General features: G+C 45.4%; 1 protein-coding gene across 1 annotated transcript; it reads left to right on the top strand.

The window, feature by feature from the left end:
- Positions 1–35,110: 35,110 nt before the first annotated feature.
- LOC118075432 (cysteine-rich protein 1-like) lies at positions 35,111–64,580 on the top strand. The gene is made up of 4 exons (XM_035097399.2): positions 35,111–35,409; positions 49,102–49,196; positions 58,803–58,857; positions 63,883–64,580. The coding sequence occupies exons 1-4, from the start codon at positions 35,367–35,369 to the stop codon at positions 63,963–63,965; spliced, it is 276 nt and encodes a 91-aa protein (XP_034953290.1). The 5' UTR covers positions 35,111–35,366; the 3' UTR covers positions 63,966–64,580.
- Positions 64,581–72,089: the final 7,509 nt, after the last annotated feature.

Raw genomic sequence — 72,089 nt, 5'->3', positions numbered from 1 at the left:
TGGTTGTTGAACGCCTTGGTAATCGTGCTTCCTGCAGCCAATCAGAAGCCACGCTTTGGTTTCAGAATGTTTGGAAGTCAAACGGACTTCCAGAATGGATTCCGTTCGACTTCCAAGGTACAACTGTACTGAGAAATGTTAATTGAAGAAAGATAACAGAAAATGAATTTTCAATCCCCTCCTTCCTCTGACAGTTCCCCATCCGCCTTGAAAAACCACCCCAAAGGCCTGTGGGACACTCCCGAAACAGTGTGGGATGGGGTACAAGGAGCTGCAATGAGAAAGGGAAATTACCACAAACTGGGGAGAGGTGCCTTGCATGAATGGAGCCCCCCTCACCCCCTAGGGGATGTGCATTCATTTCTTAGGTGAAATAATGAATGCACATCCTGAACCAAATGTCTCCAGTTGAACCAAATGAGTGCCATGAATAACAAATGGATAAGAATATGATTTGTGCCCATTAACCTGTTTGTACCTGTGGCGCTGTGGGTTAAACCACAGAGCCTAGAGCTTGCCGATCAGAAGGTCGGCGGTTCGAATCCCTGCCACGGGATGAGCTCCCATTGCTCAGTCCCAGCTCCTGCCAACCTAGCAGTTCGAAAGCACGTCAAAGTGCAAGTAGATAAATAGGTACCGCTACAGTGGGAAGGTAAACAGCGTTCCCGTGTGCTGCTCTGGTTCGCCAGAAGTGGCTTTGTCATGCTGGCCACATGACCTGGAAGCTGTACACCGGCTCCCTTAGCCAATAATGCGAGATGAGCGCCGCAACCCCAGAGTCGGCCACGACTGGACCCTAATGGTCAGGGGTCCCTTTACCTTTACCTGTTCAACAGTCATTTGGGGGCTTCTTCCACAATGCCCTTACTGTAATATTGCAATACTAGGAAACAAGAGGGGTGTGTGTGAATTATTTTCAGCTGAATGATCCAAAGCAATGTAATGTTTGGGACGTTTGGGGAAAAGAAAATGGCAGCTTCTGAAAGTAGCTCTGCTGCCTCCGTGGCAGGGAACGCCACCCAAAAAAGCAAATGAAAGCAAATGTGAGTGGTAATGAGACAAATGTGGATTTAACAAGTGCGTAACAAACCAGATGTGATTGTTACAAATGAATATTGAAAGACCTGCAAAGCTCTTCTTAATAATGAAAATGATTGGAATAATGAAACCTCCCCCCCCCCTGCACACCATGAATGCAAGCTTAAATTAGATTAAAGGAAAATGGCATGCTGAAAAATATGGCAGGGATAATGCTGAGCAAACTCAGCTGCTTTAGGGCTGCCCTACTTGGTTGGGGAGATGATGTCATAAGCAGAACACAATGGATCATGATGTGGTTGCACGCCACCATCTCTGAGCGGTGCAAAATTCCACGGGTTCCAGGCACTTACCCAGGGTTCGTGTTTCCTTTTGGAAATGAAGCACAGCGGAGACTGTGGTGTCTTTAAGATATATGGTTTATCACACAACCTGAGTCTGCAATGGAGGGTTTCATTGCATCAGCACCCCAAAAGGATATTGCTTCTTCCATAGCTACAACCCTGGATGCAAGCAGAAATCAGCCACAACTCACTCTCTCATTCTTTCCAGCCTGCATCCTTTGAATCTAGCTTCTACTTCACATAACAGCAAACACTTTTGTCTTTCTAACCATCTGAGAGGTGGAGGAGGGGCTCCACCCATTTGTCATCTGGCACAGAGCCTCCTTTACTTTGTTCTCTTAATGGCTCATCACCTTTGCTTTGTTTTCTTAAGAACCCATCACTCAGGCTGCCCTGCGTATTCCAGCAATTGAATCCCGGCTGGATACAGGAATCAGAAGGGGATCTAGGCATTCAGCCTAACCCCCCTACCCCAAACTCCTAACAATATATTTGCTTTGAGAATCCTCCTTCGAAGAATGCCAGCAAATAAATTGCAAATGCAGAAAATGCTTGTTCTGTTCATTCGCTCATCAAATGTTATGCAGAGCAACCTTTCAGCTGCAGCAATGCCAGCATAACATGGATTTTAAACAAACTCCTTTGTATTGCCTTATAAACTGGTTGTTGAACATTAAGCCCCGAGACTTCCAGGCAAATGGGAACTTAAACTGTATGTGTATTTTAAATCTTGAGCTTTCAAATTGAACAGCATGGTTTATATTGAGTGTACATTGCTCTCGGTTTATTTATTTAATGGAATTCCCCTTTCCCTATAAAACTGAATTTCAGTTATTTGATAAGGTTACCAAGCGAATAGATAGGCGCCTCTCTTTTCCCCCCTGCACATCTACAGCAAAATCAGCAGAAGCAAACTTTTGCTTTGCGATGGCAAAACTTGAATAAATATGTAATCACCATCACATCTTACAGGATCAGCTGAATGCAAACAAAGACTTGTGTCTAGGAAGAAGAGGTTTTAAAATAGGTGGCATTTATTTATTTATTTGTGGCTACGTATGGAATAGAATAGGGATGCGGGTGGCGCTGTGGGTTAAACCACAGAGCCTAGGGCTTGCTGATCAGAAGGTCAGCGGTTCGAATCCCCGCAACGGGGTGAGCTCCTGTTGCTCGGTCCCAGCTCCTGCCAACCTAGCAGTTCAAAAGCACGTCAAAGTGCAAGTAGATAAATAGGTACCACTACAGCGGGAAGGTAAACGGAGTTTCCGTGTGCTGCTCTGGTTCACCAGAAGCGGCTTTGTCATGCTGGCCACATGACCTGGAAGCTGTACGCTGGCTCCCTCGGCCAATAACGCAAGATGAGCGCCGCAACCCCAGAGTCGGTCACGACTGGACCTAATGGTCAGGGGTCCCTTTACCTTTACCTTTATGGAATAGAATAGAGTCTAAGAGTGTGTGCAGAAGTTTCTGGTTTGAGGTCCACCAATGGTGTGGTTCTCAGCCACAGAGTCACTAGGTGGCTACGATTCTCTCTCGGCTGCCCACCACCAGCACTGCTGTCACCATCTGCGAAAATCGGGATAATAATGATGGCCTATCTTATACTGTAGAGCTATTGTGAGGGATGAGTGAGAGCCATTTCACATACCATGTAGAGACAAATCAAGAGGGTGTCACTTTGCAGGAAGCTGAGTCTGTAGCCAGTGATGATTGTCACCTGGCGCTGTCCCTAGAGGTGTTCAAGCATTAACTTCAATGAGTGCACAATCTGGGTACCTGTGTACATAAGCAGTTGAGAAGGATAGCTGTCAGATATCCACATGTGACATTCAACACGTTTGTATATTTCTGTACAAAACAGCTGAGTTGCACCTGTGTTCAGTGTAACATGTAAGCAAGTCTTTGGCCATCATTTCAGCCCCAGGCAAAAAGTTTTTTTTTATTTTGCTAGGCATCTGGACGGTATTAGCAGTCCAGCTTTTTAGTGGTTGTTTCTGCTGTGTCAAATGGAGCTAGCTATTCCATGTTTTTATTTATAGTAATGGCAGTGGTCTTCAAAGGGTGTGGTGTGGCACACTGATGTGTCAGGGGAGCATGGCAAGAGTGGCAGGCAGATTCAAGGACAGTCAAAGAAACATTTAAACACTTCAGTGTAGTAACAAAATATTTTTTGTGGATATCGATAGATATCTTTTTAAAATGAGAGCAAGAGCACTGAGTGATACTGAAGACAATCCTAGTTCTGACCTGGAATTGCCATTTGAACTGAGCGTTGGAGAAGACTTATTCAGAATTATATTTGGGGGATGATTCATGTTCTTACATAGTTGCTTTGTTTTATACTTTTGGGATGCCCCGTGGTCTTATTATAATGTGTTCTATGTTATAAATCAAGCACTGCTAGTTCTTTTTGTTTTCCAATGTATTTCTTACCAATTAAAAATTCGGTGTGCAAGCAAATTTTTATTCTGAAAATCTGGCACAGAGAAAAAAGTTTGAGAACCACTGCTTTTACATTGTCATTTTATATTTCGCTTTTCCTGTAAATCACTTTGGGGCTCCTTTCAGCGGCGAGAAGCGATAAATAAAATTTAATAAACACAGCTAACTAGCTGCTGTTTTCAAAATGCTAATGGCACCTTAACTCAGTTGTAACAGCTCGGCTTTCACCCTTCAGATTTAAAAAAGAAAAGAAAAGGGGAATGAGATCTCTGAGCCTGCCCATTTGGCACTGTTGCCCCTTGAAATCTTCAAGAGGAATCGAAGTCCTGCTCCAATGGGGGCTGTTAAGACCCACAGCAAATGAATAATTTAAGCTTAGCCTTCCTCTCCCCTGTTTGTCACTCTTCACGTTCACTTCCCAGGTGACTATTACAGCCTCGGCTTTTGTTTTTATATCTGCTCTATTGGTTTGGAATGTGGATCTCATTTCCTCTCTTGTGTTTATTCATTTGCTGAGCTGACTCATTACGCTCCTGGACAGCAAGTTACCTGCAGCTCCTGCGTGGGGACCCGGAGTTTGCATGAAAAAATAGATGCCATGCAACTTTTGAATAGCTTATGAAGGGCTAACCAGGTAAGATGGCTGGCCACAGAAGCACATGCCAGACTTAGGTGTGAAGTGGAAGAGATGGCTGAAAACCCCAGCTTGGGCTTCATTTTCAAACTTTCAGCAGTGCTTAATTTCTAGGGATCAGGGAGGGGAATGCCACGGCAGAGATCTGAGAAATTGCTACTCTTTCAAAAGTTGTTGTCAGGGCTGGCCCAAGGCAGTTTGCTGCCCGTCGCGAAGGACGAGATGGCACCCTCATTTCATGTACTGACTGGATGGGCAGTGGAATCTTAGTTTGACATGGATGATGGGCATAGGAGCCAACTCCTAGGGGCCAAGGTCCCTTCGGCTCCCCCCAATAAAATAGTTGAGGGGGCTGAGCAGCCGCCCCCGGTTGGTGTGCATTGCCCTTCAAATGGTGTGTGTGTGCACCATGTCAAATGACTGGTTCTCCAGGGCGGCACTTACCTGGCATCCCCCAATATTTTATTCAAGTTGGCACCCCTGAGGATGGGGCAGCAGGCTAGCTAGGGGGCATCAGGGCAGGCTGCCCTCCAACACCTGACTACCACTTCTGGAAACAACTGCCTCATTGGGAGGCCCCGCCTTGGTTGCTTTCATTTCGCTTTGAACTGTGCCACATGTCACACATTTCACTTCCTGAGAAATTCTGTGGTGGTAACATTGCAGGTAGTGACAGGGGGGACTATAGAAGTACTTACTGAGCTGCAACCTAGACTGTGGGAATGTTGTAGATACTAGGAGAGGATATATTGATTAAATATTATCCTTCATAACTCATGCTAGTGAGTCACATAGCAGAGTTCATTCCCCAATAGACAGTGGTACCTCGGGTTACAAATGCTTCAGGTTACAAACGCTTCAGGTTACAGACTCTGCTAACCCAGAAATAGTACCTCGGGTTAAGAACTTTGCTTCAGGATGAGAGCAGAAATCGTGCTCTGGTGGCATGGCGGCAGCAGGAGGCCCCATTAGCTAAAGTGGATGTTGTTGTTGTTGTTGTTTAGTCGTGTCCGACTCTTCGTGACCCCATGGACCATAGCACGCCAGGCACTCCTGTCTTGCACTGCCTCCCGCAGTTTGGTCAAACTCATGTTCGTAGCTTCGAGAACACTGTCCAACCATCTTGTCCTCTGACGTCCCCTTCTCCTAGTGCCCTCAATCTTTCCCAACATCAGGGTCTTTTCCAAGGATTCTTCTCTTCTCATGAGGTGGCCAAAGTATTGGAGCCTCAGCTTCACGATCTGTCCTTCCAGGGAGCACTCAGGGCTGATTTCCTTAAGAATGGATAGGTTTGATCTTCTTGCAGTCCATGGGACTCTCAAGAGTCTCCTCCAGCACCATAATTCAAAAGTGGTACCTCAGGTTAAGAACACTTTCAGGTTAAGAATGGACCTCCGGAACGAATTAAGTTCTTAACCAGAGGTACCACTGTATAGCAGGAAGCTAGTTGGTAGATTCGCTTGAATCTCTTTACTTAAGCAATCCAATCTGTCTTTTTTCAGATTGGTGTAAGGGTGGTAAAATCCCTTTTATCCCTCCTAAAAAGAATAAAGGCACCCGAAGCTTATTTTAAAAGTAATAACAAGTTTACTGACATTCAGTTCACAGTTGGATCCCTGAAGGCAGGGTTTAGCTTGTAGTTACAGATGCAGTTTGGCTTACATCCTTGTAAGGATGGGCCCATGTGCTGCTGGCAGAGAGCCAGCAGTGCAGTCCAAGAGAAGAAAAGGCATCAAAAGAGCAAGGTGGCTGCGTGACTGGATCTTTTCTTAGGTCTGCAAGGGGCACGCCCACCTACCTGGTCACATGCAGGGGGAGGATGCTGCAGATCAGGTGTAACAGGAAGTTCAACTGGCTGGATCTTCCTGTCTGTGTCCACTCTATGCAAACAGGAAGTGTTGTACTTGATTGCTTATGTTACTTCCCACCTAGACAGGGCCCTATATTGACGATTATAACAGCACTAGATATAAATAGCATAGAACATGTTAAAGGTAAAGGGACCCCTGACCATTAGGTCCAGTCGTGACCAACTCTGGGGTTGTGGCACTCATCTCGTGTTATTGGCCGAGGGAGCCAGCGAAGGTCATGTGGCCAGCCTGACAAAGCCGCTTCTGGTGAACCAGAGCAGCACACTGAAACGCCGTTTACCTTCCCGCTGTAGTGGTACCTATTTATCTACTTGCACTTTGACGTGCTTTTGAACTGCTAGGTTGGCAGGAGCTGGGACCGAGCAACAGGAACTCACCCCGTTGCGGGGATTCGAACCGCCGACCTTCTGATCGGCAAGCCCTAGGCTCTGTGGTTTGACTCACAGTGCCACCTGTGTGAACATGTTAGACACCTCATAAATAATATGTCTATCCCACTTTTTCTCCAAGGAGCTCAAAGTGGCACACATGGTTTTCCTCCTCACCATTGCATTCTCACAACAACCCTGTGAGGTAGATTAGGCTAAGAGACAGTGACTTGCCCAAGGTCACCCAGTGAGATTCATGGCTGAGTGGAGATTCAAGCCCTGGTCTCCCAGGTCTTAGTCCAACACTCTAACCACTACACAGGGTGATGTACCCACCTTAACGGCTGTGTTAGTGTCTTCCAGATGTTTTTGGCTAGATCTCATGGCAGCCACAGCCAGTCTGGTCAATAATTTGGGGATGTTGGGAGATGTAGTCTAATAACATCTGAAGGACACCCGCCTGGGGAAGACCAGTCTCAGGTGATGTACAACCTCTGGTGTTAGATCTCTGATGGCCCATTTGCACACATGCAAATCACCATGATTACTTGTGATACAATTGTGATACCCTCAATGGCCGATGCATGGTCTGACCCGGAGACAATGGTATCTTCTGCCAATAGATGTAGGTTTTTTCTTGCTCCATATAGTGCCAACACCCTGCAGGTTCTGTACAGAGTAATTGGTACACAACCATAAATGTGTTCTTTTTATGCTCAGAGGATCTATTTTCATGATTGTTTTAGAGAATTCATGATGACCCAATGTTTCTTTATAGGCAACATAAAATCCAATTAGAGGAGCTCTCTGCTGCATTCATGATGCCTCAGTTTATTGTATAACATTGCATATTTATTCTAATGCCAGAGTTAAAAAGAATTTAAGAATAAGGCTCGCACTAGCAACAACAGTTAATCACTCCGATTATGTTTAAGGATACAGTGCGTCTAAATGGCACCATAAAACACATGTTCCTTCTTTGAAATGTTGTGAGCCGTAAGTGATGAAGCATCTGCTCAAATGGCAGACTGTGCCATGGCTGCTTCTCTCCAAGGCTGTGCTGGTATTAAAACGAAGGTGAAAATATGGTGTGTAATGATGAATCTGTAGGGCTGGGAAAGTGTAACCCTGCAATAGATTCATTATCAAAAGACACTTCTCACCCCAATGGTGACAGAACAAAAAATGCAAAATGGGGTCGTAGCCTATATTTCCCAGATGCTGTAAAATGCCTCTGTTAATCCTGGTTTTGAGAAATCATTGATGTGATCAGCTCAGAGGAGCAAATGCAGGTGGCTGAAGAAGTCGACGTGGATTGGAGAGGAACGGGAAATGGTACACCAGTTATTCTTTCATTTATATGCCATTCTGCAATTAAAAATAATAATACTTCAAGTTATGTTTTGTGATGCTGCAAGTCAGTAAGGTTTGCAATCCTTGGGCTGGAATGCAAATCTCAGTGACTTGCAATACCGGTCGAAAATCTGGGGCAAGCGTTTTATAATCCTTTGCAGCTAACATTCTAATCCAGGGGTCCCCAAACTAAGGCCCGGGGGCCGGATGCGGCCCGCGCGAGACAATTGTGTGGCCCCCACCGACCACTCTTACCGGCGTGCCGCAGTGCGGTTGCCCATCTCTGGGTCAGCACAGCGCCAGAAATAGCTTGTGCGCATGCACAGAAGCTATTTCCGGTGCTGCGCCAACCCAGAAGTGCACCAGAAATGATGTCTGCTCATGCGCAGAAGCCATTTCCAGAGCCACCCCGCACCAGAAAAAGCGAGTGCGTGCGCGTATGGGAGCGCGTTCCCCTGTCCTCCGGCCCGCCGCACGGCCAGCGCTGGAGGAACCGGCCCAAAGCCGGGTAGGTTTGGGGACCCCTGTTCTAATCTGTGTCAGAGAAGAACCTCTCCCATCCCTGTTGATGCTTGACTGTCACAGGAAGGGAGATCCATCAGGTGCCCTGGGAAAATTGTTTTCCCCAGGGCTCCCAACACCTGAGATGCTGCTATTGTAGAGTTCCAAGCATTAGGGAGGAGAGGCGCACCGCCACTACCATCTTTGCAGCAGCAGTAGCCAGGTAAGAGGACATTTGAGGGCCGAGATAGGCAATCTGCTACTGCCAATGCTTGGTTGAAAGTTTTGAGGAAGGATAGAGGCTCATATAATGCCGGGGGAAAGAATTCAGGACCCACATAGCTGCCATTGTTATATTCTGTAGTGTAGTGGGTTTAAAAATGAGCTCGCGGTAAAAAATTACCGATCAGTTGAGCTTAATTACAAATCTGGGGGCATCCATCAATAGTTACGTGTTAGTCCACCCCCTAGAGCCTCATGGAACTGAGTGGAGGAGTTAAGGAAGGAATTATTTGGGAGAAATTGCACGCACTTGGTTTTGCAGCAAATGTACACAGCAAGTCAAAAATAGCTTTTCAGCTAACACTAAAATGTAGGCGTTAATTTAAAAAGTATGCTACCTTTCAGCTTTGGTTATGCCCCCCCCCGCTACTTACCACAACCTTTGCTGAAATGGAGTAATTATTATTGAAGTGCTTTATAAACATAGCTGCCAAGTTATCCCTTTTTTACAGGGGATTTTCCCTTATGCTGAATAGGCTTCCTCGCGAGAAAAGGGACAACTTGGCAGCTATGTTTATAAAAGCATAAGCACGAAGGAGCGGTCTCCGTCCCAAGCTAACACTAAAGTTACACACCTGGGCTCAGAGAAACTCTTCGGAAATGGTGATTGTAGGTGGGACTGCAGTTTTGTTCCGCAGTGTGGCCACCCTCCCTGGAAAATGTTATAAAACGAAGGATCCATCACTTGCTGCAAGGGATAGGAGGGAAATGAAATTCAGTTCACATTGAAAGGTGAGCCTACCTAATTCATGCTTCCCGAAACAATATATAAATTTGAACAGAGCCATCCTTAGAGATCTGTACATCTCTGAATGTAGTTCTTCAGCCAGGTAAAAGGTGGTACAGTGGCATGGGTGGCGCTGTGGTCTAAACCACTGAGCCTCTTGGGCTTGCTGATCAGAAGGTCGGTGGTTCGAATCCACATGACAGGGTGAGCTCCTGTTGCTCTATCCCAGGTCCTAACAACCTAGCAGTTCGAAAGCATGCCAGTGCAAGTAGATAAATAGGTACCGCTGTGGTGGGAAGGTAAATGGCATTTCCATGCGCTCTGGCTTCCGCCACCGTGTTCCGTTGCACCAGAAGCGATTTAGTCCTGCTGGCCACATGACCCAGAAAGCTGTCTGTGGACAAATGCCAGCACCCTCGGCCTGAAATTGAGATGAGCGCCACACCCTATAGTCACCTTTGACTGGACTTAACCGTCCAGGGGTCCTTTACCTTTTCTTTCCATTTTTCCAGTGAGCATAACAATGTATATATTAGCAAATAATAATAATGTAGAAAAATGCATTGTACATGGGGAAATTGCTTTGAAAACCCCCCTGTATATTGGACAAACTTGCATACAAGTGTGTATATTGGGAGGAAATTCACACTAAAATGCTGAAGAATTTTCATGGGGACTTTAAAAAGAAAAAAAATGAATATGGAAATAGGGAGAAGCGAAGATGAACCATGTTCTCTAGCTTCCTGAGTGGTGTATTCTCTAAGCCTTCCGTGGCAGCTTCCATCGGTTGTTATCTGTCATGACCCCAAAGCCTGGCAGAGACCAATAAACTAAGTTGGAGGCTACCATTTAAGGAGCCAGACCAGGTTCCTTGTTATGAGCCTGGTATTATTGACCATGGTGCCACTGAACCAGAGGCTGGAAAAGAGGAGGCCACCGACCCTCAGTGATGTAACAGCCATCTTGTGTGTGTGTGTGTTCCTTTCAGCTTCAGAAAATAACAATAATCCTGGTTTTCTGGTTTCTTCCCAAAAATTGCCTTTCACATTATTATTGTTCTAAACAGTGTGTGTGTGTGTGTGTGTGTGTGTGTGTGTGTGTGAGAGAGAGAGAGAGAGAGAGAGAGAGAGAGAGAGAGAGAGAATACAGCCAAGTACTGTCTCACAATACTTTTTTTTATTGAAACACAACTGATAGAGAAGAGGTTTTCTGTAATTTGGAGGGTGAACAATGAAATCCCTTGACAAATATAAGAGAAATTGTTCATTCAGTTTCCCAGAATTTGCTTGCCCTCAATCCAGATTTTTTCTTTCTTTGCTATTATTTCCAATTTTCTGTCCCTTAACCCTTCCAACCTTTCCCATTAAACTTCCTGTACAAAGGACAGAGATCTCTCAAGAACTGAAAAGGTGTCGTGGTTCCTCTATTGGCAATACAGAATTTGAAAACTATTAGTAGGGTGCAACCTACTTTTATAGAAATCACAGTTTATTCTTAATTAAATGTTGGAATCCCAACATGAATGGTCTCCTTGTTGCCCTTTCAATGCACTCCTGACTTCATTGCTGTCTAATTGGATGACGGTTTTCCTAATATAACCCAGAACATTATATTAAATAATGCTCTAGTGAATGCAGTGGCGGCTGGTGCCCATTAGGCAGGCCAGAAGGCAGAGGGACCAACAGTAGGTGGAGCTGGAGACAAAGAGGCAACCAATTCTTGTTTTGTCCATCTCCCCCTCACTGCTGATTTCTGCAAGGGGCAACTCTGACATGGAGGTATCTGACAAGCAGCCCCCCGGTGGTAGAGATAGAAGGTTTTGTCAGTTTGTGTTCACTTATTTTACCATTTCCTCAACCTTGAATTCAGTTATCCACATGTTGCAGCAATTTGTGGATCCCCCACCTGCCTCTAAAGGCTCGTGAAAATTCACCAGCACACACACAGTGTGTATTTCTCCTAATTAACACACTTTTGTATGCAGGTTTGACTGATGTGCACATTTTTGCAAAGCAATTTCCCATAAAATAATGCATTTTTGCCAGTATCTTCATTTATACAATGCTTTCATCTGATCGATGCATTTGTGTAAACATTGGTTGGTTGGAGAACTGCTTCACAACATTCGGGCAAGCGTGAATTTCGAATGATTGTTTCGGGAACTGTGAATTTGATAGATTTGGCTTTAAATGTGAACTGAATTGACTTCCTCCTCCATCACTACCACTGGAGTGCTCTTAAGTAGGTGGAAAGGGCAGGTGGGGCAGACTGAGGGTGGTGGAGCTGAGCCCTCTGCTGGCCTAAATGCTTTCTGCTCGTGAAGATCTCGCCTGAGTTGCCTGGTCTTTCATGAACTGGTCCTTCAACCTGCCCCACTTCTAACTTGCACTTCTTTTACTTTAGCTTTCCATTCATTGTGCTTCCTCATTGTAACGAGTAACACCATTGATTCTTTTGATTAGAGCTACACATTATCCGATTCAGACCTTGGGAGAGCTGTGACAGGTCTGAGCTGCACCTGAATTGTGAAGGAAGTGTAGCTAGCATTTGCTCAGCTCACTTTCCATGCAAGTTACTTGTCAGGGACTCCAGAGCCCTCTTCAGGCAGAATCATTGTGTGATGGATGTAAGGTAAAGGTAAAGGGACCCCTGACCATTAGGTCCAGTCGTGACCGACTCTGGGGTTGCGCGCTCATCTCGCATTATTGGCCGAGGGAGCCAGCGTACAGCTTTCAGGTCATGTGGCCAGCATGACAAAGCCACTTCTGGCAAACCAGAGCAGCACATGGAAACGCTGTTTACCTTCCCGCTGTAGCGGTTCCTATTTATCTACTTGCATTTTGACGTGCTTTCAAACTGCTAGGTTGGCAGGAGCTGGGACCAAGCAACGGGAGCTCACCCCGTCACAGGGATTCGAACCGCCGACCTTCTGATCAGCAAGCCCTAGGCTCAGTGGTTTAACCACAGCGCCACCTGGGTCCCAGGGATCCCAGGGATGGATGTGCTCTACACCAAAGTGAGGAACCTCAGATCTGGGAGCCAAATATGGCCCTGCATGTCTCTATCTGGCCCTTGAGACTGTCCCCATGCTACGCCATCTTCACCAGGATACATCCCTCACCAGCCCTGGCAACTCATCCCTCACCAACTCTATCCCTTACCAACTCCATCGCCATCTGGCAATACATCCCTCACCATCTCCATGGCATCCTCAAGTTATTTCTCCTGCCTGGAAGAGATGTTTGTGTAGAGTTGCACAGCTTCAATGTATCCAACTGTAGACACCCCATCCTCTGCCCATGTTTGCCTCTGGCCCCACCCACCATTGACATGTTTCCTCCTCCCTCTGGAAGGCAATGCAGTCCCCAATTTGAAAACAGTTCCCCAGCTCTATGCAGAAGTTTGAAACAGCGTATCAAGTAGCCTTATTCGCTGGCCTCCGCACCAAGAGTGTAAATGTCTGTAGTGACAGAGCCTTTGCATATAAAGCTCTACACGCGGATACTCAGTGTGTTCCAGCTCCTTGCCTAATAACCCATAAATGACATTTTAATTCTTTGCAGTGTCCATCCATAGTCACCTTGTGATCCACAAAAGTCTGTGATCCGTGTCCTTTTCAGGGGGTTTCCTACTGACGGATCTCCCAATAAAATTACTACGGTACTTGTTTAATCCCTAAGTGCATGATGTTACACATGGGATTACTGATTTCCATTCCATCTCTCTTGCTCCAGTATATGAGGTCATCCAATCCAATTCATCTTTGTCTGTACAGCTCAATGGGCAAATGACGAAACATGCCATGCACTTAGCTATTTATCATGCCAAATAAAAATATTCAGTTCTCCCTCTCCCCCCGCCCCCTATTCATTTACTGAATTGCTGAAGTCAACCCTTCTGGAAGTATCCTTGCCTTCCACCTAGCAATTCATGCTCCTTGATCTTCACATTTCATCTGAGTCAGAGGAGACAAACCCCTAAGGAGAAGCATTCTCTAACCTTCTATGGAGCCCTCATTTATCTGCATTGCCATTGCCCAATTTGCTTTAATCATCTTGCCCTGCAGGTTCATGACGGCTTGCCACCATCATTCATTCCTGCTCTTATCTTTTGTCATCTTAGTCCTGAGCCATGATGACTGGGCCTGCCACTTAGCTTCCCTCCAGATGCAAATATATTATCTTGCACATCTCCCTGCACTGCTTTCTGCTGTCACAGATGGTCTTCCAGCCAAGCTCTCCCAGCTGGCTTCCCAGACTCGCGTCCACAGGCCTGATTCAGCAAAGCTTTGTTGAGATCAGTTATGTTGCAGCTCGAGTCAAAACAAATGCAGACCATCCAGCGTGAGCGCCTGGGAAATAGCCCCGAAGCCTCAGGGAACCTGCAAAGCAGGTCTGGAACTAAGTGTGCTTCTCTTCCTGTTCACAAAGTTCAAATATTTGTGTGGGTCCCCTGGTGAGACCTCATCACTGTATTGTAATATCCTGTTTCTCCTAAAATAAGACATACTCATAAAATAAGCCATAGCAGGATTTCTAAGCATTTGCGCAATATAAGCCATACCCTGAAAATAAGATATAGTGATAGGCGCAGTTCTGGAGGGACCCAAGGAAGAGGCAAGTCTGGACGCGTAATAAAAAATAAGACATCCCCTGAAAATAAGCCACTGTGGGTTTTTTTTTTTAAGGAAAAATAAATATAAGACAGTGTCTTATTTTTGGAGAAACACGGTATAGTCAACCCTCCTAAGTCTTGCAATGACTCTCTGCTCTTAATGCTGCTATTGTCCTTATCTTGACTTTGCTGCTGCTTCTTTTAATGTTCCTATTAAGAGGGAAACAGAGTGCTTGAGAGCAGGGTGGCCATGTGTCCTACTTTACAGTGTCCTCTATTTGAAGGGCAGTCCAGCTAGGCATGGAGGAAAAATTCAACTCAGTTTGCATTTGAACCTAGCAGATTCACACTTTTTGGAACAATATGTGAACCAAACTCTTGAGTTGGGAGACTTCTTAGGGAGGTTTGTTTCTGTCTTTGATATTTATTTTTGTATCTTTATTTTAGATCTTACGATTTTTGTGGAAATTGTTTCATTTGGTTGTTTACTTTCTGATGTTTTCTTTATTGTTGATGATTACTTTGGTTATGTTTGCAATTATGCATTTTTGCATGTTATAAGTCACCTTGAGCATGGCGTTAACCATGGAAAGACACAATAAAAATAAAATTATGTATGTATGCATGTATGAAACATAGCCATCCTTTGAAATTTTGCCTGCATTTATTTTACTGCTGTTGCTGCTGAGAACTGATGCAAGACTATGAGTAAGTAAATTACATTTTAAACTTACTTCTCAGTCTGTTGTCTGATTTTTTGTTAAGTGGGGTGAAAAAGGGGGAGCCAGCTTGCTTCACATTTGGACTTCATTAAAAGAAGGATTTACAGCCTAACTCCTATGCTTCCAATTTTACTGCTAAAGATGGGACTTTAAACTCTGCTCAGCCTTGCATTTTAAACAAAGCAGTAAGCTGATCTCTTTGTATGTTCAGCCCACCCTTTTGGGTTCCTGAAATTAATATATCCTCCACTACCTATTAAAGCCCATCCCACAAAAGAGGTTGGTAGCCAGTGGAGCTGTTGTAGCAAAAGAGACACATCCACCCTAGAACCAGCCCCAGTCAACAATCTGGCTGCAGCTCTTTGAGCTGGTTGAAGTTTCTGAGCACTTAAGTTTCATTTCAGCAGAAGGTGATTTGGTTTCTTAATACAATATGGTCTCAAGTATATTTTCTCAATTCACGATAGTGAGCTGCTGGTGTCCCCCCCCCCCACTACTTCCCCAGAAGCAAAAGAACAAAAAACCGGCAACGCTTCCAGTGGATTTCTGACAAGCCCAAGACATTTGAGCAGAACTCCTTTGTGTGCCTGCTAGCCTTCGTCACAATGGTTTCCATTCTGTTCCTTGTTTAAGAAATGGACTGACTGGCTAAACTGTTAGCAAACACAGGTTATATTTTGAGAGAGGAACGGAATGGGATAGACCCGTTGGGAGCAGACTCCCTGAATTCAGTGTACTGTGCTTCTCTGTGTGAAAAATAACCACAGACAGAAGTCTTCAGTGCTTGCTGGCACAGAGCAGGGTGAGGGGAGGCAGTGACATTAGAATTCTGTGGTCCAAAATTAAAGCAGTCTGCCGTCACATACATTTGAGGATGGTGTGTCACAGAAGTTGGGCACTCTCTGCTGAGTGATAGGAAGATTCCAGGGGGTTCCAGGCACTCACCCAGGGCTTGTGCTCCTTTGAAGATGTGGTAGAGACTGTTGTAGCTTTAAGAAAGGTGGTTTATTCACCTATTCACACCTTCAGTCTGCATGGAGGGAGTCCAAATCTTACAGCAGGGTCATTTCAAGAGGGGCTTGTTCCCTATAGCAGTACAGCCCTGCAGTCAAAGGTGTCTCTCTCAGCTAGAGTGCAGCCAGTCTGCCCAAGATGGATCCCTCCCAGTTTTCTCCTTTCTTCCCAGCATACCTTGCTCTAAAGACTCTCTATTCCCGACACCTCACACACCCCATCACCATGGCAACCTCTGTCTGCCCAGGCCCAAGAATTCCTCTCATCAGCTTTTGTCATGTAAATGCTGCTATCCCAGGTGAGGCCCTGGCTTGGAAAGGCAATTTAGCCTGTATTTTCCCACTGGCCTGCTATCTTCCCTTCAATACTCCAAATAATCAAAATCCAACCGTTTACTAATTTCTAGAGTTTGAGGATGGGGGCTCCAATTTATTTATTTTTTAAAGTGACTCTTCATGTAATCACTAGACAATACTACCTCTCCCTTAAAAAACCCCCTGCCTCACAGGGTTGTTGTAAGGATAAAATGTGGAGGAGAACCATGAAGAAGAAGTAGGGTACTCATCACCACTCTTTTGCTCATCAGAAGTATTGATCTGACCAGCAAGACAATACTTAGCTAGCAAAAAATGCTGCACCGAGCAAGTAGGGGATTGAACAAGGTGATCTACAAGATCAAAATCTATAATTCTATGATTCCTTGTGGGCTTCTGCACATATGCAAAATCAATACAGTGGTGCCTCGCTAGACGAATTTAATTCGTTCCACGGGTCTTTTCTTATAACCAAAAATTCGTCTAGCGAATCCCCAAGGAATGCATTGAATTTCTTTTTGCCCATAGGAACGCATTAATTGAATTTCAATGCATTCCTATGGGAAACCGCGATTCGCTAGACGAATTTTTCATAAAACGAATTCATCTAGCGAGGCAACCTCCACTAGAAAAAAAACCTTTCGTTAAGCGGAAATTTCATTAAGCAGGGCATTCGTTAAGCGAGGCACCACTGTATTGGTATTTAATATTCGCGAAGCGACAGGTGGTGGTGGTGGTGGGGAGGCAATGAATTTGCAACTGTGTCTGACATTTTATCCAGTGAGCTACCTGTGATTTGAAACAAACAACTATCGAGCTGCCCAATTGTCCACCAGCAAGCCCTGGATGCTATCGTGTTCCGAAAGATCCTGATTGGTTTTTAAAGATTAGATGGCGTTTGTGCTGTTGACACGAACAGAACTGGGCTGGCTCAGATGCAGCACATCCATATTTAATGAACGTAAGAAGAAATACCCGTACGAAAAAATATGACACCAATTACTGGGGGATTTATCAGCACAGAACAATGCCACAGCTAATGGGGTGTGGGGAGAGGATGCCACAACACATTACGATGTGCAAATAGCCCTCTGTAACTTCCCACCTATTTGCTGCATCTGTGGCACAGTTATCTGTACAGAGCACAGCATGGTTTTGTACTAGCTAAAAACCCTTGTCATTAATATATTGGGAGTGAGGGACCTGCAAGGTGCCGGGGTATTGAATCAGGGGCCCTAGCTTGGTAGCAATAGACCAGCAGCAGGGTACATGCCTTGCACGCAAAAAGTCCCGGGGTTTAACCTCAGCCTTCTCTGGTTACAAGGGCCAAGAAGAAGGCATTATGAAAGGCCTTCTGAGACCCTGGTCAGAACAGGCAAGGACAAATAGTGCAGTCTGGTGGCAGCATAAGACAGTTTCCTATATTCCTAACGTGGATTCTGCTAACAGAGGGTGTGGCTGGTTTGCTCTCACCACCACCAGTTCAGTAGAAGCAAGGTGGCACTGGGACTGGGTTCCATCTGGTTGTGTACAGCTGCTGCTGCTGCCGCAGCAGCAGATCCAGGGCATTGTGAGCAGTGCAGCCGCACAGGGTGCCAAGCCAAAGGGAGCGCCGCTAAGGGGAGGAGAGGGGAGCAGTGAGCAGTCAGCCCTCCTGCCTCCCCATGGGCTCTCTTGAACAGTGCACGGTGCACCGACCCTCCCTGGGAATCTCCCCTTTCTTTGGAACCTTTGAACAGTAGGTTGCAAGGAGGGAGGGAGAGAGGGTGAGCCCTCCCCCACCTTGCACAATGACTTCCGGGCTGATTGGAGAGGGTTCAGCCTCCCCTTGAGAGGCATCAGGGCTTCCAGCCCCCATCTGGTAGGGTAGTGGGCAGGGAATCCTGAGAGATACCTCTCGGTTTTTTTGTTTTGCTTGTTTGTTTGCCTGGGAGGAAAATCCGGGGTGGGGAAAAAGGAGAGGGCAGGATAGAATGGTTTTGGGGTAGAGAGATGGCTTGGCTCTGTCTTCCTCAGCCGAGCTCACTCTTTCTCAGCCTTAAAGTAGCAAATCTGCTCCTTACGGGCTTGCACAACCATTGCTGGTGGGGGGGGGAGCCAAATTTTGCCTTTGCACAGGGTGCTATATTGCCCAATTCCACCCTTGGCTGCCTCTAGCCTTGCCCCACAGTCAGAGCTACTAGTTTTTGAGACACTGATTGACTGACTGAAACCCCCCCACCCCACTTATATCAAGGGATCCAAATCAGGTGGGAGGGCAGCAGGGCCGTCTTTAGCATATGCGGTGCCGGGGTACAAAAAGCTGCCCAGCACCCCCAATGGGGGGGAGGCCAAAGTTGTTGAGCTTTTTTGGGGTGCACACAACTCTCTCCCATGCCACTGCGGGTGGAGGGAGGAGACCAATCCCCACAAAGACTTGGGAGGGAAGCTACGCACCTTGTGTGAGCAGCGTGTGTGTGATGGGCGGGCCTCTCAACGGCCTGCCAATCCCAGGCACACAGGAGGGCAGAGCCGGCTGGCTGCCTCGGCACCCACAGCAGAAAAGCCTGCGGAGCTCCGATGGGCTCTGCTCCCCTCTGCAGCGGTTGTCAGCTGGCCTGGCTCTTCAAATCTCGGCCCTGGACTCTCAGCCTGGCGCCCCTAAGAGCCTGGCACCTGTGTGCCCCGCACCCCTAGCGCCTATGGGTAAGCCGGCCCTGGAGGGCAGGTTTCCTCCCCACTGCAGTAAAGGAATCACTGGACACTGAATCAGTCCATTCCACCTCCAGATTCCAAAATTCTCAACAGCTGTGAATGTCAATGTTAGGCTCAGCCATATGAATAAATACTGAAATGACTATTTGCATGGATAAGGCACATTTTATTCATGAGTGTGGGGCGCCAGTTTGTTTTAAGCGTATTTGCTATGTGTTCCAACTCAACCTGACAGGGTTGCCTCACCTGCAGTACTTGAGAATGAAGCCGGGCTGCATTTCTACCCCTCTGGGCTGCTCAATCCTGCACATGCAAAGTGTTTCGTGTCTGCAGAGTGAAGTCAGAGAGTCACAAGGTCAGCAGTAGGAGATGACTTGTGAAGCTTTGTGAGAAAGTCATTCAGGGCTCACTTCAGCCAGAATATACTCATAATATACCTTTGAGTGGGGTAAATTGCTCTGGGAAGATAATGACTATGGCAGGGAAGGGGATGCAGAACCTGTGCTCTCTCCCCCCCCCCACATGTTACTGGACTCACTCTAATTCCCATTAGCCTCAGCTGTCATGGCCAGTGAGGAGAGATGATGGGAGCAAGGGCATAGCATGGGTTGCTGGTGCCCAGGGCAGGGCAAATGTTGTGCCCTCCTTGGTGGACTCACAGTGGTCAGGGTCTTCACTGACCAGCATCTAAACAAGGGAGTCTCAACTCGCAAACTAGCCCCAACCTGGGAGCAGAGATAAGGCAGATAAACACAAAGCCAGGAGCACCGTTGAGTCACCACGCCCCCTCTCCTTGCAACAAGGCGCTTTGGGCAATGCATGTGGCTCCAAGCAGTGCTTTCCACCTTCCTCTTCCTCCCTCTCTCCTCAAGGGGTGGTAGCTGTGGTGCCCTCCCTCTCCCTCCCTCTTGGCCGGCCCAGGGACGAGGTGTATGCGGGCATCCCTCCACTGGCCATGAGGAGGAGGAGGAGGCGCTGCTTCCTCAGCCCCAAAGCCCAGACTGGCTGCCGCTTGCCTCCCCATGGCTCTGGCCTCAATGAGCGAGCCTGTCATGGGGGCGCCTGGTTGGGCCTCCTCAGAAATTTGTGCCTTGGGCCACAGCCCTCCCGGCCCTCCCACACTACATCACTGGATGGGAGTTGTAGTTCAGCGTATGATCCCTATTCTTGTTCTGGGGTTCAGACAGAACAAAGTGCTGTCTGAATGTAGCCGTAAGGCTGGGTGCATGTGAAACCCAACAGCCGATTAACCACATATCCCATCCCTTGCCGGGTTCTCACTAACAGCATCTGGAAATGGAGGTTTCTCTGTCCACTTTTTAAAAGCAGTTTTCATCTTGGCAGGGGGAAATGGAGGAGGGGTTCCTGGAAGATATTTACATAGGAAGCTGACTTGCACTGAGCCAGACCATTAGAACTGCTTACATAGACTGAGAGCAAGTCTCCAGTATTTCTGTTCCCAGCCCTTCATGGAGATGCTTCCAACCTACATGGTTTCCTCCTACATGGGAATGAACCTGGAACCTTCTGCATGCAGAGCAGATGTCCTGCTGCTGAGCTACAACTCTTCATCTTATGCCAGCTTCTGAGCTGGTCAAAACATCCCCCTACTTTGGGGAATATGTCAGGCAGCTGAGACAAGACGGTCTGGGGAAAGCTTCTGTTCTTGCTTATCTTGTCCATCTTGTCTATAGTGCATAAGCATGAAGACCAAGGCACCATATAGGACAATTATTAATCTTTGGATAAAGGCTTCAAATCGTATAAATATTTGCTTTGTGTCTAAATTCTCTCTTTCACCATGCTGATTAGCCTGCTTGAAATTGTACTGCTTTCCACTACCATGTAAAGTTCACATTCCTGGAGAACAACTCATTACATGCCCACTTCCATCCTCCAAAACAGAGCATTATAAGAACTGAAATAATTTTAGATACAGGATAAACCATCTTTGATTTATCTGGCAATGAAAATTATAATTGGGATTGTAAAGTAAATTAACAGGGACAAGCAATTGCTATGCTTGGTGCTTTCAACTCAATTAAATAATAGTTGGGTGGCCAGGTCCAATAAGCTGCAAATCAAGCCCATCAGCTGCTTGGCAGAAGAGGGAGCAGGGGATGACTTAAATCTGATCCCTTCATGTGCTCCCTCCCTCCAAAAGAGCTGACTACAGTTTGTTTGACCCAGCTAGGGTGTGGCATTTCAAATTAGAACATTTCAAGCTGCCTCATTCTGTCCAATAGTAGGGCCGACCTCAAATATTAACTTTTAAAGGCACTGTTTCGCAGCTTGTTATGTTAATAGCATCATGAACACAGAGAAAGTGAATAAGAAAAAGCAAGGGCAAAATAACATAGCCGGCAAGAGCCTTGTTTTAAAGTGCAGGAATGGGGAACTTCAGGCCTGGGGGCAAATCGTGGCCCTCGCCAGGATACAGTCCTCCCCTGTCACACCCTCTCTATGGTGTAGACCAGGTATCTCCAACCTATTCAGACCCAGGAACCCCTTTTAACCCAAACACGCATTTGGGGACCCATTTCATAACCTGTTACCATATATTTGCATGGCGGCAGTGTTCCTGTAGTGACCCACCTTGGATCATGCTATGGCCCACTCCTGGATCCTGACCCACTTGGTGGGTGTAGACATCCCCAATGGGGACCAATGGTATGACTTGGGATCAGGAAGTTTCCTATGTTCCTTCCTAGGTAATTGAGGGTCTAGTACCACCTCTGCCCTGATGCCAGAGAAACATGTTAAGTGAACAACCCTTTAGACCAGTGTTTCTCAGACTTGGGTCTCCAGCTGTGGCTGAACTACAACTCCCATCACCCCTAGCCAGCAGGACTAGTGGTCAGGGATGATGGGAGTTGTAGTCCAATAACAGCTGGAGACCCAGATTTGAGAAACAATGCCCTAGATGGTTGTACCTGTGAAAATTAACACGAAACAAGTCCCACAGTTTTAAGTAACCTATTACAGTATATAGAAAATGCTTGCCAGTGTAGATTCAGAGCAACTAAATAAATCATGGAAAGAGAGGTATGTACTTCAATGCTTGTTACTTAATTTAAATGGTTTGAGAAAAGAGTTCATTTATAGTCAACCTTCACAAAATTCAACACCCCCCCTTTCCTGGTAACATAGGAGACAGAGCCTATGGCTACTCAGCCCCTAAGAAACAGAAAAAGCAAAGAACCTCCCTAAAGGTACACAGGTTTGACACATCCAACCTTCTCTCTGCTAACAAGCATATTTTGCTGACTACATGCTGCGAGGGAACCGTTTTCACAGAACCTGGCAAATTGTGTTGTGCTGTTACTTCTATTTATGGTGGCATTAGCTGAAAACTATACATCCTTAAAATAAACAAAAGGCACAATTCAGTCCCCTCCCTCTCTGCTTGCAAACGCTCGCTGCTGTTTGCTTAATGCATGCCAGACAAGCAAGATTTCTTCCTGAGCCTTCAGGGCAACATAGCAAGGTACAACATCGCATACATACAAACATTCAGGAAGTGGGGGTGGTGGAATCCCAGCCATGAATCTTCATTAGTGACATCTGTTCTCTGGCAAGGGCCGGCCCTGTCACCCGGCAGAGCGAGGAAGCTGACTCAGGCAACCAATTATAGGTCCTAAATTAAACTGGTGTAAATCATTGGGAATCTCAGGTGAGATACCCACATAGTGGAAGTTACCCCCAGTTCCAGCCACCACACAGGGGCAGCTTAAGGTCCAAAATAGTTTATGTGTACGACTTCAGGATGTCACATCAGGCCCCCTCAATGTTCTTCAGAAGATGGTGCCTCTGCTTCCAACTCTACAATTCTATGATTTTATAAAGTGCAATGGGTGGGGGAGACCTCTCTGCACTTCAAGCTGCTAATGTGTACATTGCTTGAGTCCCAACAATGCAGTTTTGGCAGAGTTCTCCAGATGCATTTCACCTGAACTTTAATGTCAAGTCACACTGCTTTGGTCTGATTCTTCACCTTCAATAGTCCTGAACATTGTCTAACAAGTATCCAAAATAATGGAAGGTAAACCAGAAGATCAAAGTCTCCTGTGTTCCTCAAAGTCCATCGCTGGACAGCAGCAACTGAGCATTAGCACCATCATGTACCACAGTCACATTGGGACATTTTTGTGTATTACCTTGGTGGGATATTAGTCCTTATGGGGTTGGCACAGACCGAAGAGGCAGCCCTGTATTGGGAAGCTTTTAATGTTTGATGTTTGAATATGTTTCAATATAAATTGTAAGCTGCCCAGAGTGCCTGGGGAAACCCAGCCAGATAGGCATATTATTATTATTATTATTATTATTATTATTATTATTATTATTATTATTATTACAGCCACACAATTATAATATGGAAGAGGCAGAGAAAAGATTCCAGGGTGATCATGAGAATTGTCATGGCAGGTCTATATAGACCAGTATTCTAACAAGGCCAGGCAAAAGCCTCAGATGAGATGGCTACAAAGCAAGATTTAAAAAAAATTAAGTGGAGTAAAAGATAGTGGCAGACCAAAGTCAACTGGCTGATCCAAGATACACTGTAGATGCAGTGACAACTCATGATTTCTAATAGAGACAAGTGTCCTAAATAAATAAATAATAAAGTTTTTTGCACAATTATGGCTCTGAAGGAAGACAGGAAGAAAGCGGTGTAATTAAGTCCATTATTGTATTAAACAGGGAAGGTTAAAAAGAACCCTCTCAAAAATCCTGTTCAGAACCATATGAGAAAGACACTTGTCAGTTCGGGTACGAAACATTTCAAGAGTAGGATGCACTATAAAAGCCACACCCCTTTGGGCTGATAAATGTTCCAACCTTGTGATGATGCCATTTATTTATAGTGAAGGGCCAATTTCTGAAATGATAATGAAGGTTTTGCACATCCTCAAGTCTCATTCTTAGGCATTGCCTCTAAATGCGAAGACACTACTTGTACCTCTTGTGACTAGAAATTGAAGGATCTGTCAATTTCACTTCTCTCAGTTTCTTACTTTTCCAGTCTTAAATTTAGTCCTCCACATTTCACAGCAGTCCGCAACCTTAAAAAAAATCCTCATGAAACTTTATCAGCATCTTAGTGTGAATTTATCCTGATAAACACATTTTTATATGCAGTTTTGACTAATGTACACATTTTTTTGCAAGCAATTTCCCCTAATATATGCATTTTTGGTAAACGTTGGTTGGTGCATCACAAAATTTGGATAAAGTACAAATTTCAGAGAATAGCTGTGTTCCAGTTCGCATATTGTTTTGAAAACTGCAATTTGGATTGATTCAGTCTTAAATGCATACTGAATTGAATTTCTGTTCCATTCCTAGTCATGGCTGATTCCATTTGACAGCCAGGAAACCCCACTGTCCTAATCACAACATTCTGAAGCAATGACTTGCAAAGCGTAATGTAGTATTTTCTTTCATGTGTGCGTGACACAGTGCTCATATTGGGTGTGGGAACTATAATAATAATAATAATAATAATAATAATAATAATAATAATAATAATATTCTTGTACCTCACCCATCTGACTGGGATGCCCCACCAATCTGGGTAGCTTCCGACAGAATATAAAGGAATACAGTGGTACCTCTACTTACGAATAACTCTACTTACAAATGTTTCTACTTACGAATGGAGCTCCATCTGCTATCTTGGATGCGGTTTAGATAGGATTTTTCTACTTACGAATTTTTAGATAGGGTTGCTTCGACTTACGGATTTTTTTCTCCCAATGCATTCCTATGGGATTCTACTTACAATTTTTCCCGACTTACGAATGTGCGTTCGGAACGCATTAAATTCGTAAGTAGAGGTACCACTGTACACTCAAACATCAAACATTAAAATCTTCCCGAAACAGGGCTGCCTTCAGATGTCTGCAAAAAGTCATATGATCGTTTATCTCTTTGACATCTGACGGGAGGGCATTCCACAGGGTGGGTGCCCCAGCTGAGAAGGTCCTCTGCCTGGTTCCCTGTAACTTTACTTCTGGCAGTGAGTGAACTGCCAGAAGGCCCTCGGAGCTGGACCTCATTGTTTGGCCTGAACGATGCAGATGAAGACACTCCATTGGGTATACAGTGCTGAGTCCGTTTGGAGCTTTAAAGGTCAGCACCAACACTTTGAATTGTGCTCAGAAATGCACAGGGAGCCAATGTAGATCTTTCAGGACTGGTGTTATATGGTCCCGGTGGCAGCTCCCAGTCACCAATCTAGCTACTGCATTCTGGATTAATTGTAATTTCTGAGTCACCTTCAGAGCTAGAGCACATTGTAGAGCACATTGCAGTAGTCCAAGCAAGAGACAATCAGAGCATGTACCACTCTGGTGAGACAGAGCGCAGGAAGGCAGGGTCTCAGCCAACACACCAGCCAGCCTGGACACAGAGCTGACCAGTCCATCCATGGACAGCTGTGAGTCCAAAAAGACCCCCAGGCTGCACACCTGATCTTTTAGGGCAGCGTTTCTCAACCGCTGTTCCGCGGCACACTAGTGTGCCGCGAGACGCTGGCTGGTGTGCCGCGACGTGCGGCGACGAGAAGGGCAATTTGCATTGTCACGTGCCTGGCGGCCGCCAATATACAACACTGACCCGCCGGAAAGGAAGCCGGCCGGGTCACGACACGGAGCGAGCGCAGCTCTCAACAGCCACCACCACGGGAGGGTGGTTTTAGACAAACTTAAAGAAGCTGGCTGGATGAGCTCAAGCTGAAACTTGCTGAGCAAAGGATTGTGCTGGCAGAGAAATCAGCGGCTTGTGAAGCCTTATTACAGGAGATTGCAACCAACACAGCAATTGGCAAGTGTTTCTTACAGTCATATAGTCAATATAGGGCGGCACAGAGTTAAATTTTTTAACTTTTTTAATGGTGGTGTGCCTCGTGATTTTTTTCATGGAACAAGTGTGCCTTGGCCCAAAAAAGGTTGAGAAACACTGTTTTAGGGGCACAGTTACCCCATTCAGGACCGGCGAATTCCCCACCCCCAGCTTTGGAATGAATTAGAAATTCACCAAGGCAAGGAAGGAGCAAGACAGTTTGCACGGTGTGGATCCAGGGAAGATGGATATACAGACATTGTCTCTGTATTGTTAGCATGCAAAACCAGAGGACCCCTGAGAATATGGCAAAATAAAGATCCACACCCTGCCTTTGAAGTAACTGGCAAGCCTCCCAAAGTCAATAAAGATTTTGCTGTCTCCTGGGAGGCCTCAGCATTGAGCTCAATTGAATAATGTAGTGAGTTATTGTAGAAAAGGAAGCGAGCGTAACATGCAGCAGAAAACCTCTCATCTAAAATTAATATGGAATGCTTTAGTTTACATTTGATTCTAAGTTTGTGAATCTGTGGGCTGGGTCGGCTGTGGCTGCTCTATAGTAATGGAAAGGCAGTCTGGACGTGTGCAGAGGTATATTTTTATTACATATTAGTCAAGGACATGGGCAAAGATGGGAATGGGCCATGCCTTTACTGGGGACACTGTTAAATGAGCACGCTAGAGCTACAAGTCCAAGCCCAGTGGAATCTGCATGGCATTTTCCTCTTTTGACACTGATGCACTGTATCGGCAACATGAGATATATTTAAGCTGAAACAAATATTCAAAACTATTCAAAATTCAAAACTACACCACTCAGGTTTTGATTCTGAAAATTCTGAATTCCTAACTTGAATTTGTATTTTGAATGCAAAATTGTGATGCCAAAATGTGACATTCATTGTTTTAATGGATATCCAGTCTTAGTGGCTTTGAGAAGTATTGTCTCACTCCAAACATCATTGCATGTCAACAATCTGATTCAATCACAACCAAGTACCACTCTCAAATGCAATTAGATCTCGATGTGCCCTTCAACAAATGGAAGGGCTCTTTCTGTTCATGGAATGGACTCTAATCCAAGTGGAGGCTTCCTCTGGCAGAAATAGAGAGGCACTTTCTGCCAATACTCCTTCAGCTCCACATGCCACATCCTACATTGCTTGGCATGCCCCAAGCTCTCCAGGGGAACTTTTCATGAGACACAGTGGGCTGCAGGGGGAAGAAGGAGCTGGTGAAAATCACCTACCCCTGGGAATGGATGAATCTGTCAATTTCACTTTCTCCCAGTTTGTCGTAGTTCCAGTCTTACCTTCAGTTTGCCTCATTTCTGTAGCACTTTGCCAATTTTTGAGGAAAAAGTTCCTCATGAAAATCCATCGGATTTTTGGTGCATGTTTCTTTCCATACACATATTTTGCAAGCTGTTGTTATTATTTATTTATTTATTTATTTATACCATAGCTGCCAAGTTTTCCTTTTTCTCGCGAGGAAGCCTATTCAGCATAATGGAAAATCCCTTAAAAAAGGGATAACTTGGCAGCTATGATTTATACCCTGCCCATCTGGCTGGGTTTCCCCCGCCACTCTGGGTGGCTTCCAACAAATACCAAAATACATTAAAATATCACAGATTAAAAACTTCCCTAAACAGGGCTGCCTTTAGGTGTTTTCTAAATGTCAGGTAGTTGTTTATCTCCTTGACCTCCGATGGGAGGGCGTTCCACAGGGCGGGTGCCACTACCGAGAAGGCCCTCTGCCTGGTTCCCTGTAACCTCACTTCTCGCAATGAGGGAACCACCAGAAGGCCCTCGGCGCTGGATCTCAGTGTCCGGGCTGAACAATGGGGGTGGAGACCCTCCTTCAGGTATATAGGACCGAGGCCGTTTAGGGCTTTAAAGGTCAGCACCAACACTTTGAATTGTGCTCGGAAACGTACTGGGAGCCAATGTAGGTCTCGTAGGACCGGTGTTATGTGGTCCCAGTGGCCACTCACAGTCACCAGTCTAGCTGCCGCATTCTGAATTGCAGTTTCCGGGTCACCTTCAAAGGTAGCCCCACGTAGAGCGCATTGCAGTAGTCCAAGCGAGAGATAACTAGAGCATGCACCACTCTGGCGAGACAGTCCACAGACAGGTAGGGTCTCAGCCTGCGTACCAGATGGAGCTGGTAGACAGCCGCCCTGGACACAGAATTAACATGTGCCTCCATGGACAGCTGTGAGTCCAAAATGACTCCCCTAATATATGCATTTCCCCCTAATATATGCATTTTGATGCAGACTGCCCCCTAACCTATGCATTGACTTGCTTTTTCTTATTATTGGGGAACAACATGGCAAAATTCAGAGAAGTACGCATTTCAGAGTTGCATTTCGGTTGGTGTACTGTTCCAGGAAGTGCAAATGAGGTAAAATGCATTAAAATGCAAAGCAAACCAGATTTCTCCTCCATCCCTGTCTCCAGAGGGAGCTTCCTGGGAACGGCATCCCTCTCATGCTCAGTCTTGGGCCCGACTCGTGGAAAATAGAAAAAATTCTGCATGTATCCAAGAGAATATTAGCCACCCAAAACTGAGGAAAGATATTTCGGAGGGCAAATTTTGGTCAGCTCTAGATACATTGGTGCTGTTTGCTTCTTGGAGGAGGAAGGATCTACTTAGCATTCTCTTCCCACGGTAACCATGCACCAGCTCGGGAGACTAGAGCTACAGAAATGGTGGGCTGTGGAAATAAAGAGGGCCACTTAAGAGGCTGGCAGGCTCTTGCCTGAGCCATGTATCAGGTAAGCTGCTCAAGAGTCCTAGAGCTAAGCACTGCCAGGAAGGAGAAACAACAAAGGGAAGGTTTCTAGGCAACCGTAAATTCTGAAGCAATAGGCTATTAGCCTTTTCTGCTTAGCTGCATACATCAATCAAGCCAGCATCCCAGGAGGGTAGGAGCTAGGGGCAGCCCATGTATATTCAATGTTTCTCTCTGGCAAAATATTTACCTGCTCAAATGTCACCTTCCCCTTTGATCTGTAGCCCTCAGAGGGTCTGAGTCAGTGTCTCTGTGCTCAAAGCCGGACGTGCGTTAGAGGTAGGGGCTTCTGCCCGCTCTGGTGAGCAAGAGACGGGCTGGACTGGGCCAATCCTGCCCATTCACATAGCCTGGCATATCTGAAGCAGAAGACAAGCAAGGGCAGAGGATGTGCTTTGTCCACAGAAATATCAGGGACACTAAGTAATTATTATTATTTAGTTGCACACCTGAGATATGTCTTAAATTATAGCAAGCCTGAACGAACAGTGTGATGCAGCAGCTAAAAAAGCCAATGCAATTCTGGGCTGCATCAATAGGAGTATAGCATCTAGATCAGGGGAAGTAATAGTACCACTGTATTCTGCTCTGGTCAGACCTCACCTGGAGTACTGTGTCCAGTTCTGGGCACCACAGTTCAAGAGGGAAAAGCTGGAACGTGTGCAGAAGAGGGCAACCAAAATGGTCAAAGGCCTGGAAACAATGCCTTATGAGGAACGGCTTAGGGAGCTGGGTATGTTTAGCCTGGAGAAGAGAAGGTTAAGGGGTGATATGATAGCCATGTTCAAATATATAAAAGGATGTCATATAGAAGAGGGTGAAAGGTTGTTTTCTGCTGCTCCAGAGAAGCGGACGCGGAGCAATGGATCCAAACTACAAGAAAGAAGATTCCACCTAAACATTAGGAAGAACTTCCAGACAGTAGGAGCTGTTCGACAGTGGAATTCGCTGCCAAGGAGTGTGGTGGAGTCTCCTTCTTTGGAGGTCTTTAAGCGGAGGCTTGACAGCCATCTGTCAGGAATGCTTTGATGGTGTTTCCTGCTTGGCAGGGGGTTGGACTGGATGGCCCTTGTGGTCTCTTCCAACTCTATGATTCTATGAACAAAAACATGTTTGCAAGGTATCATGATGGTCACAGCTCCCTGCCTAACTTTCCCTTTGAGAGGAAATCAAAGTTTGCCTTTGTGTAATGTGTGAAAGGCCCTTTTAATGAACAAACAGTGTCACATTGGATTCATATGGTCTGAGCTGAGGGTGCCATTGAGGACCTTAAAAGATCTAGGGATCCCATGGCCTTCTAGATATTGCTGGACTACAACTCTCATCATCCCTGGCCATGCTGACTAGGGCTGCTGGAGCCTGGAAGGAACTTGATCATCTACCCTTGCAATAAAATAATGGATTTTTTGGGGACGGACGGACGGACAGGGAAGAACTCATTTCTTTAAAACATAGACCAAAAGGAGACCAAAACATAGACCAGAAGCAGGCAAATGCATGTGTATGCTGTTAAGACAGGGAAGAGAAATATACGAGAAAGAATCAATAAGACTTTTTTTTAGGGGGAGGGGGAATATCTATCCAATTAATTTTCCTGGTTAGTTTAAGAGCTGGGGGTGGAGGAGATCTGGATCATGATGTTCCGCCTATTGGCAATAAAGCCACCAGAGCTTTGTAAAATACCACATATATATATTACAACTAGGGCTGGAAGGATCTGTCAATGTCAGTTCTCTCGGCTTCTCATTAAATTCAGTTTTCCAGATTTTTGCAGCAATTTTAAAATACGCTCATAAAAATTCACCTGAATTTTAGGGTCAATTTCATGGAATAAACACATTCTGCATGCAGTATGAATAGTGTACACATTTTGGCAAGCCATTTCCCTTAAGAGAATGCATTTTGTATTAATATTAATGTTTTCATTACCATATTCATTTTTAAGCAGCACGGTGCACAGGACCCCCTCCCTCTCACCAGCAAGAGAAGGGGGCACATTCCGGCAGTGGTGGAAGCAGTGGGGGCACCACCTCTTGCACTTCCTCTACCTGAGGTGGGTGCTTCACCTTGCCTCATCAGCAGACTGGCTCTGCCCCCCTCAAACCATCTTTCCTCCAGTGCAAAAATGTAAGCCCCAGCTAAGCAGAGGTGTGCACCTTTGAAACAGTCATTGCACATGTGCAGATGACAGCACATTCACAGTTAACAGCTTAACTGTGGACTGGAGGGCTGAAGGGGATAGCAGACAAATCAGGTATTGCTCATCAGGTGGTAAAGGTAAAGGGACCCCTGACCATTAGGTCCAGTCATGACCGACTCTGGGGTTGCGGCGCTCATCTCGCGTTATTGGCCGAGGGAGCCGGTGTACAGCTTCCAGGTCATGTGGCCAGCATGACAAAGCTGCTTCTGGCGAACCAGAGCAGCACACGGAAACGTCGTTTACCTTCCCGCTGTCACGGTACCTATTTATCTACTTGCACTTTGACGTGCTTTCGAACTGCTAGGTTGGCAGGAGCTGGGACCGAGCAACAGGAGCTCACCCCGTCACAGGGATTCAAACCGCCGACCTTCTGATCGGCAAGCCCTAGGTGAAGACATGCCAAACCCAGACCCTCTAAGTGCCCCCATTTTCCAGGGACAGTCCTGTATTTACAGAAGCCATCCCTGTTTCTGTTTTGATCCTGGAATTTCCCCCTTTCCCTTAGGATGTCCCTATTTTCATGGGAGAAATGTTGGATGGTGTGGAGTTATGTGACCCCCAAACCAAGGAGAAAAGTAACTATACAACCTTTAGAAGACATCGGAAATCAGTCCTGTACAGGGAAGTTTTTTCATGTTTAATGTTTTATTATGTTTTGATTTTGATTATGGAAGCTGCCCAGAGTGGCTGGGGCAACCCAGTCAGATGGGCGAGGTATAAATAATAATATTAGTAGCAGCAGCAGCAGCAGCAGCAGTAGCAGCAGTATTGAATAGGACACCTCTGTCTTCACCAGAAAAATGTTGGAGGGTATGCAAGCCCCTCTGGTGTGTACAACGATTGTAAAAATGCAACTTGAAACACAGCAGGAGGGAATGGCTTTGCTGTGTTTCAAGCCACCAGTGTGTACACAGCTATAATCTCATTCCCCTCACAAGCTGCCATTTTTCCTGTTAAGACGTACAGGCGCTGTATATTTTCCCGAATGTGGCAAGTGTGTGTACGCATGCATGCTTGCACATAGGATATTTACATAGTCCAGAAGGAAAACACGATTCCCCTCTCCCTCAATGCCATAGTCCTGATCCCATCTCCTTGCACCTATGACAGCTATTTAAAAGGAAAAAAGGTGATCCAGTATAGATAACTCTGATGCCTCATCTCATTTGCAGCCTTGATACCAGGGGGAAATAGCTGCATTGCCATGTATTGGAGAAAACACACACACCTCTAAGACGTTGCAGGTTTAGCCTGACTTCAGCTATACTCTCTGAGAGAGCAAACTAATTTTCATTATATAACTATGGCTCATTAGCTTTGTCACCAGCTGCTACGTTCCTTTCACTGCTGCAGCATATGCAAATCGCAAACAGACACTGATGGACTCAGTTTCACTATTGTCTCGGCCTCCTGCTGCCTCCCACCAACTCCCCATTTGTCAGTTTTACCCTTTGCTCAGCCCAATCTTCCAACGTAGGGGGAATACACTCCACCATCTATCAAGCGGAGCACACACGTAAACAACACTCGGAAAGCTGGTTATCTGTAAAGTCCTGTTACACAGCGGGGAGGATTATACTATTGTTAACCAGCTGGGCGTTGATTCTGTTGTGTTATGAAACCCTCCTCTCTGGGATGGGAGATGGATATAGGAATTTCAATAAGCGAAAACGCATGGGAATCAATATGGCAAAATCCACCTTTGAAAACAATTTCGGCTCACCTCCAGGAAATTCCCCTTAAAAATATCTTTCGGCGGCATCGGACCCCCTTGCAGATATAAATCCTTTAAGCTCACCATTATGTTGGAAAGGCTGTGGTCGAATGAAGTTCCTGTTTTCATGTTTGATGGGAGTGTACATGCCTTTGGGGGAAAAGTTTTTAACCTAACCTCCAAAATCACTAAACAATCTATCCCTCCTAATTTGGCACTTGCCTTATTATCATTAGATTTAACCCCACATTCTACCCTTAAATCTAAAGAATTAATTTCCTTCCTGTTCACAGCAGCTAGACTAGTTATTGCCCAACAATGAAAGGAAACTTCTAAAACACCAATAGAGGCTTGGGTTTAATAGCATCAGAACGCCTCACGTACCATTGGTGACTAATCAAAGAAATTTCCCAAAAAATGATACCTTTGACACGATCTGGTCTCCCTTTTTCTCTTTTATTGAAGAAGAACAGTATATTTTAATGCCACCATCATCACTGAGGTGTCTGTGGAAGGGATATATTGATTGAAAATGTATTGTATTGTAACTTTTGAATAAATGTTTTCTGAATTAATAATAATAATAATAATAATAATAATAATAATAATAATAATAAATGGGAAGGAATGTATGAAGAGGGGTGGGAAAACCTATGGCTTTCTAAATGCTGGACTCCAACTTTGATCAGCCCCAGCCAGCAGAGTCAAGGTTGATTAGAGATGTAGTTCAACAGCATCTAGAGGGCCACAGGTTAGCCACCCCTGAGTTAGGCCCTTTCTGTGCTAGACATTTAAATTATACCACTTTAAACAGTCATGGCACCCCCAAAAGAACGCTGGCAACTGCATGGTGTTAAGCGCTGTTAGGTGACCATATTCCCTGTGGAGAACTACAATTCGCAGAATGGTTTAACAGTCAATGCCTCTTCCAAGGGAAGTACAGATCTTTGAATATTGTAATAATGCTGTGCACTGATTAGCAATCTAGTTTATGTGCACTAGCTGAATCTTCTGAATGTTCTTCAAGGATAGCCCCAGGAAGAGCACATCACAGTAATCGAAACTGTGATGTGACTTAAAGCATGGATCACTGTTGCAAAATCAGACTGGCTCAGGAAAGGGCACAAGTGGCACACTAAAAGCAATTGCACCAAACACACTTCTTGTCACTGCAACCACCTGAGAATCCAGGGACCTGGTCTTTTAATGGGAGTGCAATTCCTTCCAGAAGAGGTTGTATCCCGGACCCTGAGCCAACCTTTTTATTGACCAACAGCACCTCTGTCCTCTTATCTGGATGGTATCAAAAGCCTCCAGGGGAACTAACAGGACCATGCTCCCCTCATCCACTTGTCAGTTTAGGTAATCCAACGCAAGCATAGTAGTCCCAGTGCCATATCCTGGAGGAAAGTCTGAATGAAACGGGTTGAGATAGTCAAGATCATCCAAATGTGCCTGGAGGCACAGCTTTTGCAATCACCTTAGCCAAAAATTGTCCAGTTGAGACTGGCCTGTAATTTCGCAAGTATCGTAGGTCAAGAGAAGGCTTTTTAAAGATTTGCCTTTGCCCATCTAGTCTCCTCTCCCCTGCCTGAGGACAGACAGGGGTGCACAGTGGAAGTAAATGATAAATCAGAGCCACCTGTTCCTATCAGATGAGAGGTAGCAATGCTGTTGTTTGTGGTAGCAAGTGTTGCTGGTTTCTCTGAAACAGGAGGCAAGAGGATGTAGGGGACTGGCTTGTTGAAGTAAGAGTAGTGCATCGCAGCTAAGAAGCTCAAATCATAAATATGACTGACACCCTTTTTTGGAAATTAAACCAGTGCCCAGACTTGAACATTCAAAAGCTTATACAGTGGAACCTCAGTTTTCAAACACAACCCGTTCCAGAAGTCCGTTCAATTTCCGAAACGTTCAAAAACTGAGGAGAAAAGTGAATGGAGAAAATTGAGAAACGCACCTCAGAAGCCATTCGATTTCCGAGGTGCATTCGAAAATGGAAGCACTCACTTCCAGGTTTTCGGCATTCAGCTTCCAAAACATTTGGCAGCAAGAAGTTCGAGAACCGAGGTTCCATTGTAGTTATAGATGAATTAAAACATAATATTTATAGTCACATGCTTCTCCAAGCATGGGTTTACAGTCTCTTCTTCTAACTTCCAAACAACTGTATTTTCCTTCCTTTCCTGAGCTCACCACTCAGCCTTCTATATCTCAGTTAGGCCATGCCTTGCAGCTCCTATGAGAGATTTCCACTCTTCACTTCTCCTGCAGCTTTGCTCTTTCAAGCAGAGAAGAAGCACTCCCAACACTCTATTCAACTTAGCAGTGTTCACATTGGATTCTAAAACACAGTTGTCTTGCTTCACATAAAGTGGAGTCTCTCCTTCACTAGATACTGCCCATGTAACCAACATAAGCCAATCACATGAGAACTACTGTACTAGAGAACTCTCTAGAATTCAGTTACCAACCAATCAAATTTAAACACATAGTAATGCATGCAAGCATTTACAATATCAGTGAATTAACTTACTATCCTTAACATGGTTGGGTTGGGAAAGTGGGGTAGGAACCATAAGATCATACTGCTTAACTGTAAACCAAACTTCTAAGGGCTTCATAAAGAAGACAAGAATATGAAGCTGTAGCAATACCTTTGTTTAAATGAGAAGTTACTTGCTTGGTTCCCTCTCCTCAGCCCTGTCACTAACACAACAAGTTGATCACTCATTTACTTATAACCACAACATCCTGACTGAAAGTGCAGAGCACATTGCTCACCACCGTGGCCCAGCCATGGTTTTCCTGCCAGCCCAAGTGAACAGACTCCTGTTGATTCAAACGGTGCTGATGAGCGTCGAGAGGAGCCTGAAGGAAGACGAACGATGATTTCATATTGCCCCGTGTGTGGAAAACCAGTCTACTTTGGTAAGTTTATTTCTCTCTCCTTACCATAGCTGTCAACTTTTCCTTTTTTTAAAAGGGAAATTCCCTTATTCCGAATAGGATTCCTCGCGAGAAAAGGGAAAAGTTGACAGCTATGCTCCTCACTGTATTTAAACTGCAGCTCTCTCGTGAGTTCATAAGGCTAGAAATTAAGAGCAGTACTTTGAGGCTCTGGTGAGGATGGTAAGTCTGAAATGCTCATGGTTGAAAGACTGATGACTGGGGGGGGGAGTGTCTTTGTATGGGTAAGTGTTGAGATTAGGCTTCATATTAACTTGCTTCCAGATCTGCTGCTCTAGGAGGTTACCCCATCAGAAAAGAAAAGAAAAGAAAAGAAAAGAAAAGAAAAGAAAAGAAAAGAAAAGAAAAGAAAGAGGAGGATCTACAAAGGGTCTATAGCTCAGTGGCAGAGCATCTGTTTTACATGCAGAATGTCCCAGGTTCAATCCCCAGAATCTCCAGGGAGGATTGCTTGACATTCTGGAGAGCCACTGCCAGTTAGTGTAGAGACCAATGTTTCCCAAACTTAGGTCTCCAGCTGTTTTTGGACTACAACACCCATCATCCCTAGCTAGCAGAACCAATGATTAGGGATGATGGGAATTGTAGTCCAAAACCAGCTGGAAACCCAAGTTTGGAAAACACTGGTGTAGGCAAAACTGAGGTAGATGACTTGGTCTGACTTAGTATAAGGTCTGACTTAGTATAAGGCAGCTTTCAAAACTCCTTTGATAACTTTGGTGCAAATTCTCTGTCATGAAAGAGTTGGATATGGAGAAATTTGGGATGTCTTCTTTCACATTAGGAAAACCTTGTCCTTTTGCTTCTGGGCTCTCTGCCAGCTATGTGGCCACAGCCTTTTTGCCAATTCTCTTTCCGGTCCTTGAAGTTTAACACAGCGTACAAAAGAAGTGTGTGTGTGTGTGTGGGGGGGTTCTGAACAGAAGAACAAACCCTACACGGCTGGCTCATTGTTTGAGCTCTGGACATTTTCAACAGAACTGCCTAATTGTTCCACTTTTGTTTTTTCCATAAAGAGTGTACATCTGATCCTAAATTTGAAGTGCTCTGTATGGCTTCTGTTGTGCCAATGTAAGTCTTCCTTCAACTCCACCCCACAAAGGTACTGAGAACTATTCGTTTCTGCAAAAATTGCAATTCCCATGCTGAAGCCAATTTGGGTGCTATGCAGAACTATTCCATCCATGCCAAGAAAATAATAATGAATAGTTGCACAATACGCCCATTTCAGAAGGATATTACCTTTCTCGTGAAATACAGTGGTACCTCTACTTACGAATTTAATGCGTTCCGAACACACATTTGTAAGTCAAAAAAAATTGTAAGTCGAATCCCATAGGAATGCATTGGGAGAAAAAATTCGTAAGTAGAAGCAACCCTATCTAAAAATTTATAAGTAGAAAAAATCCTATCTAAACCGCATCCAAGATGGCGGACGGAGCTCCATTCGTAAGTAGAAACATTTGTAAGTAGAGTTATTCGTAAGTAGAGGTACCACTGTATATCAGAAGAAAGCTGCATATGGTTTGAAGTCATGAGCAAGATAAAGAACTTGTAACGTGGTCTCCTTCTGTAATTCCGTCCAGGCAAAGTCCGGAAGCCTCCAATAGCTAAAATAGCAAAATTGGCTGAGTCACATTCTCTTACTCTGCAAAATTCTGTAGTTGCTTCAACCTACCGTATAGGATGGGAAGAGGACATGGAGCAAGCAGAAAAGCAAATCTGTGGGTCACGTGCAGGGTGCCTACAGAAATCAATTTTATTTGCACATTTATGATCATTTGTGCTCAAGATGCTGTCAGAGTGGTCACACACAATCCTACTTTCAATTCTGCTTGGGCCTGCAAAAGTTGTGGAGTGGTCACAATGCTTCATTTCCAAGCAGTGCATATCCTACAACTTCCTCCTGAAACCCCACAACTTTTAAGAACATAACTGTTCCAGTTTAGTTTTTGCCCTGCTTTGGTTATGCTGTAGCCCCTCTAGACAGCAACAATGTGGTAGCGCAGTGGAAGGATCCCAGAACAAACTAAAGAAGAATGAACACACAACTAATGCGCTATTGCGGTTTCAACAGCAAATTAAATAACATACCTGCATTAAAACACCTGTCTGGAGGGGCCCTCAGTGGAAATGTTGCTTCTCCCCATTTTATGGCTATTCTCAGCAACAGCACAGATAGTGAAGCCAAACTTTTGCTGGGAATTAATTATTGGATTCGGGTGGTAGCAAATCTTTGAAGTGCTTGCTTTGGCAGACCCTGGAGACAAACTGCTTCTAGCCTACAACCCATGAAGTACCACAGCCCCCAAAACATGCTAGGAGGGCTTCTCAGGGAAGGCCTCTCAGAAATGGCTGCCCCAGAAATTGGGTTGCCTCTACTAAATCCCAGGAATCTGGCCTAGCCTCCAGTTCTAGTGCAATTCAGAGCTACTCCTGAATTTGGAGAGGTTATGGACTAGGGTCGGGCTTGGACAAGGGATACAAATCCCCAGACAAAGAAGAAGCTCCCTCAGTCACCTTACACTATCAGTCCTAGAAGATTATTTTGTTCTGTTCTTCAGTCTATTAATTTTTAATCTTCTTTTTTACAAGTACCCCATGGTCAACTCCCACCCCTACCATTATTTAATAATACTTGATATTAGTATTGCAATCTTCCCAACCACCCAAAGGTCTCCACAGCTGTCTCAATCATTATTGCAACTGCGTAAGCTAGGCTGGTATTATGACCTGTGTCTTAAAGATGGAGGGGAGAAGCTGGAAGCTGTATCGGTTGCCTAAAACCATCTAGTGTGTTCATTGATGAAGATACATTTGAACCCAGAACATCTCAGCTCCTTCTCAAAACACACTCCTGGCCTCTGTATACTAGCCCAGTGGCTCCCAAGTCGCACCCCCTCACCACCACAGACCACTTGAAAATTGCTGAGGATCTTGGTGGACTGCTTAATGATTTTTCTCCCTGTCATAGCAAATTGTGATATGTGCTAGATGATGTGTGATTTTTAATTGCTTCTTTCATTTCTTATATTGCAATTTATTGCATTACAGTTTGAATTCCACAGAATTAGCATTGTAATACAATATCAGAAATAAAAGGAGCAATAAAAAAAACTATATGAATGTTAATGAGAACATGCCGTGGACCACCGGAATGAAGCGTTGTCCACAGGCCACAGTTTGGGAGCCCCGGGACTAACCTGTTTTGCTCAGAGGGAAAACCAGACAAGGTGTTGATGGCATGGAAGTAATGCAAGGCTTGGCATTCTGGAAGCCACAACAGTCAGAAGGTAGCAAGTGTAGCAGAAACAGGAAGAGTAGGTCACAAACAGGAAGCATTGAAGATGTCAAGCAGCAGCATTGAAATGAGAGGCAAACATTTACAAACCACAGAGCACAAGCAAAAGGAGAGCTCTAAAATGAGTGCAACATGATGTACGGTGGATTTTCTGTGAGATACCTGCAGCCACTGCCCCCAGTTCACCAAGTGAGTTGCCAATGGATGTTCCTGGGAGCTCAATAGCTGTGCAGCAAAAGACCTTTTGACCAGTGTGTGGTTGCTCCTTTCACTACAGGAGGTATGCAGACCCTCAGAGCCAAATGTGGCCCCCCAGGACTCTCTATCAGCCCCCCCCCCCGAGTGCTCCTTTCTGGACTTCCTCCCTACCAGCTGCATCCTCCTTGGGATAGGTCTGACCATCGATTTAGGGATGCCTGAGAATGGGATTGGTTACGTGTCCTCCCATTCTCCATCCTTTGAAATGTCTTACTCCCTCTCTGGTCTGAAAGGCATTTATTTTATTCTGAACTCCTGTGGTGTTCAAAGTTCTTCTTCTGTCATCACCATCCCTTCGTATGGTGCTTTTGAGTGTGCTCAGAGTGTTTCAAATTGGTAGCTCAGTGGTCCTTCCAAAAACCCTGTAAGGTAGGTCAATATTATAATCTCCATATTGAAGATGGGGAAGAGTCTATGTGGACAATGAATAAGTTCATGGCAGAGCCAAGTTTTGTAGAGGAATCTTCCTGGATCAACAGCTCACCTTCTTGGGCATTATATTACTCAAGTAAACTTTGTAATGATTGCACACTCTTGGTTTGTAAGAATGAGCACCTAGGAAGTGCCTGGTTCAAACTTCATGAATCTCATCCAACATCTCCCCCACCCTTTCTTCCCAATTTGCATTTGTCATATGGGGGCCACAGAGCTAACCCTTCAGGGTTCTTGTAAAGATCATTGAGATAAGGTATGTGTGGTGCTTTGAGCACTTAAGAGAGCACTGTTTCAATGCTCTTGTTTTTGCCAGACTGAGGAAATGGCTGACTCAAGGCTGGCACTGTCACAAGGCATTTGGCAGGATGCTTTTTGTAGCTAGCTTTTGTGTGCTCTCATTCTACTTCAGAAACTTTCCAGGTTGTAGATTTCCAGTAAAAACAAACTGGCCAATTGGCTTTCTGGAGCCAGCTCTTGGCTTCTCAAGACTTACAATTTCTCTCTCTCTCTCCTCCCCTCTCTCTCTAAACTCTCCCCAAAAGTGATAAAATAAATATTAGCGCAATTATTTCACAAACTGGAATTCTCACGGGTAACTGCTGTGTCGGGTTGATTTAGTAGAATCACACACACTGTCTCTCTGTGGTTGAACACAGCCTTCAGAATCACACATGCTGTAAACACAGAATGTAGCTGAATAGATAGAAAGGTGGATACTGTGATGGCCACTTTAGGGCTCACCTGCTCTTCCATTTCCCCCGCTGCTTTCCCCTGGGAAAAACTGTGGTTTAGCACTGAATCAGAACGAACACCGTTCAGGTTTTCTGTGCATTGCCGTTTGTTCCGATTTAGTGCCAAAGAGCTGGTTTTCTGAGGGAAAAGGCAAAGGCAAAACGGCTCGGACCTGTCTCTAGAAGGCACAGGACAAGCAAAAAACCGCTCAGACCCATGCTTTCTAGGCATGGGGCAAGTGGAAATATAGGTGAGCCCTCAGAGATTGTGATCCACTCTTCTTCCTGTTTCCATTATTCCCAGTGTCCATTAATTGTTGTAGAAGAGGGATGGGGAACCTTGCTGCTTTTAATGCCAGACTGAAACTAAACAGCACACTTCCTGAGAGGAGACTCAGCAGTTCCTCATATGGCTGAGACACAGGGCTTTTCTTCAGCTGGAACTCTCCGGAACTCAATTCCGGCACCTCTCAGGTGGGCACCATTACCATGATAAGAGAACAAGGGAGGTGTTCATGGTGAGTTCCGGCACCTATTTTTTCTAGAAAAATAGCACTGTTGATACACCACACCTGTAAGCCTCCATATGCTGTTGGACTACAACTCCTATCATCTCTCAGCAATGGCAACTCTGGTTGGAGCTGATGGGAGTAAGAGTTCAACATCATCTGGAGGGCCAAAAGTTCTCCATCCTTGATTACAACCTGAGTCATGAGGCCAAACTCACAGAGCTGCAAAAGTAAACCCTGAAAACGTTACAGGTGGCATGAATAATATCTGATAGAATTAACTCATTTGCAAATTTCACCCATATTAATTACACTCCTGCTAAATCATGGGTGTAATTAAGTCTCGATGGTTATGGAAATGGTTACCGCTGGTAGTATTTCCATATCGCCATAGGTTCCCCACTACCACAGTAGTTATTACTACTACTGCGGTGTTTGGTCAAGTAAATACTCCTATTAGGAGTAATTAATACTGGCGGCATGCTAATGGTACTCTAAATGCTGTCAGAAATGACTGTGTGTCTGAGTCCTGGCTGTGAAATCCCTTCCATTAATGAATGCTTATGGGCACAACATGACCTTACAAAGCTTGTTTGCTTGCCAGTATTTTGACTTTGCAAGGAGGAATGTGACAGGAGAATATTTAGGATGACAAGAGAAGCACAAAGGAACTAAACTGACCATTGATATTAGCAATTTAAACCCAGGTATAGATGCACTTGGGATACTCTGTTCTCTCTCTCTCTCTCACCCCATTTGTAACAATCAAATTGGTTTCTTCTATTATTTGCCTTTTCTATGTATGTTCTTGGGTGCTTTATTTTCTTACAGGGCACTCCAACTTGCAATATTAAAAATAGTGATCAGTGAATGAAAAACAAAGCAATGGCATATATTACATCACTGAAAATTTCAGCAAAGCATGCCTTAACATATACTGCAAGGACCACTTCCAGATTTTAAATTTAAAGATACAAGCAGCTGATTCAAAATTAACATGATTCAAAATTGAGAACACGAGCAAATCTTTTGCCTGAATGGTTATGAGGACAGGCAATGATGGTACTTTGGTGGGGTGAAAAGGGAGACATTATATACTTGCTTTACACGTTGTCTTCTTTTGTTGAACAATAAATTTATACAATTATCCATATTTTAGGTGTTTCTGTGATCATGATGACAAACATTTACTTGGTTCATCTGAAGTGGTCACAGCACTTTGTGCAAATTATCTCTCAATAATCTTTATAAGGTGGACCAAGAGTTACCACACTTTTGGGGCCAGAGGGCACATTTCAGATTTGGAGAAAGTATTGTGTGGGTTCTGGCTGCCATGGAGGCATGGCATAACAACATTAGAGAAAGTACTGCTGCTGTTGTTGCTTTGCCTTGGGAAGTCACCTGTCCCGATTGTGAAGATCTCACAATATTGATTCCCTGCTGCCCACATAGAATGATGCTGTTGTTGTCTAATAATGACAAGGATATTTCCCCGGTACTAGGGGAAAATACATGGCAGCAACGCCGCTTTCTCTCTCTTACACAAACAGATCAGGCACACATACATTTCTTTCACATTCACTCATACACACTTCGCACATATACACCCATACGTTTATCTGCCCCCCCTCTACCCAAGTGTATCTCTCTCACACACAGAAACCACAAAGATCACACAAACCTCCCCCCTCCTTTTCACACACAAACCACATGCACATCTCTCCCTCTCTGCTGAAGTGCATCTCTTTCTCTCTTTTGCAGACCACACAACCACCCATGCAGTATCCAGCCCCACAACATACACCTCTCCCTCTCACACAGACCAAACATACACATAGATCACATATTCACACCTCTGCCCCCCCACTCCACACACATATCTGCCTCTTTGCCAATCGCACACATGTAGAGAAAGCGACTCACCTTCAGAAAAGCCGCTCCATGGGCAAAATAAGGACCCGCCTTCAGCTCCACATGGCTTGTTGTTGTTGTTGTTTAGTCGTTTAGTCGTGTCCGACTCTTCGTGACCCCATGGACCATAGCACGCCAGGCACTCCTGTCTTGCACTGCCTCCCGCAGTTTGGTCAAACTCATGTTCGTAGCTTCGAGAACACTGTCCAACCATCTTGTCCTCTGTCGTCCCCTTCTCCTTGTGCCCTCAATCTTTCCCAACATCAGGGTCTTTTCCAGTGATTCTTCTCTTCTCATGAGGTGGCCAAAGTATTGGAGCCTCAGCTTCAGGATCTGTCCTTCCAGGGAGCACTCAGGGCTGATTTCCTTCAGAATGGATAGGTTTGATCTTCTTGCAGTCCATGGGACTCTCAAGAGTCTCCTCCAGCACCATAATTCAAAAGCATCAATTCTTCGGCGATCAGCCTTCTTTATGGTCCAGCTCTCACTTCCATACATCACCACTGGGAAAACCATAGCTTTAACTATACGGACCTTTGTCGGCAAGGTGCAACCAGTTGAATTACCGGTAATGGGGTGCTCCTTTTTGCTTTTTTCTGCCCCATCCAGACATAGCGGGTGAGGGAAGTCCCTTTACAGCATGAAGCAAGTGCCAGCTCCACATGGCTGGCAGGATACAAACAAGCAAGCAGGAGTGACGCCAATGGGGCAGTCGTCCCTGCCAATTCTCATTCCCTAAACATCCTTCCAAATTAGAGTGTAAGGGAGTGGGCCTTTTGAGTGCTCTGTCATTTCAGCTGCATAATCTGCTTGGCGTTTACCACCTCAGTGCCTGCAGGTCTTATTCTTCTGCGTGCCATGGTAGTGACCCCCGAAGTAAGTCACCCTATATTATACCCTAGGGGTGGAGAACACTGGCAAGATTACTTACAGAGCAATCCTATGCACATTTACCCAGGAAATCTGACCTGCTAACATTGAAATCAGCTATGGGGCCAAACTGACTGTGTAACCCATACACTGCGCTTTCAGTGGCAATACCTTTCAATGCAGCAGGAGGATGAAACAGCAAGCGATCCACACTGCACCCCAGGGTCCCTTGCAATGTCAGAAGGGATTTTGAGGTGCACTTCTCAGATCCCACGTTGCAGTTGTTGCCGGGGGCAATAAAACATGGTGCATTGCTTTAATGAGCAGTTCCACGCAGATTTTTCTGGCAAAAGAAAAAGGTGTTGAGAGATCCAGCCATACAATCTAATTTGATCCTCTACTACCTTAGGGAGTTACTGCTAGCAGGCACAATTCTTAGATCCTGAGCAGATTTGTAAATTCTGGTGTTGAATAGAAGTCAATGAATACAGATGTCATCATTTTAGGAGCATGTGAAGAAGGACCAATTTGATGTGCTGTGCCTCTAAGTCATGCCGTATCAACCCCAGTCCAGATAACTGTGAACCCTGTGACTGCACACATATGCTGGGCAAAACAATGTGGAATCCCACCAATCAGTGATACAGAAAGGGAAACTGAGTCCCGATTCTGTGCCCCAAACAACATACAGTACTCTGCTTCAAAAATGGCTTCAATTGCAATGCTACACTTCTTCTTCTTCTCTTCAACAGGTCAGAAGCAGGTGCACCAACTCTAGGGGGCAGAGGTGTCATCAGCCCCCCTCAAGATTCAGGCGGCTGATCCCCTTGCTAAGAATTAGTGAGAGAGCGGAAGAGGCCAAACCGCCAAGCAAAATGTGACATGGCATCGACAGAAGGCTGGCCTGGCCTGGCCTGCGAGGGGTTGGGAGAGGCTGCAAGGACACTGGCCATGAGGTTACACTGGCCCACACAGCATCTCTCGACACCGCGCAGGCCAGGCCAGTACAGTTTTCTGCTAGGCCATGCCAGTCGAGCCTGCAGGACATTGGAAGATATGTGTGACATCATGCGATGTGACACACACGCAACGTGTGCCTTCCTGCCCCTGTCTTGGGGGCAACCCAGCACCTGTGGTTAGAAGCAAATTGGAAAATTCAGTTAGGATCCCAGGCCAACGTCCTACTTTTTTTTGCTGGGAGAAGGCATGGCCCCACCATTTGCCCGAGTGAAGTGAGCATGCTCAGGTGGCTGACTAAATGGCAGCAATTTGTTACCTATGTCATTTATTCTCCTTGTATTCGTACTCTTGGGAAGAGAGGCAGTTGGGGGATTTTCTGCCTCGGGTGAACAACTTGGCTGGCCTTGGGTACTATGGCAACTTGACTTGTTGGCAAGGAGAGGAGGGGGGTTCCGTTTGTCGTCCCCCCCGCACCCGGCTGCAAAATGTCCTTGAACTGGACCTGAGGGTGGTTTAGGAGAAGCGAGGCAGACAGTGGAGTTTGTGGGCACAGCTGAATAGAGACGCTGCCCTGTTTTTGGCGTCGGATTTGTATTTGATAGGAAGTGGAGCCCTCTACAGACTCTGGATGAGAATGGGCTTCTGTTGAGGGATGTGCTCACCTGCTTACTAATGCTTCACCTCAGCAAGGGCAGCGAAACAGTCAGTTTGTTCCAGAACAGCCTTTTCCCTAAGGCGGCGAGGACGTACTGTGCTGAGTGTGGAGGCCTTCAGTAGCATCCCCGGCAATTGAGCTTAACGAAGGGGAGTGTGGTGTTTTTAGAGTGTGACTGATGTGTTGTGCATTTAATAAGTCCCAGCACATCCTGTTGGAAGGTGATGGGACAAAACCGCTGACAGATTTATTTTCCAGGATCAGATGGCTCCATTATTAATCACAGAAGGTACATACCAAGGGAAGGAATGAGATGAAAGATAAAAATAATCTGGATTGGGAACCGATAGAGCTTCTTTTACCTTTCTCTTTTTTTCAGTTTTCAACTGTTAAATGAAAAGTAATTTTGGATAAGTGCTTGCCTATATTTTGCAGCAGGTTTTCAATATATATTTTAATATATTGGCTATGGTCCAGAGTATGTGCAGAACCCATTGATAACTGAGGCAGACAAAGCCCACAAGTACATTGTACATCTGTTTTCCCCCTTTACACTGGTGAACCTCAAGTATTACCAGCATTTTATCTTTAGCTATTTTATTCACTTAAAAAGTTTTATCTATGGGTTAATCATCAAAATTTCTAAGCGATTTACATGAACCATAAAATATACATTAACATTACTAATGGAATCAGATGCTAAAAACAAGCTCACCTTAAAAAAATTTCTAAATGAAAACAGCAGTTTTAAAAACATGCATTATATAATGGAATTACATATTAAAACACGTCAAATTTACATGTATGGCTAGGCCTGCTTAAACAAAATACGTTTTAGCTGGTGCTGAAAACAATATAGCATATCAATGGGAATGGAATTCCAAAGTGTAGGTCCTACCACAATGAATATTTGATTATTTAGAAGTTTTCCCATATTCCTTTACTTAAAGGACCCCTGACCATTAGGTCCAGTCATGGATGACTCTGGGGTTGTGGCACTCACCTCGCTTTATTGGCCAAGGGAGCCGGCATACAGCTTCCGGGTCATGTAGCCAGCATGACTAAGCCGCTTCTGGCGAACTAGAGCAGCACACGGAAACGCCATTTACCTTCCCTCCCCCCAGAGCGGTACCTAATTATCTACTTGCACTTTGACGTGCTTTCGAACTGCTAGCTTGGAAGGAGCAGGGACCAAACAATGGGAGCTCACCCCGTCATGGGGATTCAAACCGCCAATCTTCTGATCAGCAAGCCCTAGGCTCTGTGGTTTAACCCACAGTGCCACCAGCATCCCTATTCCTTTACTTAGCCGGTATTTATTTATTACATTTCTATCTCCACTCCTTAACTGCTTTTAGTCATAGCTGCCAAGTTATCCCTTTTTTACAGGGATTTTCCCTTATGCTGAATAGGCTTCCTCGTGAGAAAAGGGAAAACTTGGCAGCTATGCTTTTAGTACAAAATGGTCTTTTAGTCCCTTCCCTGCCATGATCTGGTCTGCTCTCACACAGACTCCCAGGTAAGTTAAGGTTTTAGCCTGAATGTCTGCCTGTTGAATGTATAGCAAGGTTAAATGAATAACCATGTTTTCCTTTTAAACCTGCCTACCTTCAATTCCCTTCCTAAACCTGAAATAGCACTGATCTTTCTGTTTACGATATGAAGTTCCTTTGTATGTAAGCAGTGTGCTTAGTTTGGCTCATAACTAAAAAGGTAAAGGTAAAGGGACCCCTGACCATTAGCTCTAGTCGTGATCGACTTTGGGGTTGCAGCACTCATCTCACTTTATTGGCCGAGGGAGCCGGTGTACAGCTTCCAGGTCATGTGGCCAGCATGACAAAGCCGCTTCTGGCGAACTAGAGCAGCACGCAGAAACGTCGTTTACCTTCCCGCTGTAGCGGTACCTATTTATCTACTTGCACTTTGACGTGCTTTCGAAATGCTAGGTTGGCAGGAGCTGGGACCGAGCAATGGGAGCTCACCCCATTGCAGGGATTCGAACCACCGACCTTCTGATTGGGAAGCCGTAGGTTCTGTGGTTTAACCCACAGCGCTACCCGCGTCCTGGCTCATAACTACAAGCAAGCAAAAAGCAAAACGTGAGCTTGCACTGGTTTCCTCTGCCTTGGGGTACAGACCTATGAAAGTTGAAAGGAGAGTTGGTGTGTGGGTGCTCTAGGAGCAGAAGTTCAGACTTGATCCTGCCTGGCTTAAAGAGGTGGGGATTTTCATTGTGAACCTTTGCAACCCCCACATCTAACCTACATTTCTGTTGCAGCAGCATCACATCCTGCAGCTACATACATGAATTTTTAAATATTGTGTCAGAGGAAATTAAATGAGTTTATGTTAGTACAAATCTCCTTCCACTTTTTTTTTGAGAGTGATAGCATTTGAGCAGAAGGGGTCAGGATGGAACGTCTCTATTAGTAAAGATTTATTGCTTGTTATGGACTTATGCTGTGATGGAGAACCTGTGAATAATAATAATAATAATAATAATAATAATAATAATAATATCAATATGCCACCCATCTGACTGGGCTGCCACAGCCACTCTGGGTGGCTTCCAACAAAAACAGAATAAGACATCAAACATTAAAAACTTCCCTATACAGGGCTGCCTTCAGGTGTCTTCTGAAAGTCAAATAGCTGTTTATTTCCTCAACATCTGATGGGAGGGTGTTCCACAGGGCGGGCGCCACTACTGAGAAGGCCCTGGTTGGATTACAACTGCCATTGTTCCTGACCATAGGCCATGCTGGCTGAGGCTCATGGGAGTTGCAGTCTAACAGCATCTCAAAGACCACGGATCCCCGTGTGCCTGGATGAGGCCTCATTAGGGAAAGTGCACCTTGGTTTAAGAACGGTTTTGGTTTAAGAACGGACTTCCGAAATGGATTAAGTTCGTAAACTGAGGTACCACTGTAGTGTGCTTTGTGTCCAGCCTGGCTGGATCCTGCTATACCAAGTGGGAGACAAGGCAATGGCATTGGCTTTTGGTCCATGGAGCCTTCTGGACTCAGCTTTGGTACAAGCCAGGAGCTTAAAGTATGATATGAAGTTGGAATAAGAGCACGGCTTGTTCTGAAGCAGAGAGCCATAATATCCTAGTCTGAATACAATGGGAAACAATGGTTAATTAGAGACTCCCTGGTCTAACTGGGATGTGAAAGTGGAGGAGTGAATGGGATCCATGCATGAAATAAAGGTTTGTGAATATCTCAGCTGAATCACAACCAGGTCATTCTCTCTCGGCACGAACTACCTCACAGGGTTGTTGTGAGAAAGAAAAGGGGGATAATCATGCCTACTTCGGAAGAAAGGCAGGTTATACAGGGTGAGTCTTTTAAAGGAGGCCCCATGGAACATGTGTGCTCTGTATCCACAGGGCCTCTTTTAAAGGACTCACCCTGTATATGTAATAATTTAACTAACTGGAAAAATAAAACACACCTGTGTCGCTGGAAAAAAAAAACCCTGTAAAAAACTGCCAATCCTCTCTTCATTTTTGCTTTCCTTCCATACCAAAAAGACCAAAGCTTTAGGCCTGCAAAGAAAATGGTGCCCTTGCTTGAGCACTCAGAAGAGCTTCCTTGAACATCTCTAAGGCTTTATGCGCCCCCTAATTGGAAAACACAAATCATATATACTAAACAGTTTGTGACCTGGGGTAAACTATGTTATTATTTTTGTGTGTGCAAAAGATGGCAAAATATAAAAGAAAAACAACACGCGATTGAAGTGAAGATGAAAGCTCCTTTATTGTCCTGGCAAGGTATGAAATATCCAATATGTAAAGTTTGAGCAAACTTCAAAAAAGATTCATGTTGCAAAAACTAAGGTGTTAAAACAGGAGGGGAAATGGCAAATTGTTCCTGCATGAAAAGATTCTACAACTCCTTTCATTCTGAAATTACTTTGGCAAGTAATTCCGTGGATCAAAGCTGTATTCCACATATGCTCCTCCATTAATGAGGTGCTTGGAGTATAATTACTCATACCTTTTCCCTCTCTTAACAGCTGAGCGGAAGCGTTCTCTAGGCAAAGACTACCATCCCCTTTGTCTGAAGTGCTACCATTGCAAACGGCAGCTCAGCCCTGGCCAGCACGCCGAGGTAGGGAACAAACCATCACCCCATCTGTCTGCTTCAGTGACTTGCTACACCCTGACAGCAATCTGTCTCTCCCGGTGGAGCGCTCCGCTTCCAAAGGCCTGCCTGGGATTGAGTTGCTGCCACCAAAGGCTGCTTAGAAGTGCTTTAATGTGATGGCTGGGGAGACGGGAAGGATGATGCACAGGCTATGGTTACTTGGAAACTGGGGAAATGCCTGTCAGGGGTACACGTGTGTGCAGAGGGAAGATATTGCAAGGCTCCCAGTGTGTATCAGGGGCCGGCAAACTTTTTCAGCAGGGGGCCGGTCCACAGTCCTTCAGACCTTGGGGGGGGGGGGCGGACTATATTTTGAAAAAAAATATGAACGAATTCCTATGCCCCACAAATAACCCAGAGATGCATTTTAAATAAAAGCACATATTCCACTCATGTAAAAACACCAGGCAGGCCCCACAAATAACCCAGAGATGCATTTTAAATAAAAGGACACATTCTACTCATGTAAAACCATGCTGATTCCCGGACCGTCTGCGGGCCGGATTTAGAAGGTGATTGGACCGCATCCGGCCCCCGGGCCTTAGTTTGGGGGACCCCCTGGTGTATGGGCATGCAATGGGTCTCCCTACAGAGGTGGGCGAATCGGTTAATTTCAGTCTCTGCTTTTTCCAATCTCAATTTGAGTTTGGCAAATTTCCACCAATATTTGTTTTTTCAAAGGTCCTCAAATCAGATTTGTGTGCCACATCTCTTCTAATGGACACACATTCCTGTCTAATATACATGCTTTTGCAAGCACTTTCCCTTAAAATTGCATGTTATGCTCACCAGCATGTGAATTTTTGTGTAGACTTACCCATAATAAATGCATGCATTCTTGAAAACATTTTTTGGAAGTTTGACGAACTCCATCGCAAAATTCGGATGGGTGAGAATTTTGAAGAACAGCTGCGCTTCATTTTGCAGTTTGTTTTGGGTACTGTGAATTAGGTAGGTTTGCATTAATATGTGGACCAAACAGAACTTCTTCCCCCATTCTTACATAGGGACATAGGGATGCAAGAAGCTGCCTCATAATGAGCCTGATTTGTAGTCCATCTCAGATTGGGGTCTCTCCCAGCCCTACCTGTAGATGATTCTGGGACCTTCTGCACACAGTCATGATGTAGGTGGCCCCAGAGTTTCTTGTCAGGTTTGGACCAGGCCATGCATAGGAAGGCAGGTGGATTTTGCCTCCTACTGTAGTTTATAGGAGAAAGGAAAAGGATCACTCTGGGATCCCATCAGGGTGGAACCTAAGTCTTCCCTTTGACCTCCTATCATTAGTTGGCCATGACCAGTGCCTAGTATTGGAAGCAAGGAAGTATCAAAGGGAAATGGACATGGAGCTCAAACAGGGATCTGTAATCCCAGCAAGAGGCAAACAGAGATTAAGAGGCTTATATATTCACTGCCAGCCCCTCTGCTTCCTGTTCATCATTGCTCACAGCTTGATCTTCTCTGACTTCTTCCCTTCCTGCCATCCCTTCCCTTGCAAGAAAGCTTTTTGGCAGCCAAACAAGAACTTCCATACCAACTCTGGACTTCCTATCTGGACCATTGAAGGCTTTATTCTTGAGCTCCAGGGAGTGAAAGGGGAGAACTTGAGATCTGAGGCAGGACTTGGGATGTTGTCAGAGTTATTGGGAAAGAGGGCCATTTGAGAAGTTCATGAGAGGAGGTGCCTCAGGGCTATAGCAATAGTACTGAGGTTTTCAGTGGGATCTATAACACGTTCAGAAGAGGTCTCCCTAGGGTTTATTCTGGTTGGGTGGGATCCTGACATCAGTACTTTGATGAGTGCCAAAGTGTTGTTCCCTCTTAAGTATGTACCAGATTGTGTGATCTCTAGCTAACAGGACCAGTGGTCAGGGATCATGGGAGTTGTAGTTCAAAAACATCTGGAGAGCCAAGGTTGCCTATGCCTGGGTTGGAGGCATAGACAGAGGAACATGGGAAGCCACCTTGCATCAAGTTGGACCATGGGTCCATCTAGCTCAATATTGTCAGCCCTGACTGGCAGTGGCTCTCCAGGGTTTCAGACAGGGAGTCTTACCCAGCTCAACCAGGGGATGTTACGGATTGAACCTGGGACCTCTTCCTGCAATCATTGCAGGAGACACAGGTTGGTGATAACATTATGTAGTTCAGAGGCAGCTGACATGGAGACATCTGTGCAGAAATTTTAGTTGAGCAGTAAAGTATTATCTCTAAATCACTTGAAGTCAGGAGGGTAGATAACAACCAAGAAACATTTTCATTCCGATTCGGGAAAGGGACCTGCGAAGCAATGGCTTTCTTGTGCTCGGTAATGGAAAAGATTCTAATATGGTTCTTCCAGGGCAAGCCCAAAGCAAGAGATTTCAGCTTACCATCGCTGCAAAGTGGTTTCCCCGAAGAATGTCTGATCCAGTTTTGTTGCATTAAATCAAGTTATCTTCATGGGGATGTATGAAAAATTCATTGTATATGGAACAGCACTAATATTTGCACAGCATGTGCCACAGGATGAGGGGGGAAATACTGAGCATCTTTTCAGCCACATTTGAAATCCTTGGGGGAATCAAGTCATGCAGCATAAAAACTTACATTTGCAGGATCATTTCCTGAGATTGTACACCCTCCCCCCTGGATTTTTTCCCTGCACCATTGAGCTCTAGATTTAAAAAATACAGGCCTGCTATATATGTGATCTAACAAGCATCAGTTTGTTTAGAGAGGTCTGAGGATGCACAAAGTGCACTAGATGGTTCTCTTCACTATGATTGTTTATTACACTAGTCTTTTCAATATGCTTGTGTTGGCAGTATGGGGTTTGGTAAGGAATGACTAAGAGGGATGCAGGTGGCGCTGCGGTCTAAACCACTGAGCCTCTTGGGCTTGCCGATCGGAAGGTTGGCGGTTCGAATCCCCACGATGGGGTGAGCTCCCATTGCTCGGTCCTAGTTCCTGCCCACCTAGCAGTTAGAAAGCACATCAAAGTGCAATTAGATAAATGGTGGGAAGGTAAATGGTGTTTCTGTGCACTGCTCTGTTTCGCCGGAAGTGGCTTACTCATGCTGGCCACATGACCCCGAAAAACTGTCTGCGGACAAACACCGGCTCCCTTGGCCAGTAAAGCAAGATGAGCGCTGCAACCATAGGTGCCAAGTCCCAGTTAGAAAAATATGGGATCAGCAGTGCCGGCACCGGAAGTCGCTTCTACGCATGTCCAGACATGGGCAGAGTGGCACCGGAAGAAATCCGGGGGAATTACGGGATATTTCGCCTTTCAGGATGAAAGCAGAAAATGGCTTTCCCCGGGGTTTCCCGGGGAAAATGGGAGACTTGGCAGCTATGGCTGCAACCCCAGAGTTGTCTGCGATTGGACTTAACTGTCAGGGGTCCCTTTACCTTTACCTTTAAGGAATGACCAGGATCCAAAGAGGTCTGTGCCCATTCCCAAAGAAGGTTAATAAGTTTGCAGGATTTTGCTAATTTTGCTTCCACTGCAGAAGCCTCTTGTGTTGTCTGGGTTGCTGAGCTTTGTGAATTGTTTGGGAGAAATTCTTCCTTTCAACCTGCTATTTGTATTCAGAGGAAATCCCCTGTTGGCACCCAGTGGAGGATTTCTTCCCAAAACAAAAAGCACTTTCAGAGAAGGGGAGGGGAGGGGTCCCTGCCCACCAGCTGACATCCCACTAATGATCAGCACCCACCCCAAAAAACCAATTGTGTCAATTAGGGATGGAAGGTTCTATCATTTTGGTTCTCTCAGTTTCATTTTTCCAATCTTAAATTCACTTCTCCACATTTTGCAGCAATTTGCGAATTTTTCATTTATAAAATCCTCATGAAAATCCATCTGTGTGAATTTCTCCTAACAAATAGATTTTATATGCTGTTATGATGAATGTGCACATTTTTTTGCAATCAATTCCCCCCCAATATAACACATTTTAGCATGTTATTTTTCACCAATATATTCACTTTTATGTACCTTTTCCCTCAATATATGCAATTTTGTGAACCTTCACTGGTTGGGGAATTGCATCCCAAAATCTGGATAAGAGCAAATTTCAAAGGATGGCTATGCTGCAGACAGTTGACATGTTCTTTCAGAATGGCAGTGCAAAATTTGGATGAGTGCAAATGTTAAAAGATAGCTGTGCTTCAGTTCTCATATTGTTCTGGAAACTGCAAAGGTTAACACCAAGGCTGGTTTAGGTCAGTGCTGGGAAAGAGCCCTGTTTGAGGCCCTGGAGAGCTAGTCACAGTAGAGAACAATAGCATAGGCGTAGCCAGGGGGCAGAAGGGGGCAGCTGCCCCCCCTAGAAGCAAAAAATTAAATGGTTAAGGCACGCTGGTGAAGGGAAGAGAAGCGGCTCAAAAGTCCCGTCCCGAGTCCGTGCTTTGCTCTCCCCAGTGCGCGCTGGGTTGGGGGCAGAGAGGGTGAGCGGCGGCAGCATTGCTTGGAGGGCGACGCGGCGCTCCCCCACCCAGCTGCCAACTGGCGCAGAGCAGATTTATTTATTTTTTGGTGCCTCATTCCACCCCCGCAACGCCTTTTTTAAAAAACTGACACCTGAAAGAAGGAACGCGCAACTCGTTACGGGACAGGGGCCCGCGAGCCAGCCGACACTGATAACTTTAAACTGCACTGTTCAGTGATACACCACATAATTGTGTAGTTGGCTGCAGTGAAACAGCAGCAGCGGCAGCAAAGCTGCCTCCGTCAAAGGAAACCTGGACCTGGGCTAACTTCAGCCCACACTCCTTCAAGTCACAGCGAGCACAGCACAGAAAGTGCTGCCCCACAATGCTCTGCAGCACTTCATTTTGCATGTATGCCCAGGTCCAGGTCCAGGTTTCTCTTGACGGAGGCAGCTTCCCTACTGCTGCCTCGTTTTAGTCACCGCTGCCAGTAAAGGAGCGGGCGAGGCAGAAGCACAAGCGCGCCACCTCGGCAATGGCTGGAAAACGGCCCCTTTTCCTCTGGGGGGCGTGGACATTGACCACGCCTCCTGGGGGGGATCCTGGCCACGTCACTGCCAGTCAATGGGGTGGGTGGCATGCCCCCCCCCAGTTTTGATCCTAGGTACGCCCATGAACAATAGTCTGGATCCGTCTGATGTAACGTATCCTCATATGCCTTGTCTCACAGGGTGGGGGGAGCAAGCCCAAAATTTCACACACCCACACACCCGCCCCACCCTCATGCTGACTTCCCAAAGCCAGTTAAGTGAGGTACCAGTTTTGGGGAAGAAGGCACAAGGCTCTTGCATGATCCTAGAGCCCTCCCACCTTCTTCCCAAAGCTGGGCAAGCTCTAACTAGGCTTTGGGAAGGAGGTGGGAGGATTCTAGAACCCTGTTGGAGCCCTCACACCTCCTTCCCCAAACCCAGCACCTCGCTTACCTGGTTTTGAGACTGTCTTAATTGACGCAGCCCTGTAGAATATTACATAATTGTGTAGTGCCGTTGAGCATGTGAAGAGTGCCTCTTCCTCACCATTGTGGGAAATCTGAGACATAATCTGGGATGAAGAAGCAAAGCTTGCAGGCTGCTCAGATCTTATTACTTCAAGTCAGGCTTCAGTCCTGGCTATTCTCCATCTATAAATTAACCACTACATGCTGTCGGTACCATTCTAGTGAACAGAACGTAACCTGTCAATGAGCATCCAGGTCAGGCTGCCCCAAGGCATTCCAGCTTCGGAGAAAAGCCTGACCTATGGGTGGGGTTGCTCTGCAGGTGCCCAAAGAGCATTTCCGATGTCATCATTGGCCATGCTAAGTGCAGACTAGGGATGAAAGGATCTGTCAATCTTGGTTCTCTCGGTTTCTCATTTTTTATATATCTTAACTGTAGTTTTCCATACTTCTTTTTTTTAAAAGACAATTTATTAAATTTTCTAATAAACCACATTAAACAATAACAAAACATTCAACAACAAACGCAGCAACACACAATACACACAGAATTTCCTCCTTTTAACATCTATTCATCTATTTTACTTCACTTTGCTCTGCCGAGCTTTGACTTCCCTCCTTCCCCTCATTCGGCTTTCTTACCCACTCTTATCTCGCAGTTCCTTTGTCCCATCTACTTAAAGTCAATTCGTAGGATTTATTTCAGTCCTGCAAGTGTCTTTAAACTTCTACAGTCCCTCTCCATATAGTCCACAAATTTACTCCAGTCCTTTTGGAACCTTGACTCTCCCTGGTTTCGGATCCTGCAGGTCAGCCTTGCTAATTCTGCATAGTCCATCATTTTCGTCTGCCACTCCTCAATCGTCGGTAACTCCTGAATTTTCCATTTTTGGGCTAGTTTTCCATACTTCCATATCAATTTGCAATTTTTTTTAAAAAAATAATCATGGATGGAAGTTCACCAGCATTTTCATTTCAATATTCTCCTAATAAACAGTTTTATATGCAGTTTTGATAAATGCAATATTGCAAGCAGCTTCCCCTAATTTAATGCAACATAATGCAACTCTCCCTTATATATTCATATTCATGTGCACATTCCCCTAATATATGCAACCTTCACTGGCTGGAGAATGGCACCACAAAATCTGGATAAGTGCAAATTTCGAAGGATGCCTATCAAGCGCAAACTTGATAGGTTCATGCCCTCCAACATTTCTCCGATGAAATTAGGGACGTCCCATTCCATAATTATATTTATACCCCACACATCTTACTGGGTTGCCCCAGCTACTCTGGGCAGCTTCTAACAAATATAAAAACATAATAAAACATTAAACCCTAAATGGCCTCTGTCCAGTATACCTGAAGGAGCGTCTCCACCCCCATCGTTCTGCCCGGACACTGAGGTCCAGTACCGAGGGCCTTCTGGCAGTTCCCTTGTTGCGAGAAGCCAAGTTGCAGGGAACCAGGCAGAGGGCCTTCTAGGTGGTGGCGCCTGCCCTGTGGAATGCCCTTCCATCAGATGTCAACGAGAAAAACAGCTACAGTACTAGATTTTTAGAAGACATCTGAAGGCAGCCCTGATTAGGGAGGCTTTTAATGTTTAATGGATTATTTTATTTCATTTTTCTGTTGGAAGCCGCCCAGAGTGGCTGGGGAAACCCAGCCAGATGGGCGGGGTATAAATAAATAAATTATTATTATTATTATTATTATTATTATTATTATTATTATAAAAACTTTCCAATACAGGATTGCCTTCAGATGGTTTGGGGGTTGGATAACTCCATACTCTCCAACATTTCTCCAATGAAAATAGGGATATCCTAAGGAAAAGCGGAGTGCCTGGCGTGCTGTGGTCCATGGGGTCACGACGAGTTGGACACGACTAAACAACAGCAACAAAGGAAAAGCGGGACATTCCAGGATCAAATCAGAAACTGGGATGGCTTCTCTAAATTAGGGGTGACCTGGAAAATAGGAGGGTCTGTAGGCTAACCTTTTAATGGGACCTGTATCACATTTCTTCCCTGTCCCTAGTGCAGAACAAGCCTTTCTTTGAATAAAAAGCGAAGTATGGAATAATGGCAAGTTATTAACTATGATCTCTCAGTGAAGGCTGTGAGAGCTTCCCACACTCCATTCTGCCATTAAACCCTCATCCTGCCCTCCTGTGTTTTACTCTGCATGATCACACCCACATCTTTGCCAGAGTTTAAATCCCATTAACAGGAACATTTGGGGGAGGCATAATGACATGCATTGTAATAGCTTTAGAGTCAAGGTATGTTTTGAATGATTGGGGGGGCATTAATAATATGAAAGGGCAGGGGGCTGTCTCTTCTACTCATTGACTGTTAGAAGGGTCCTACTGCATATACATCGTGCAGACGCTATAAATAATTTTCTATTAGCACCTGGCTTAAGGTTAATATTTAGGCTTCAAGGAGAAAATGACCTGGCTGGATTTAAACATTACTGGGGTAGCAACAGGCAATCCAAACTTGCAAAGCAATTTTCAAGCGGGTATTGAGTTATTGAAAGGGAGAGAAATAATACTGTATGCAATGTATATCTGATATGTAACATTTTCAATTAAATTGATTTATAAGAACATAGGGAGTTGCTTAAAACAGAACCAGAGCAACAGCCCATTTTGTCTGTAGCAGGGATGGGCAGACTTTAGGCCTGTCAGATCCCAGGGTTCTAGTAAAACAAAAACAAAAACAAAAACCAGAAAGGACCTACCAATTAGAGACAGGTGTAAAAGGCGTACTGTTGGCATCTGTCCATCTCGAGAGACAATGGAGTGCACCTCCGGGGGTGAAGTCAAACCACTTTGGTTAGCAGCACCAAAGTGGCCTTCCACGGTGTGCAAGCCTGGGCAATGTGAATGGAGGTCCTGGGCTGCAAAGACAGCAAGACTTCCCCTCTCCGTCTCGCTGATGTGGTCCAAAGGAAAGCAGAGCAATGCATTGGCACCAGCTTGGCTGCAGGAGTTGCAGGAAGGAGGTGTACATGCCACCATCCAACCATCTTAGGGACACCATCTGTTTAATCCTTAATCCTTACCTTACCTTTCCCTTCTCCCAAAGATATCCTTCAAGGCAGCGGAAGCACACACAGAGTTCCATTTTATATTATCAGTGTCATTGTCAGAAGCTCCCATGCAGAAAACTGCTGAACTTATTCAGATTGACATCTTTTCTCTCTCTGCTTTAAATCTCGGCTCTAAATCAACATCTTTCATAAAGCCTTTCCTAAATCACCAGGGATTCACCTGTTCTGTGTTAATTTCGCTCCTGCCTTCACATTCGATACATCTAGGGATGCCTGAGGAATTAAATTTCTGTGAATTCCACTGTGAACTAACCTGATCCGCACCTCCTGGACCAGTGTGCAGATCAGAATGTAATTATCCTTCAGATTTTGCACCTCTCCAAATCTTGTGATGCTGTTCGCAGTTTTTTTAAAAGATATTAAAATGCATATTTTACTATAAAATGCATTTAGAAATGCATACACTGAGATGAAATATGGATTTAAGTGTGGATTTTTTTTTAAAAAAAGTGCAGTTTAATGCAGAAATGGGATGGAACAGACTTATGAATCAACACATAGGAAAATGACATAAGCTAGAAATAGGCTGGTATGCCAATACCTAGGCAACTTTGCATATTGTTTTCCACCCATGCAATAGGATGTTGCAAGGGCAGCCTGTTGCAATGATTGTTTGCATATGGGACACTTTCATGTCACTAATGCCTTGCAGGCTACTGTACAAGACACAGCCTGATGCAGAAGTTGCTGCCCCCCCCATGGGAAGTTGCTGTAAGGTGAGAGGATCCTGCCCCCTTGGTTGTTGATGGCCACTGGCTGCTCAAACCCACCTGGGCTGGAAGAATGCTTTTAGTATTTGATTGGTCAAAGCAGCTCAAGCCTGGGAATTGTTCCAGCAATATTGCCAAGTCACAGGAAATTGTGGGATACTGGGGAGGTAGACGGATATGGTTGGGACTAATTATACCAGGGCACATGCTTGATTTGCATCGGCTTAGCCTGTACGTTTGTGAATAAGCAGCTAGTTATAAAAGGCACCATAACACTCCATTAGCAAATCTGGGAGAACTAATCCTTCTTCTGTTCTACTTTCACAGCATGATGACAAACCTTACTGCACCCACTGCTACCTTCAGCGCTTTGGACCCAGAGGTAAACTCTCCCATTGACCAGTTGCCCTGCACGCATAGAGAAGAGCTACAATTATCAGAGTCAATTCCTCTTCTCAGAGAACTCTGGCAATTGTATCTTTGGGAAGGGAATTATTATTATTATTAATTATTATTATTGTTATTTATTATTATTATTTATACCCCGCCCATCTGGCTGGGTTTCCCCCGCCACTCTAGGCGGCTTCCAACAAATAGCAAAATACATTAAAATATCACAAATTAAAAACTTCCCTAAACAGGGCTGCCTTTAGGTGTTTTCTAAATGTCAGGTAGTTGTTTATCTCCCTGACCTCCGATAGAAGGGCGTTCCACAGGGCGGGCGCCACCACCGAGAAGGCGCTCTGCCTGGTTCCCTGTAGCTTTGCTTCTCACAGTGAGGGAACCGCCAGAAGGCCCTCAGCGCTGGATCTCAGTGTCCGGGCTGAACGATGGGGGTGGAGACGCTCCTTCAGGTATATAGGACCGAGGCCGTTTAGGGCTTTAAAGGTCAGCACCAACACTTTGAATTGTGCTCAGAAACGTACTGGGAGCCAATGTAGGTCTCTTAGGACTGGTGTTATGTGGTCTCGGCGGCCACTCCCAGTCACCAGTCTAGCTGCCGCATTCTGGATTAATTGCAGTTTCCAGGTCACCTTCAAAGGTAGCCCCACGTAGAGTGCATTGCAGTAGTCCAAGCGGGAGATAACTAGAGCATGCACCACTCTGGTGAGACAGTCTGCGGGCAGGTAGGGTCTCAGCCTGCGTACCAGATGAAGCTGGTAGGCAACCACCCTGGACACAGAATTAACCTGTGCCTTCATGGACAGCTGTGAGTCCAAAATGACTCCCAGGCTGCGCACCTGGTCCTTCAGGGGCACAGTTATCCCATTCAGGACCAGGGAGTCCCCCACACCCGCCTGCCCCCTGTCCCCCTAAAACAGTACTTCTGTCTTGTCAGGATTCAACCTCAGTCAGTTAGCCACCATCCATCCTCCAACCACCTCCAGACACTCACATAGGACATTCACTGCCTTCACTGGTTCTGATTTAAAAGAGAGATAAGAGTTGGGTGTCATCCGCATACTGATGAACACCCAGCCCAAACCCCCTGATGGTCTCTCCCAGCAGCTTCATATAGATGTTAAAAAGCATGGGGGAGGGACAGAACCCTGAGGCACCCCACAAGTGAGAGCCCAGGGGTCTGAACACTCATCCCCCACCACCACTTTCTGAACACGGCCCAGGAGGAAGGAGCGGAACCACTGTATGACAGTGCCCCTAGCTCCCAAGGCCTCTAGACGGTCCAGAAGGATGTTATGGTCGATGGTGTCAAAAACCACTGAGAGATCCAGCAGAACTAGGAAACAACTCTCACCTATGTTCTTAACCCGCTGGAGATCATCAACCAGCGCGACCAAGGCAGTTTCAGTCCCATGATGAGGCCTGAATCCTGACTGGAAGGGATCCAAATGGTCCGCATCCTCCAGGCGTGCTTGGAGTTGTTCAGCAACCACTCCCAACAACTCTCAGCACCCTACAATGCCAGGACTCTTTGAGGGAAGCCGCTGGCCAATGCACCATTATTGAGAGTTGCTTAACAACTTTTAGGAAAGAAGGGCCATTCACACGTTCCTCTTATCCAGGGGTGCCCAAACTTTTTTCAAGGAGGGCCAGATTTGATGAAGTGAAGATGTTGTTGAGCTTTTCTTAGGGTTGAAGTTGTTGAGCTTTTTTAAGGATTTGACCCCAAGAAATAAACTGCCACAGGGGATTAGGCCCCCAAAACAGACTTTGGGTGTGCCTGCTCTTATCCTACAATAAAAAATGATTTTGCAACAAATGCCTGCCTGGAAGTAGCCCAGGGTTACAAGGAAACGCCTTGCTCATAAACTGATTTATGCGCATAGGTTCCTTTTTCAGCAATGCTGCTAATTTTTGTGGCGCCGTGGGGCAGAGAGAGACAGCCAGGTGATGCAAACCTGTTCACCTCTCATATATTCCTAGAGAGAGAGAGAGAGAGAGAGCAGGGAGATTGCGTGAAGACCCATCATGCAATGCTCCTCTGTCTTCCATTGAACTGGCTGCATGTAACTCTTGATGAAGATGTGCTGTTCCCAGCTGAGGCAACTAGCTGTTGTGCAAACTAGATCTGGGTCGGGGCAAAGAGAAAACACAACACCAAATTAAATCCACAATCTTCCTGCAACGAGTCATTTGGGATTTTCTCAGAACGACCACCAGAGAGACCTTTTGCAATTTGTGCCTGTAGGATGATTCAGGTGACTGGGCCATCGCATGCCCACGCCAGATGGAAAGATTGGCTTGCACAGATTGAAATAAACCCCCATTAATCCTTGCATCATCAACTCCCCTCCCAAACGGACTATATAGGACTTTTCTTGAAAGATACTACCATACATTTAAAGTGCACAACTACCTCTAAAGAATCCTGGGAACGGTTTTGTTAAGGGTGCTGGGAGTCGTAGCTCTGTGAGGGGGTGAACTACAGTTCCCAGGGTGAAATGTGCTTTAAGGTATGGTGTATACACAGCCTATAAACCACTCATCATTTTAATCTGTTCCTAGCTGCTTCTGTGAAAGTTCAGCCTCTTGCTTCAGGGAAACTTTTGGGGTATGTAGAAAGAAAAGGCGCTTGGTTTCACTTGCATCAGCTTGGCCAGGAGCCAGCCTTTGCTCTGTGCCTGGCATCTGGCATAAAGGGGTGAGAAAGGTGAAAAGGAAGGAGCTGCTAATTCCCTCTCCCTTCATACACGGTGGGCCTGCCACTTAGTCAGCAAGCCTTTTCCTCGCTGCAGCCAAGTGGAACATAATACCATATGTTGCTCTCCAATTATGGCGGTGGGAGAGCCCAGCTCTTTCTCAGGAGGGAATAGGGAAAGAGGTCTAGAGCAGTTCTGTTCTTCTGCTTGGTATCCATCTGGAGCAGGATACGGGGCAGGAAAGACATTCCAATGACCCGCTAGGTAAACTGCTTCGTATGTAACACACATTTGTTTTCTTTAATATCTTGGTAAATCCTTTTAAGAACCTATTTCTGGCTTCTCATAAAGAGTCAAGTTTGGCATCTGATCATTCAGAATATGGTGGAGTAGTGAGAATAAACATGGAAGGGCCTGGAGTGAGTTTCATTTAATCATATGGTAAACCTAGTACCGCTCCAGCGGGAAGGTAAACGGTGTTTCCGTGCGCTACTCTGGTTCGCCAGAAGCGGCTTAGTCATGCTGGCCACATGACCTGGAAGCTGTACGCCGGCTCCCTTGGCCTATAGAGCAAGATGAGCACCGCTATGCCAGAGTCGTCCGTGACTGGACCTAACAGTCAGGGGTACCTTTACCTTTAAACCTAAATTATCTTGGGCCCCTTTATACTGTCTTTGTCATCATTGTTTCAGAATTAGGTCCTTCTACTTTCTGCTGTCCGTGACCCGTGGCTGGGTTTGCATCCAGGTTTCTAAAGCAGCAAATTAAATTTTCAAGTACTTGGATTAGCATGCACATTTGTAATGCCTAGGTCTGGATTTTGATCTTGTGTTCAAGGTCAAGGCTTGTTTCATGGTTGAAATATTTATACCCCTTCTCTCAATTGCTATTTTTGAGTCAGCTATGTGAGGTTGGTTGCATTTACTTCAGAGATCATAGATGTCTGTTCAGGGTCATTATCCTGAATTAACAACCCTTGTTTAAACAAGAAAGAAGCCTCCTTTGGGTTGTTGCTGAGGTCCATTTGCTTCCAATCTTGATTCATTGTGTTCCTGCACTAAGTTCTGAACTCCATCCAGAATATCAGCATATCAGACCATTATAGGAAGTTGTGCGACATTAAATCATACCATTGGTTCATCTAGCTGTCTACACTGACTGACAGCAGCTCTCTAAGGTTTCCGACAGAGGTTTCTCCCATTCCTACCTGGAGACAGGTAAACTGAATTTGGGGCCTTCTCATGCAAAAGCAGATGCTCCACCACTGAGCTACAGACCAACTTCTGCTGAACATCATGTGGTAGAACTGTTCCTGGACTGTGTTATTTCTGGCTGCAAGTGGGGACTGCATTACTACATTATTTTATTTTAAAACTCCCTGCACATAGAAAGCTAAGTAATAAGTATTCTTGCCTATCTTCCTCCTTGACTTGAAAACCTACACCTGCAGGCTGAGGTAATGGTTTTCAGAGTCACTTAGTGTGGTCCATGTGGTGGGCTGTTTGCTAAAGAGCCTTGAGATTCAGTGTTCCACCATATCTGTATATAGGATGTTCTCTTTAGCTATCATGGCCAATGCCTGTTGATAGACCTGTTCTCTGTTAATTTGTCTAATTTTCTCACAGTGCAGCTTACAAACATTAAATACCAGTATATATTATACATAAATTCCTCAGATTCCAATGTGCCAAATAGACGTACAATAACTAGACCTATTTTTACAAAATCCCCTCCTCCAAATGAATCAAGACTGTGAGCCAATTTTCATTTGCTGGGTCTTGGTGGTGTTTGCACTGTTTCACGGGGAACATCACTGTGTGCTCGGATTATACTCGTTGGCCGAAACATCTTGCCTCAGTCTTGGGCTACTTATATTGGCACAATGTGTAACGTTATGCAACCTGAGCATAATCCTTTGCAGTCTCCCATAGGTGTATAAACTGGGATCAGATTGTGGCTTCATTTGTCAAACGATATAAATAATACTGGAGCTTATGTTCATTTCAGTTTCTTGTGAGACCTGGAAGTTCAGCCGAGTCCAGGTTTTAATTGAACACTTTGGCAATGCTTCTGCAGAACTCTGAGCAGGTTTAATTTCCTGGCAGGAGAAATCTTTGATAAGGATTTCAAAGGAAGTGCTGCAGATTAGGCTTGCGCACCATGTTCTACAGCATGCATCTGTGTTTTTAATTATCCGACTTTTGAATGTGAGTTTTGCTTTATGGGGAGAGAGAGAGAGAGATGAAATAAAATACGATTTTTCCGCCACAACGTTTTCTAAAATGTTTTATTTTTAATTTGCAAAGGAACAAGACCATCAACCACCCGCTCATCCTTTGGGGCATCTCCTTCTCCTAAGGTTCCAGCAGAAATCCGAAAGGGCTCATAGATGTCTTTCCTTGCTTATGCTGTAGAAGCAGCAATTTACAAAGCAATGTCAGCTGAAAAAGGGTGTTGCTTGAACATAACTAATAATCTAAACAAGGTCAGACAGCTTCCGTAATAGAGTTCACCCTACCTCTGGTTAACATAGCAGCTGTGATAAATATATTGTAACAGGTTAATAGTGAACATTGTTGAAATGTATAAATGCTTGCAAAGCATCTGTAGCTTTATTTAGACTAAGATATGTGCCTATTTTGTATATGTTGGTACTGGATAATAAAGCACTTGTGAACACCTGCATTTTGCAGTTTTGTGTCCCTTCATTCAGCAAAGCATCATGTAAGCCAGGGAAACCAAAAGTTGAATTAATGTCCTCATTACAGACCCACAACCAAAGAGATAATTGAACTGGCTCAACATCATAAGCAACACAAACTGTCACTTAGAAATACTCAGAGGGACAGCCGTGAAACCCTGTGCAAATTAGAAGTATCTCACACAAACAACCACTTCAGATTTGCAAATGAGTCTTTCATTCATTGATGAAATAAAATATATGCTAGAGGCTCGAACAATGACTATCAAAATAATCACATGCTCCAGCATTTCACTTTGCAAAACTGGAAGATCTGTCACACCTTGACCACTTCTTGATGCTAAGATATGGGTCGAGTGAATGCAGTTTGAACTTTTGTGTTTATTCGACCCAGACGTGGGCCAGCGATGTGTTTATGTGGTGACTTCAACAGAGATATGGAATAGGGAGGAGAAGTACAGAGCAGCTGGTGGAAAAGTACATGTGGGCAAAGGAACGTTTTGATTGCTGCAGGTAATACAGGCAGTGTTATCTGCACAGCCATGCCTACCTTATGTGGGACAGATATGCAGTCCAAAATAGCTCAAAATAGCTCAACCGAGACACACACAGCAGCCTTTGCAACTCCTGTGAGAGTATTCTGCCCATCTCCATCTTGAGAAACCACCTGCAAGACTGAGAGTTAGTGAGAACTGTAAAAAGCAAGCCTGCCCCCCAGTTGTCGTCAGTGAGACAACCACAAGCTGAACTGAGCAATAGATAGAAACAACAGGATCAGCAACTGCCCTGCCTAGTGTGAGCAAGGTAAATAGTTGTTGTCGTTTAGTCGTTTAGTCGTGTCCGACTCTTCGTGACCCCATGGACCAGAGCACACCAGGCACTCCTGTCTTGCACTGCCTCCCGCAGTTTGGTCAAACACATGTTCATAGCTTTGAGAACACTGTCCAAGGTAAATAGTACTCTTTCCAAAATCATAGAATTCTTGAGTTGGAAGGGACACCAAGAGTAATCTAGTCCAACCCCCTGCAATGCAGGAATCTCAACTAAAGCATCCATGACAGGTGGCCATCCAATCTCTGCTTAAAAACCTCCAAGGAAGAAGAGCCTACTGTCTCTCATGGAAGTCTGTTCCACTGTCAAACAGCTCTTACCGCCAGAAAGTTCTTCTGATGTTTTTTCAGCATCTCTTCTCTTGTAAATTTGAAGCGATTGGTTTGAGTCCTACCTTCCAGAGCAGGAGAAAACAAGCTTGCTCCATCTTCCATGTGAAAGCCCTTTAAACACTTGAAGATGGTGATCCCCTCTTTTCTAAGCCAAACATACCCTGCTCCTTCAACCATTCCTCATAAGGCTTAGTCTCCTGACTCTTGATCATCTCTTGGTTGCCCTCCTCTGCACACGTTCCAGCTTTTCAATATCTTTCTTAACTTGTGGCAGCCAGAAATGGACACAGTACTCCAAGTGTGGTCTGATCAAAGCAGAATAGAGTGGTACTGTTAATTCTCTTGATCTGGACACTATACTTCTGTCGATACAGCCTAGAATAGCATTAGCTTTTTTTGCTGCTGCATCACACTGCTGACATGCTAAGCTTGTGGTCTACTACAACCCCTAGATCCTTTCCACATGTACTACTGGCAAACCAGCGATCTCCCATCCTATATTTGTGCAGCTGGTCTTCCTGCCTATATCCTTTTGTTATTCTTGTTTCCACTTTCCCTAATCAGCCTTCCTAGCTATCCAAAAGTACACATCTGGACATTCCCTCAACCATATGGCCTTCTGAAAATGTATAATGCTCAGTTTTCAGACCTGTAAGATGCATGGCTTTGGATGTTTCCGTGGCTCATATTTGAGACAAGTACCTGCTGGGCTAGGGACAGAGGAAAGTAAATACCACAACTGCTTACAAAATATTCATAATAGGTTTTTAAATGGATCCTTCAAGACACTGTAAAAACACCGTGAAATATTAAAGCTGTTGTTATCGCTTCTGTAACCATAATAGCTAAATTATGACACACCATAACTTGTGGGGGGAATTATTGAAAGCATTCTTCTAAGGTGCTATTCTTCAAGGAGAGAATCTATTATGGTGACACAATAATTTTCTGTGGGCAATTTACTTCAGTGATTAAACAACAGTAATTTATTTTATTGTGGAGTATACCTGGGGTTGAGCCAAGCCACAAAACCTGCCAGCAAGTCAGTCGGCTGAGCCTAAAGGAGCATGAGTATCAGCAGCACATTTTTACAAAATAAGTAATAAGGTTTCCACTGCCACACCTAGAAGTTGCATGGAAATGAACAGGACTGGTCTTCAGTTTCAGCTGAAATTGCAAGCTCACCTGCAGTAGACCTGGAAGCATCACCTCAAACTTGGGCTAACTCCTTGTAATAATGAACACAGGAAGGTAAACAAAACAGGCCCCCTGAGAATGAAGAAGAATAAATCAGAACGTTCATTTTTTCATTTTCTTTTTTGAAAAGTCACTCAATCAGGGCCTCTTGTTGAGCTGGGAGAGAGGCAGGCATTGGTCAGGGCTAGAAGATGGAAATAGACCCCCTGTAGTAATGCTGTTCTATTCATGGTAAGAATAACTGACTAATTTCAAAATACAATGGTACTAATTCAACTTTCTTAACAAGCAGTTCAGAGGGATATAAAAACAGTCAGCGGACCACAGGCTAAATGGAGTCTGGACAAATTTGAAATCAAATTGCCCCATTTCTTCCACCATCGCCTTTGAACACTGCTTAAACCTGTTTCCCCTGTGCAGTATAAGACTCAGCAGCCAAGCAAGGAATGTTATGCCGTGTTAACAAAATTAGGGGAAAGGAGCGCTAAAATGACACTTGCCCTTCCTTGATTTCTAAACCCATAGAACAGATGCTCAGGAACATCTGCTCCTCAAGCTATTTCCTCATCTGGTTTCGATCAAAGGCAGCTCCTTTCTATGTCTTGCTTATATTGTACGTTGCACACGCCTCATATCTCTGAGCGATGAGAAGTTCCAGGGGTGGTGCTGCAGGCTTCAGTTTCTTTTGGATGAGAGAGAACACCAGAGTCTTGTGGTGTCTGTTGATACTTGGTTTATTTATAAAATTACACGAAAAGCTTAGGGCTGGTGGTGCAGAAAGAATCCTAAGCATTGACAGCGGATCAGGACTGGTTGCTCACCGTCATGCAGGAGACATCCAGGACAGCAATGAGTTAATCCCTTCTGTTCTCCAGGATAGGCAGGACACATGAGCTAGCTCTAGAGTCACACATGGCCAGCTCCAACCTTAGTTCCAACAGTAGCCAAACCAATGAAGTGGCAAAATTACAGAATTGAATCAGAATGGGCAGGGTGGAGGGCAAGGAAAAGAAAACACTCCCTCCAAAAAGGCATGAAACAAAGTATGCGTCTTGCAAAGTTACCACCTGAACTGAGTGGGACCTGGAAGCCTCCTGCACCTTGCCCCCCCTCCCCCGGAAGGAACAGTCCAAGCAAGAACCCCTTGCTCTGTTCCTTGGCCAGCAAGCAAGAGGCCTGCAACCAAAGATCGGACAATATTCCTCTATGTTGTCAAATATATATATATGATAACTCTATGATTCTATGATTCAGGTGGTTAGAGCTGGTGTCTGGATTCAGTAAAAGGCAGAGGGAGATTCAACAAACTAGAGCTCAACTGAGGCAACATGGAGGTTTGGTAGGTGGTTCATTTAAACCGGGAAGCAGGGCCGTCTTAAGCCTGTCCAGCGCTTTGGTTAAAAGATCCCTCCGGCGCTCTCCCTCCCCGTTCCCCAGAGTTGCTGATCTTTTACACCTCTGACGGCAGTTTTGTGGGGCTGGAGGAAGCAGGCAGTGGCTGGAGGGTGGCTCCTCTGGCGGGGAAGAGGTGGAGGCTCCGGGTGCAGCGCTGCTTCAGCACGACAGGCGAGGGCGCCACGCCCAGCCTCTGCCTCTTCCCTGGCGCCCATGCCTCGGTGGCCACGGCAGACGGAGGCTCAGGGCGTGGCGCTGCTTCAGCGTGGCGGGCAAGGGTACCACGTCCAGCCTCCACCTCTTCCCAGGCGCCCTCCAGAACTCAGCGCGAACTTGGCACCCTGGTTCCACGTGCCACTTGCCTCTAGGGGAAAGACACCCCTGCCGGGAAGTAGAGTTCAACTTGTTTTGCACAGAATCACAGGTTCAGGCTTGTAGTTCGATACCTAGTGACTAATTGGCTAAGATTCTAACAATGCATGTTTGCATTCCGAATGGTAGGCTGCAACACATTGCACATTCATAGGCACATCCAGTGCTCCCCCCCCCTAAAAATGTTTAGGGTGTACTCTCATTTTTCTACTCATATTGAAATACTGCCCCTCAATGAGGCCAAACTTAGATTCACAAAATGTTTTGGGGTATGCGTACCCCTGCATCCCACCAGGAAAAAAAGTACTGGGTATATCACTATTTTCAACAAAGAAATCTGATGAAATGCTACCTGAATCAGGGCTGGCTTACCCATAGGCGCTAGGGGTGTGGGGCACCCAGGCGCCGGGCTCTCAGGGGCGCCAGGCTGAGAGTCCAGGGCCAGGATTTGAAGTCTGGAGATTGAAGAGCCAGGCCAGCTGCCAGCATCTGCAGAGTGGAGTGGAGCCCATCGGAGCGCCACAGGCTTTTCTGCTGCGGGTGCCGAGGCAGCCAGACGGCTCTGCCCTCCTGTGCGCCTGGAATTCTCAGGCCGTCGAGAGGCCTGCCCAGTGCAAACACGCTGCTCACCCGAGGTGCCGCAGCTTCCCTCCCAAGCCTCTATGGGGATTGTTCTCCTCCCGCAGCGGCATGGGAGAGAGCTGCGCACCCGCCAACCATATGGCTGGAGGGCGCGCAGCTTCCCTCCCAAGTCTCTGCATGCCCCCCCCAAAAGCTCAACAACTCTGAGCTGCCCCCCTAAAAAAGCTCAACAACTTTGGCCTCCCCCTCCCAAAAATTGGGGCCGCTGGGCGGGTGCTGCACATGCTCAAGATGGCTGTAACCTGAATCTTGCCTCTTCAACAAACCATGAAGGCTTTTTTTTCTTTCATATTTCTTTCATATTTTTAGGAGTCAGTGACATTTTTGATTGCTCTCACATTGGCTAATCCCAGGTTATAATCTCTGCAGGGGCAGTTGGGCTGCCACTAACCTTGTCTCCACTCTCACACAAGGACGGAGGGAAATTCCGTAAGGAAAACACTTTTATTCCTCAACACACATTTTCTACATTACAGATAAATAAACAATAACACTTCAAGTACCGTGAAACACAATATATAAGAAACATACAATGCAGGTAACCTGTAACATGGAATACAATGGAACACGAACATTCTACCATGTTGTCTCATAGCTCTTCTTTGCAGAATCTGGCGTTCTACAATTTTGTCCCATATCTCACTTCAACAGGCAAAGGAGCAGATGAGCATAAGCAAGAAACTGGCCCGAATGCAAGTCTGTTGCAACATCTCCACCGGCAGCAGGGGAGTTAAAGTGAAGACTGCAGTCTCCAGGGGCACTCCCAGAAAGTCACTATGTTTGGGTGGGATTTAATCACACACTGCCAAATTCAGGATGCACAATTAAATCGTGATTAGGCAGCCAAAACAAGATAGGAAAGTAACATCAAGATATGGGGAAAGACTTTGTAATGTGAAACCTCTCGGGAAATGTGGAATATATATTTGTTAAGAAGTCTAAATTTGTGACGGCAGTAAATATGTCTTCGCCAACCTAACGCCCTCCAGGTGGTTTTGACTACAATTCCCATGAGTTCCGGGCAGCAAAAGGTTGGTGAAGGTGGCAGTAAAAAAAACATGGTTCAAATGGCCACTCAGTGGCATATCAATGTAGAAAACATTTAAAATATATAAAAAAGGGGGAAGGGGATTGTTGGATATGTAGTCAAACCAAAGGTTATTTATTTTTTGGCACATGCGGTGGAAGTATCAGAAGGCAAAGAAAGTATCAACTCAATCCGGAGGACGGTAACAGCTGTAATCACAGGCATGGTCCAGATTAACATACTGTACTGTTGGATCCAGTGAGATGTTTACTGGACTGTATAAAGGAATGTGTTCATATGAGAAACAAGGGCAAGTCTTGCATGTAGCTAGAGATTTATTTACTAAAACATGGGAAAGCAAGCAAAGGCCGCACAGACAGGATTTACTAAGGGTCATTTGGGAACCACTGTAGTTAGTAAAACTGGCTGTCCAAGGAGCCTGCTATACTGTACTTAAGAAGTGGGGAGTTCTCCTAAAGCAGAAGTTTTAGGAAACAACAGACACTAATTATGCTGGTATTAAAGGTACATACAGAGTGTTTCCACATGGGTCTTTATTGTGGTATTGGTGCTTATTTATTTATTTATCCCTGCCCATCTGGCCTGGTTGCCCCAGCCTCTCTCCTTGAACATGCACCCTTTTTGTAAGAGTCCGTACAACACTGTCAGAATCAAAATGCCAGCCAAAACATTTAATCCAGACTTATCCTATCTAGAAAAAAAAGCCTGAAAGGGGGAAAATAGCAGTTTTAAACTTCTCCCTCTTCCATTTCTCAGATGCTTCGGGAGAGAGATAAAGTATGCAGAGCCCTCCACTATTCCATATTACCTCCCCACAATACATTTAATTCCTGGTACCATGTGTTGTCTTCAACATGAATAATAATAATAATAATAATAATAATAATAATAATAATAATAATAAATTATTTATACCTCGCCCATCTGGCTGGGTTTCCCCAGCCACTCTGGGCGGCTTCCAACAGAAAAATGAAATAAAATTATCTATTAAACATTAAAAGCCTCCCTAAACAGGGCTGCCTTCAGATGTCTTCTAAAAATCTGGTAGCTGTTTTTCTCTTTGACATCTGATGGGAGGGTGTTCCACAGGGCGGGCGCCACCACCGAGAAGGCCCTCTGCCTGGTTCCCTGCAACTTGGCTTCTCGCAACGAGGGAACCACCAGAAGGCCCTCGGTACTGGACCTCGGAACGATGGGGGTGGAGATGCTCCTTCAGGTATACTGGACCGAGGCCATGAAGTTACAGCTTATTTTATGCACATTGAATGATACATTATCCTGTGCCAAGCCAGCCATACCATTAGCCAGGGTGAGGCAATCATTCGAGGCAGCAGATGCTTGGCTCCACAGCTATTCCAGCCTTCCTGAGCTGGTGCCCCAGAAGCAGTGATGCTTCCTTCTTGAATTGGCCTGGGCTATACAGCTCTCTCATCTAGTCACCTTCTCCCAATGCCTTACGGAAAGGGCAGGCCCGTCCTAGCCATAGAGGCTAGTGGTGCGGAGAACCACGGCGCCGGGCGCTGGAAGGGCGCCAAGTGAGTGCAGGGTTCCGGCGATCTGGCCAGGACTGCGCTCCTTCTCCGAGGACTCCACGCTGCGCCTCCTTCTCGTTTCCCCAGCGCTGGGTTCCGCTCAGTCGAGCTTCGCCACCAGCGCGCGCACAGCGCCCAAGCAGCTTTTGCTGGTCCTGCGGTGTGCGCGCTGGTGGCGAAGCTTGACTGAGCGGAACCAAGCGCTGGGGAAACGAGAAGGAGGTGCAGCGCGGAGTCCTCGGAGGTGGCCTCCCGCTGCTGCTGCAGTCTTGGAGAGGCTCTGGAGGGGGGGGGCGCTGGAGGGACCTAGCACCAGGGCGCTGGATGGGATTAAGACGGCCCTGGGAAAGGGCCTGGGCTAAAAAAGCAAGCAAGCTCCCCAGTGTAACATAGCAGGATTATTAAAACACCACAAGCCAATGAGCAAAAGCATTCCCGAAACTTTCCCTTGGGCTTGATGTAT

The sequence above is a fragment of the Zootoca vivipara genome, chromosome 16 (genome assembly GCF_963506605.1).
Source record: "Zootoca vivipara chromosome 16, rZooViv1.1, whole genome shotgun sequence".
NCBI lineage: Eukaryota > Metazoa > Chordata > Lepidosauria > Squamata > Lacertidae > Zootoca > Zootoca vivipara.
Note: the sequence above shows the minus strand (reverse complement) of the source record. Positions and strands in the feature narration are given on the sequence as shown.

Excerpts from the sequence above, each read along its gene's own strand:
- LOC118075432 (XM_035097399.2), top strand. The coding sequence starts at position 35,367 with ATGATTTCATATTGCCCCGTGTGTGGAAAACCAGTCTACTTTG. Across the intron at positions 49,197-58,802 it reads GCCCTGGCCAGCACGCCGAG|CATGATGACAAACCTTACTG; the intron begins GTAGGGAACAAA and ends CTACTTTCACAG. Across the intron at positions 58,858-63,882 it reads TCAGCGCTTTGGACCCAGAG|GAACAAGACCATCAACCACC; the intron begins GTAAACTCTCCC and ends TAATTTGCAAAG.